Below are 72,089 nucleotides of genomic sequence, written 5' to 3'. Positions count from 1 at the left end.
TATATTTGAAATTAATTATTTTTAGCTGTTCTAGGATTTCTTATTGGTCTTATGTCCAATTTACTTTTTTTTTTCTTTGAGGCTTTGCTTGTAGCTACTTTGAGTTCATTCCCTTCCTCTGAATTTGTGTCTTGATCTTTCCTGTCACCATAGTAGCTTTTTATGGTCAGGTTCTTTTTTGCTGTTTGCTGATTTTCCAATGTTCTTTCTTGATTTTGAACTTTATTTTAATATTGGGCTCTGTTCCCAGTGTAAGGAGATGTGGACACTGTCTCAAGCTTCAGGCTTTTTATGCTATTGTTTTCAGAGCTAGTTTTAGGGGTTTGGAAATTTACAGTGATTCTGACATGGCGTGGTCTGGGGACATGTGTGGTCACTGCTCTCCTTGTCTGCACTCTGGTTTTTACCCGGAAAGGGCCCTGATCCATTGGGATTGCAATTAATACTGATCCTTGGGTTCCCTGCATCCTTAGGATAGCAAATGATACTCTTCCTTGGTGTCCCTGATCTCTTGTGACTAAGAGTTATATTGTTCCTCAGGGTCCTTGATCCCTTGTGACCAAAACTGATACTGCCCCTCAGGGCTCTCACTCCATCTTGACAGAAAGTTCTCCCCCCTGCTCTTGAACAATAACCCAGAATTGGGTATAAACAATGGAGTTTCCAAGCAGTGTCTGGTCCTGAGTTCAATGCTAGCGCAAGGGTTTCCCATAATATCTTTCTGACCAGTTCCCAGATTGCCTGACAACCTCTGGCTTGATAGCTCCCAAAGGTGCTATTGTTTCTGTCACCACCACCTAGTCCCGCCATTACTATTGCATTCATGTAAGCTCCAGACAAACTTCAACCCCCATGTCACAGATCTCTCTTTCCAACCTCCTAAGTTGGTTTGGGAAGGAAGAACCTCATACTCTGGCCTTTCTTTACCTCTACCATTCCAGAATTTAATTTGAGGCATAATTTTAAAGTTGTTTGGATGGGAATGTTAGGAGAGTTTAGCTGAATCTTTTCTCTAGTCTGCCATCTTGACTACACCAGCAGAAGTGTTCTCTCATTTTGAATAATTTTAGCTTTTAATAATAAAATTTTGTATTTATTTCCCTTCCACCCCCATTAGAGAAAACAATAACTTTTTAACATATGTTCAGAGTCAAACAAAACAAATTCTTTCATCAGCCATTTCCAAAGTCTATACCTTTGCCTTTAGCTATATTTATGCCTATATCTATATCTATACATCTTTTTTTAAAAATATTTTTAGGCAGTTGGGGTTAAGTGGCTTGCCCAGGGTCACACAGCTAGTAAGTGTAAAGTGTTTGGTCTGAGACTGGATTTGAATTCAGGTCCTCCTGACTTCAGAGCTGGTGCTCTATCCACTACACCTCCTAGCTGCACCTATATGTGTGTGTGTATATATATATATATATATATATATATGTCTTTCACATTATAGATGAAGATATTGAGACTCAGAGATTAAGTGACTAGACTAAGATTGCATAGAAGTAATTAAACCAATATCCTCTGATACTCAAACTAATACTTTCTGCTGTATCACACTGCAATTTCCCAAGTAGCAAAGATCTCATGGAGGAAAAAAAGTGACACTTTTATTCCAGGAAATTCTTTTTCTTTCTTCTACGCTTTCAATTTTATTTTATTTTTTTCTGTTATTACCAGTAACACAACCCTATTGGGCAGGCTAGGCAAGAGTTGTAGGAGGACTAGAGTTGGTTAAAATTCCTAATGTGTATTAAACTCTCTTTTTCTCTAAAAGTGAGAAGGGCAGTTGGGGAATGCCAGAACAAACACAAAGATTCTAACTGCTTCTTCAGTTCTTGTGGTTTGAAAGTGCCTTATCCAATCTCAAATAAAGTAATATTTGTTCCCATTTTTTGTTAGGCAATTAATTTGCCACTATAAATTTATTCTGATCAACTAATGACACTACAAGAAATATATCTGAAAAGTGATGATCAAAAAATCTTTGTTTTTCTTGCTACACGTTGGGCTTTGAATTATAAAATTGATAGAACAGAGAAAATAACATCTGTGTATTATTGTTGAATAGCATGCCGTAATTTTCAAAGTGTTTAATAACTTACCTTCTTCAGTCTGCATAACAATTACAACACAGAAAAATGTGTATCACTGTCTCCATTTTACAGAAGAAGAAATTGAAGCCCAGTGACATGATTTGTTAGAGGTCACAAGCAGTTCCCAGTAGAAGGAGGACTAGATGGAAAAAAATAATCTTTTAAACTTCTTACCTAGGGATTTTATTATTTTGTTCTTGCTTTACCATGATTAATATATTTATAAGAACAATAGAATTAATACAGCTCTCTAGGGTTGCCTTTTAATTTTGGTCTAGTCTAGAGCCAATGGTTCGTATGTCTTAAATGTCTTACATGTCACATGGCTGAAATATTAGAAGTGAACAAATTGCCTCCTTGTCCTTTTCCTGTCCAATCCATAGCCGAAAAAAACTGTCTTCTACTTCTCCTTTCTCCACCTTTGACTGCCCAATATAAGAATCAGTATCTATCACATAACCCTCCCATCTCTAACCCACTCCCAACTCTGGTCAGGAACAAATATGCAGTCTATTTACTCTCCAGTACTATTTCTAGGTGTAGAAGTAACAACAATAGCAACAGCAGCCACAACAGCATTTACATAGTGCTTTAAGGTTTGCAAAGTGTTTTACAAATCTCTCTTTTTATCCCTGCTACAATGCTGGAAGTTGGATGCTATTATTATTCATTAGAAAATTAACGGAAAGCAAACACAGGTTAAGTGACTTGCCCAGAGTCACACAGCTAGTAAGTATCTGAAGATGGATTTGCACTCTTCTTTCTGACTCCAGATTTAATGAGAGCTTAAAACTCCTGATAGAACATTTAAAATCAGAGTTCTTGGCTAAAACCTGACATAGGTCTAATCTTAAAATGACCAAGTATCCTTCATTGGCTGGAAAGTATGGAATTTCACTTTATTGTCCCAAGTTATTAACTGTCACCAAATTCTGTTTCATATAAAACATTATGGCTTCTTGATAAGTTCACAATTAATGTCACCTTTTCTTTGAAGTTTAGGTTTGGCTTCTAAATGTCTTTTATTTGGAAAGTGCATACTCATGAGCTCCCCATCACTTTTTCTTGACACATTAGCCATGGGAGCCAGATTGGTGTGGCCTGAACAGAGGACTAATTTAAGTTCCTTATGCTTAAGTACCTCCCAAATTAACACATTAGCTCAGTAACATAAGGTTAAATTCTGGGCCCTTTAGCAAAAATTTCAGAAAGGGCCCCATTAACCTTTGTTAATGCAAATGTGGTGTGTATGAGAGAGTGAAAAGAAGGCTGAAAAAATTATTCTGCATAGGGAACCTCAAGGGGACTGGTCCCTCAGGATCCCAGCTGCACCTGTCAATCAGCTTCATCACTTAGTCTCCAGATGCAGTTACACAGAAGCCACTTGTCACAAATGATTTACAAAACCAAGATGAGTAGAGCTTCACTCATTCTTTTCTCTCTTCTTTCTTCTTTTCTGACCATTCTCCTTTTATGCACACTTCTTATTTTAGCCTTTCAAACATTATTTCTGAACATATATTATATATATACATATATAGAAAGAGTACATATGTGTGTACATATGTATATATTATATTTAATATTTAAAAAAAACAGAGAAAAGATATTCTTATGGTCTAAAGTATAGGGCAGTATAGGTATGAAGGAAAATTTATCTGAAACATTGTATTAGGACACAGTAAAGAAGAAAAATAATGGTATATAGACTCCAGCAGAAATCAAAGCCCAGTCTATTAAGCAGAGTCAGGGACCAATCAGGCCAAGAGGCCCAATGTCTTTAACTGAACTGTAGGAATCAGAGAAGTTTAGGAAATAATAAAAAGATGTTTCCTGGGGCTAGGAAGGAAATGTCGTAGGAATATGGCACCATATACTTAGACATAGGAGAGACAGTACAAGATTGGAGAAAAGCAAAAGTCCTGATTTTCAAACAAAATAAGTGGACAGAATATGTGAACCAAAGACCAAGGTTTACTTTAAATCCACAACAAATTCTAGAATAGATCGTTGAAGAGATAATGAATGTTTAGAAGGCCAAAAGGTGGTAACAACAAACCAGCATGATTTTATCAAGAACTTGGTCATGTGAGACTAAATGTGCTTCCTTTTTTGACCTGAAAAATAAATAAATTTGATAACTAATAAATAAAGGGAATGTCATGGATTTAGTTTACCTAGATTTAGTCAAGCATTTGATAAAATTGCTCATGCTGTTCTTGGGGAGATGTTGAACAGATGTGAGCACTGCATTGGATCAGGTGGATTGAAAATTGGGGTAACTATCAAACTCAAAGAATAATTGTTAATTGTCTCTGTGGCAGGATGTCTCTAGGAAAAAAAAAAACCCAGAGAATTATGCTTGGCCCTGTGCTGTTCATCATCTTTATCAATGACTTTAACAAAACCCTGGATGACATGGTCAATGAATTTCAAATTGATACAAAGTTGGGAGAAAGAACTAATTGAAAGAATGACAGAGTTAAACTCTAAAAGGATCTAAACAGGCCAAAGATCTGGGTTAATCTAATAAAATGAAATTCATTCAGTTTAAATGCAAAGCCTTACATTTAGATTCAAAAATCAACTTCACAAGTATAAGATAGGTGACAAATTATTAGACAGAAGTTCTTCTGGAAAGATCTGGAAATTTTAGAGTGTGGCAAGCTAAATATAAGTGAGCAATATGGATGGCAGCCAAAAAAGCTAATAAACAATCTGGGTAACCCATTTTGGGTTACAGGGCATAAATTCCAGGACTAGGAGGTCATAAACCTCTACTCTAGCTTAGTCAAACCACTACATCTAGATTATTCCAGTGTTAAATTTGGGGCACTAGAATTTATAAAAGACATTAATAAACTGGAGAATATATACAGAAGAAAGTATACAGAAATGGGGAAGGGCCTTGAGTCCAAGTCATATGAGGATCATTGGAAAGAAATAGTCATGTTTAGCCTACAGAACACTTGTGGGGATTTGAAAGAAGAGTGGTTATGATACTTCTCTTCAAGTGTTTGAAGGAGTGTCACGTGGAAATTTTTTAGATTTGTTCTGTTTGGCTCCATAGTGTGAAAAGCAATAGGTAGAAGTGCAAAGAGGGGAAAGTTTTACTTAATATTAGGTGGAAATAAAAAAAAATTCAAATAATTAGAATTGTTCAAAACTGGAATGGGGCTATCATGAGTGATGTCATGAAGGTCTTCAGGGTCTTCAGAGACTGAACTGAATGAAAAACTTGTCAGCTATCTTATAGTGGGCATTCCTTTTAAGTATAGGTTGGACTAAATAGCTGCTGAAACACTTTGTGGAGGAGAGTAATGTGTCAGCAGGTTTGTGGAATTGCCATAGCTGTTCAAAAATATCCACATCCTTTCCATTCATGCTACTATATGTATATTAATTCTCATTTTTCTGGAAGCAGCTTTGGTGAAATTCTGTGATCTTTAGGGAACAGACCATGCTAAAGACCACATTTTTATACCTTGTTGTAAGTAACTGTCCCTCCTCTATTAAGAACAATTGAGTGTCCATGAATGTCCTTCCATTAATCAGAATGAAAACAGAGAAACAGAGGGAGAGAAAGAGAGAGAGAGAGAGAGAGAGAGAGAGAGAGAGAGAGAGAGAGAGAGATTATCAATGAAAACACAGTGCTTTATTCCCAAATGCAATATAGTGTGCTCTCTTCCTTCAATTCAGTTTTGGATTCAGATCAGTTTATCTATGGTTCCTTTCAGGAATACATGTATGGGTACCTAAATCTATAAACTGCCTATCCAACTACATGCCATTATCTGGGCAGCAAACATTCATAAACTTATGTTTTTATTTTTGTTTTTCCTGTGTGAATTTCCACAATGGCAATGGGTAACAATGGATCTCGTTGAATAGTCTATTTATTAGCATCAGTACAATGTCATCTAAGGCATTTCTGAAAAATGTCACCATCTATGAGGAATTCCCCTTCCATTAGGATTTTGCACAAGGCATCCTCCATGATGATGGTGTACAACTTTGACTAGCATGGGGTATTTTTTTTTTTACTTTTAGTTTTATGACTGTCTTGGTATTGCTAATAAAAGAGCCCATTAACAAAGTTATTTATGTGGTTGCATCTACCTGGGAAATTTGCAAGAAGACAACTTATTATAAGGAAGTATATAAGGCTGAATTTTGCTCCAGAAAATAAAATTCTTTTTTCTAATTAAATTTTTGAAAAACACAGTAGGATTTTATATTCTCTATAACCTTTCACCCATTCTGTGACTGTGCCTGAGGTGTGGTTTGTTGTAGACAATTGGCTTCAATATCTCTTCTTATGTTTTCTTTAAGGATACTGATGGAGCCTGCATAGACCATGTTAGAGACATGAAAAGTAAAATGATTGAAGATCACAAAGTAACACATTTAGAAAGGCTCTTAGGGGACATCTATTCAAATCCCCTCAAACATATTGGGAAACTGAAGCCTATAGAGGTTAAGTGATTTGCTCAATGTCATACATGCAGTTAAGTATCAGGGATACTATTAGAACTTAAGTCCTCTGACCTTTGAGCTATTATTCTTTTCACTGTAACATGCTGTATATGGCTTAATAGTTTTAAGGTTTTCTTGATCACATTGCTTTGTTTATAATACCATCCATGATCTTTTTATTAGCTTCTATACTTCTATTCTTTGAGATATCTTAAAAAATTGCCATCTCCAGCAAGAATTTCTTCCATATATTATGTGTGTGTGTGTGTGTCTGTGTTGTCCTTGATTGTCATGTTGATTTGATCAACAAGGGGACTGAGTATTTACCAGATGAGTTAATTTCTGGGCTGTTTTGATTTCACCATGATAACTGATTTACATAATTTAATCTTCTTTAAAAATGGTGATCTTCAGAATGTCTTTACCTTTATTTCCTTTTCACATTTTTCTATAATGAACAACTTGTTTAAAATGGTTGAGTTGGAATTGTGATTATTTCATGTGGTATCTTCTAATCTTTACCTCTAGTGTAGTATTGATTTTAGCCTTTTCTTTAGCTGATGATAAAACTGTACATAGCATCATTTGAAATGGATCCCATGTTGGTAACTAGTCATTTCCAGTGTGTTAAAATATTGTCAATGTTATGGAATCTAGGGTATGGATGTTGTTCTATGCTCCCATATCCAACACTTTTCAAATCCCTACATGAACAGAGTATTCATCATGTTTAGTAATAAAAGTTTTCCGTATTTGACAAACTTTTGGCTACTTTCATTTCTTAATGCCTGAACCTATAGCCTTTTTTTTTAATCCTTCCCTCCACAAAAGAATGGAAATACTATCTCCCTTGATCCAACTTTCATTAAGTCCTCTCAAGTTGAAATGTTTCCTTCCTGATCTATTGGTTAGCTGTTTGAAAGACTTCCCTCCTCAAAATGTCTCCCTTAGTGAGATGTTTAATTTAATTTAATTTCAAAATTAGAGATTTATTCCTTTAGTTTTACCCTTTGCAAGAGTTATCCAACAGTACCTTAATATTAAAAAATGGACTCTTGAGGGTAGAAAGTGTGCCTTATTCATCTTTGTGTCTCAGAGGGACCTCGACAATGTGGTACACAAAATGTAATCATGACCATTTTCCTGAATATCCAATAGGGAGAAGTAGATAGAAGTTTTGAATTTGTCAAATATTAGAGTTAGAAGTTACCTAAGAAATATCTAAAAATCCAAAACAGGAATCCCCTCTGATAAATGCCAGACAGATAATCTTTGAGTCTATGTCTCAAAACCTAATTTAGTACTCTATTTCCCTTTTAGGGAACTCTAACTGTTGGAACTTTATCCTTACATCTTTGTAAGGCGAAATCTCTCTCTGTAACACAAATTATTATTTATCCAAGCCTTTCCATTCTATTTGTTTTAGCCCAAGGGTACAGCTTTATATTTATCTCTATATAGAATTTACTTTTATTGGATTCATCACTTTAGCCTGTTGATACTATTTCATCACATAGATGGCACAGCGGGTAGAATGTTGGATCTGGAGTCAGGAAGATCCAAATTCAAATCTGGCACATACTAGCTATGTGAGCTTGGGAGACTCAATTAAACATTGTCTGCCTTAATTCCCTCATCTATAAAATGGGAATAATAGCATCACATAGCTTTCAGGGTTATTTGAGGATAAAATGAGATAATATTCATAAAGTGCTTTGTAAGCACTGAAGGCAAGCATTGTATACATTCTTGTTGTGGTAGTGGTTGTTTTCAAATGCTGACCTTGTTAGGCAATATTTAACCCAGATTTGAATTATTTTAAGTCATATAAGCGTTCAGGAATGAATGAATCAATCAATGTATTTAACAAGCATTTACTATGTGCAAAAGCATTGTGCTAAGCATTGGGTTAACAAACAGAAAAGGAAAAAAAAAAACAGTTACTTCTCTCAAGGAGCCCTCATTCTAATGGGAAAAGTTTCAGCTGCAAATCAAATGGAAAGGTCCCTTGGTCCAAGTAATTGACAAAAATATTTACTTCAAAAAGGATCAAGGACCAATCCCTAGGGACAATCCATATGAGACCTCCCTTCAATTTGACATTACTCCATTGAATTATTACTCTTTGGGTTCAGACACTCAGCTAGTTCCAAATCCCAGCATTTGCATTATTACCTAGACCATATCTCTCCAACCCATCCGTAAGAATAGGATGAGAAACTTTGTCAAACATCAGGTTGAAATCCATATATAATATGTCCGTCATTCACCTGACCTACTTGTCTAGTAAACCTGTCATAAAAGATAATGAGGTTAGTCTGGCGTGACCTACTCCTGATGAACAGAGGTTGGGAGCTTTCCTTTCTGAATGCTCAAAAACAATCTCTTTAATAATACATTACAAAATTCTCAGGAATAAAAGTCAAGCTTATTAGACTGCAGTTTGAAGAACCCATTCTTCCTTTATTTTTAAAATTTTGAACATCTACCTCTTCCCAATCCTGTAACATCTCTTCCCTTTTAGTATTTTTTCCTTAAAAGTTATCAATAGCAATGATCCAATATACTGTGTTATTTAAACCATATCCTCTTCCCCAGCCCTAAAATTAGAACATATTTGTTTTTCTTTTTCTTTCTTTTAAAATATTCAATCTCTCCCATTATTGAGATGGCAAACCCTGAAAAATAAAACCCTCAATACATAGCTACATAGCCCAACGAGACAAATTCCTACATTGACCAAGTCTGACAATGCATATTTCTTTCTGCATCTCAAATTCATCACCTCTTTGTCAGGAGGTGAGTATTATATTTTATCTTTATTCTTTTTTTTTAATCATTGAATTCATCATCCTTCATTTTTGCCCCTCTATAGTGTTGTTATCACTGTATTAATTGTTCTTGTTCTACTCACTTCAGTCGATATTGGTTCATAAAGATCTTCCCATTTCCCCTAAAACTGTCCATTTTGTCATTTCTTATAATACAATGATATTCCATTACATTCATATATCACAATTTGCTTAGCTTTTGTAAACTTTAAAATCATAATATAAACGAGAAATAGTAATATTTTTAGAGAAAGGGAATTTTACATATGAATTTTTTTTTAGAGAATTCCTAATCTAATGCCTCCTGTGCTTTCTTAAAGTCTATGTCAATGGAGTACAAGTACACATCTCCCACCACTGTGCCTTTGAATAATCTTTCCCTGTGCCTAGTATGTTTTTCTTTCATTTCTCTATCTCCTATAATCCTTTTGTTCTTCATTGAATCAACTCATGTCACATTCTCTATGAAATGTTCCCTAGTCTCCCCATTTGTTGGTCTTCTTCAATTTCTCAATTTCCCTTATACTATACAGGTATACATCTTCTGTGCAGCCTCCCTCACACTCTTTCACATTAACCCTGAAAGGGAAGCAACTGTTTCATTCATTCATTCATAATCTTTAGCCCCTAGCACAGTGCCTTGCCCATAGCAGTCCCTTCATAAATGTTTATGGAATTGAATTAGCCTAAGTTCAGGAATTTTTTGTTAGAATAACTGCCAGTTGACATAACATGATTTCTCAAAAACAGAAATTAAAGGATTCGGAGTAAGAAAATTGGGTTCCCATGCCAGATCTTCTATTCTCTTATTGCATGGACTTGCAAAATCATAATAACTGATATTTGTATATCACTTAATACTTAGAAGTTTCTTGGCACAACCTATCTCATTTGATTTTCCCCAAAATTCTATAAGGTAAGTACTATAGGTATTATTCATCCTATCTTACAGAAAAGGAAACTGAGGTTCAGCATGGTTAAGCAACTTACCAGTAGTCACCCAGATAATAAGAATTACCTTCAGGATTCAAATTCTTTACTATTATCAAAGCCAGTATGCCTAACACTCTTAATGAGTTTCCTAAGGACTCAATTTTATCACTTGTAAAATAAGGACCCTAGACTAACTGATGTCTAAGATTTTCCTAAACTTTCAAAGACTGTAATTCTATTGAATACATTTGGCCACAGTAACTCATGGAATCAGTCTACTAAAGTATCTAGGATTGCAATCTGCATAGTAAAGAAAGTAGCCATACTGAGGAAATAATGGATCATTTGCAGTATTGAGAAAAGATAAACTATATCCTTCTATGAGGTAGTTGATAGCAGTAAGGCACATTATGTGAACATAATATAATTTTTCTTGCTTTTTTCCTAGATTTAACAAAATACAAAAGAAAGAGAGTTCCTGAGGTTTCTGGCTAAGTATCTCAATCATAGATTTTCTAAAATTGTGTACATTTTTGACATAGATGACTATGATTCAGCCAATTCATGTCAATAGTGTTATAGTTTCTGACTTTCAAATACTTAAATTTTATTTATTTGATATTTGTAGACAATACATTTAAAATTAAGTAGTCACTCATGTTCAGGAGAAACTGGGAACTCAACAGCACTCTTAATGTCTGGAATTAAAATCAAAATCGGACTATAAAAGATTCCTCAAAATCAAAGACATTCCTAGTTTAGCTCACCTCTAGTTATGGTGATATTTAACCCTGATTCCTCCAGAGTTACAAGGGAAAAGGAATATCTACTTGGCTCATTGGCAATTTTGAAAGTAAACAAATAAATGGCAAACTAACTTCAGAAAATGAGTTTGGGCTCATATTCATTCCCCTAAATTATTTTGAAACTTTTTCAAAGTGCCAGAGAATGTGTTAGACAATACAACAATCTTTATACCCTCCAGATTTTTTACAATATTTAAATAAAAGTTTCAGCTATATCAAGAAAATTTAATGATGACAAAAACTTATCTTTCTGCTTAGTTAAACTTTACATAAATCACATAAGTGACTTGGAAATAAGGTTTCCTGCTTAAAAAGTATTTTGCCCTGGTCAGTCCATATCTGGAGAATTATGTTCTGCTCTGGGCCCAAAATATTAAGAACATAGTTAATCTGGAGAGAATCCAGAGGAAAGGATCAGGATTTAAAGGACACATTAATCCAAAAAGGTTTGAATGAATGGCAACATTTAGCCTCGAGAAGAGAAAACTTAAGAAATATATGTTAGCAGTCTTTAGATATTTAAAAGGATGGGGGATTAGACTTGTTCCGCTTGGCATGGGAGGACAGAACTATGTTGAAAGGATGAAAATTGTAGTGAGACTGATTTGACCTCAGTATAAGGAAAGTATTCCTAACACTTTGAACTCTTTGACAAAGAAATAGACTGCCTCATATGGAAGGGTGTGAGCTCTTTGTCATGGTAAGTAGTGGTTTAATGGACAATTGCTAGGGGTATTGTTAAGAGAATATTTACTTCAGGTATGAGTTGGATGAGATGGCCTCTTGATGTTTCTTTGGCTTTAAGCTTCTATTATTTTATAATAAATATATTCTTAACTGGCAGGCTTCTTAATGATACATTTTATCTCTAATGGTTTTTCTTCTCGTACAATTTTATTTGGAATGTCATAGTACAACAGAAACAGGAAACAATGTCCCTGAAACTGAGAAGATCGTACTTAATTTCCCCAACAAGTTATCACAGCCATGCTATAAATTTGTCCAATGCAATGTGGCATGCATGTTTGGACTTGTAGGGGTATGTGTATTATTTATAAGAAATCAGGCAAGAATTAGGTTCAAAAAATTTCTCTGTGTGGAGAAAAAAAATATTTGCATTTCTCTCTCTTTGCTTAATTTAAACCAGGTTCTAGGTCTTAGTGGATATTTTTTTCATCAGGAAAATGATATGTGCTAAACTATTTGAAGCTAGAGAATGTCAGGCAAATGTAGGTGCCCTAAAAAACCACATCATGATGATGAAAACAAACACGGATTTTGTACTCATGCAACACTTTTCCATGGAATATTTGTAAGACTTTTAAAATAAAATTTTTAAAAAAGAATAAATAATGCTCTCACTGACCTCCATTATCAGATCTCTAGCTTTAGAATACTAAGCCTCTGTATAATCCAGAAATATAAAGAGATCTTCATTTGATTTGGTTATCTGCTGTAGTCTTGAAGAATAATAATTTACATTTTTATGGTACCTTAAGATTACAAACACTTTCACATATATTATTTTATTTGATTCTCAAAACAATCCTATGAGGTAGCAATTATTCCTCTTTTTTTAAGAAAAAAGAAACTAGAACTCAAAAAAGTTAACTGATTTATGCAATATTGTACAAATACATCATGATAGAAGCCAGACTCATTGCCAAGTATTTTAATTTGAGTCCAATGCCATTTTCACTATGCCATGCTGCTCCATCTCTGTTGTGCTGCTACAGAAAAATCAGATTCTGATCAGGAGGAAAGGGGAGCCTCTTACATATTTTATCCATTTCCCCCTTTTTTTCCCTAAGATTTCTATTTTTTAGGATGACATTAAATTTCTTGCATTTTACATTACTTTTCCTTGCCATTTGCAATCACTTTCTAGAAATACTTGATAAATACCCCTGTGGTGTTCTGTGAAATGATCCTTGAAAAGGAAACAGAGGTTCCTGGGTAAGATGTTAATCAGTGCTAGCATCAAAATGCCCTCACTATGGAAATGCCATTGACTGGGGTACCTGAGAGCTACTGAATACCTTTAGTAATATATGGAAAAACTTAAAGCATTTTAAAATTGGGAACACTTTAGTACGGACCATCTTAGTCCTTCCATCTCATTTTACAGATGAGGCAGATATTTCTGGAGCATATACCTAATCTAATACTATGGAAAGAATTCTGGTAATCTTCATCCTTGATACGAGCCTCACATCTATGTCTCTAGCCATTCCCATTTTCCTCAGTCCCAATCTTTCATTTCCAGTTGTCTGCTAGGTGTTTCTACCAACATAGCAAATTCAACATATCCCAAACTAAACTTATCCTCCTGCTGAAACCGTTGCATCTTCCTAAGTACCCCCAGCTTTTTGTTTTGTTGTTGGTGGTGGTGGTGGTGGTGGTGATTTTTATTGGAACAACACCACTACAGTCCTTGAGGCTCAAAAGTCCATTAATTTTTTTTTCTTCCTCAACCTTCATATTCAGTCACTTCAATGAACTTTGTTTCAGTTCTATTGCATAAATAGCTACTGAGTGCCTACAGTATGCAAGGCATCATACAAACAATTGGGAATTAAAAGTTAAAAATGAGAGTCCCTGCCCTCAAAGATATTCAAAGTCTTATTGATTATATATCAAAAATATTTTCCCAGTCTTTCTTCTACCCTCACTGGCACCTCTCTAGTTCCACCTCACGTCACCCTGACCTATTGGAAAAGCCTGCTGACTGGCTTCCCTCTACCCAGTCTCTTTCTTATCCAATCCTTCCTTCACAATCCTGCAAAAATAAATTCCCTTTTTGTAACGGTGACATTCTTCCCCTCTTAAACCCTTTCCCCACTGCCCAACAGATAAAATATATTTTATTTAATGAAATATCTGAAATATATTTTATTTAAGAACAAACCTACCAATACTGTCATTCACTGTTCTTTAAAATTTGGTTCTAAGATACATTCCTAGCCTTATTTCATATTATTACCCTTTGTACACTTTGTGTTTGAGTTGAGCTATCATATTTCCTGTTCCTCAATACCCTGCCTTTTTCTGTCTCTACTATTCCTTATGCCTGAGCAGATTCCCCTTCTACCCGTGTCTGGCTCTTGAAAACATTCACTAACTTCAAGGCTCAGATCAGGTGCCATGTTTCTGACACACCTTCTCTGATCCTCTTATTCAACAGTGATCTCTCACTTTGTAAACCTTTTAGGACATTCTGATGTCTCCTGTAAGTTCATCATCTTCTAACTTCCACTTGCAGCAAAGTGGACTTAATGCTGAATCTGGAGTCAAAAAAGACCTAAGTTAAGGTCCTCTTCTTGCCAATTATTGATAGGTTGATCATTTAACCTTTCTAAGCTTTATGGATTTTTCTAAGACTATGAGTTCTTAGGCTAGTTGCAGAGACTTCAGATGAAATAAAATATTAATTTGTACATATCTCACCTCCTGGCAGATCATAACTGCCTGCAGGCATGTAATTTTTTTTTAATTTGGCACACTTATAATATGTGCCTAATGAGTGCTTGTTGACTTGACTTGAGTATAATGGGTAGTAATACTAGTAGTGGTAGTAGCAGTAGTAGTAGTAGTAGTAGTAATTTGTTAATTTGAAATAAATTATTTTCATTTAACTATGTATTGCTAAGAAAATTAATCAATTGATTTCTCCCCAAGTTAGTTTTTGATACTATTTGCAAGATTTCTTCTCTGCCCCTAGATTTCTATTATATAGGGATGTCAGAGTTATAATGAAAGTTTCATTTTACAAATTGAGAAAGCAATGAAAGAATAATTATACTTGGTGAACGATGTAGCTGTAATAAAACATTTGTCTTCTGAATGCCAATTTATCTCCCTACTCTGTTACAACTATTAAAGTAGGTTTTTCAGTCAGTTTTCAATTATCAATACTAACGAATGGGGTACTAAGTACAGATAATACCAAATAACAGATAATACAAATTATATTTTTATTTGCCATTGGAATGCAGGATGATTTTTTATAAAAATACAACAGCAGACCTTTTCCTTAATTAATGTTTTTCCATGTCTAATATTAAAATTAGTTTGCATATTATGAACACACACTAATGATAGGATGAGGAAGGAAGGAAGGAAGGAAGGAAGGAAGGAAGGAAGGAAGGAAGGAAGGAAGGAAGGAAGGAAGGAAGGAAGGAAGGAAGGAAGGAAGGAAGGAAAAAGAAGGAAGGAAAGAAAGAAGGAAGGAAGGGGGAAAAAAGAAACTCCTATTGTGACAAAGCATGTATGTTTTGTTTTGGTTTTGTTTTTATTTTTTTTCACATCTAATATATTTTATTTCCCTCAAGCTTCAACTACACGTATTCACCCAGATCTCATCTAATTCCAGGGGAACTACCTTGTCATATCTATCTCATTTTAGTCTCAGCTGAGCTGAGATCAGCCCCTCCAGTATCCATTCTCAATGCAGAAACCAGTAGCACACCAGGTTTTCAAGCTATCTACCTATAGAAATTTGGAGAGTTGAAACTTGATCTTGGTACCAAAAAAAATGCTCAATTTTCATTCTGTATGGCAAACTCCTTGAAAAGCACTGTTACTTGCCACTTTGTTTTAATAGGCATCAATGCCAAATGTTATGATGTCAGATGTAATTAGCGACATGAAAATATGGTTATTGCCAAAGTGTAGCTCATTTTAAATCAACATGTGAAGATGCTCCTTTGATATAGGTATGGATAAGGACATCTCTATTGTTAAACAAAATTTAAAAATAATACTATAAAACTAGTTTGTTGATCAAAGTTAGGAATGAGTGTATGCATGCATGTATGTATGTGAATATTTATGTTTACTGAAATATCAAAAATATTGTGGATGCAAAATAAGTATAACTAAAGGCATAACACAACCATATAGGCTGCTTATTTCCCATTGTATTCCAAATTACAATGCAGTACAGTATTGGAAGATTCCTAAATAAAACTTAATCTTTCTTCACAATCATATACCACAACTTGTTCAGCCATTCCCCAACTGATAGGCATCTGATGAACTCAATGATTTTTTAAAAAATATGGAAAGACTTACACAAAATAATGAAGATTGAAATGAGCAGAACCAAGAGAACATCTTATACAGTAATAGCAATATTATTTGAAGAATGACTTTGAGTGAATAAATTATTTTGTCTTGTATAAATACCCAGATTAACTATGAAGTACATATGAAGAAAGATGCTATCTGCATTCAGAGAAAGAGCTGGTAAATAGAAATACATGTAGAATAATTTTACATACTTGTGTGTATATATACATATGTATATCTATTTTTGTCTAATGTGACCATCTCTATGTTGGGGGAAGAGGGAGGGAAGAAAAAAAGAGGAAAAAAATAAATTTACATGATAATTTTGTTGTATATTGGAAAGGAATATCAAGTTGTACACAGTAGATTTGCAATTTCATATATGATCATCTTTTTTAATTATAATATGTAATGGAAATGTTTATTTTATTCCATAAAGTAAAAATAAAATAAATTTTAAAAAGTCTTTAAAAATATGAAATCAATTTAAGAATGACGTTTTCTTGACTTCTATTGAGGTTATAAGTTCCTCTTCACTTTGAATTTAGTAAGGTTTAAGACTTGTAACCCTATAATGCTATCTCTCAATTTTTAGGGAAAACATGTAGCCTTTGAATTTTACTAATCTTTTAAGGGTCAAGATGATTTCTTCAACACATCACAATTCTATCCACTTTTTATCTTAGAATGAAAATTCTAAAGCATAAGAAGAAGGTTTTATATTACATATATACATATATTAATATAGACATATATTTCTGTATATACCTTTATGTACTCATATGCCATATGTATATGCACATATGCATGTATGAATAAAAACATGAGAGAGACAGAGAGAGAGAGAGATGACCTATAAGTCAAGAAGGCCTGAGTTCAAGTGCTGTGTCGGATGCATAGTGATCATTTGAACCTGGACAAGTAATGTCTGAGTGTCCAGAAAGCAAACCTCCAAGTTCAAAAGTTGTAAAACACTTTCAGTCTAAATTGGTAGGAGATATACTTCAGTAGGAATTTCCCACAGTAATGAAAACACAGGTCTGGAAATCCCACCCCACCCCCAATGTACACATACATTTCTATCTATTTATGTAATGTATGTATAAATATGGAGAAGGGTATAAAGGCAGCTGTGACATAATGGATAGAAAACTATCCTTAAAGCCAGGCAGATATGGGTTCAAGTCTCATGTATAAGACAAGGGTCAGAATATGTGACACTTGGCAAATCACTTAGCATCTCAGTACTCCACGAAGCTCACTAAGATTGTAAATTGAAGAGAAAGTGTCCATCTGTATTCTAATAGAGTACAGTCACCTGAGAGAGTTCCCTATGTCAATGAAATCACAGATCCAAAGGCTCAGTTTCTGTCTCTTTGCGTGTGCAAAGAGGCATGCAAGGCAGAGAGGAAGGGAGTAAGAGATAGACAGAGAGACAGAGACAACAATTAACCAATTCATTCAAAGGCAGAAAGAGACAGAGACACAGAGCAAGAGATAGAGAGAGTGACAGAGACAAAGAAACAGACAGAAAGAGACAGAGAGAGACAGAGAGAGAGAAAGAGAGAGAGAGAGAGAGAGAGAGAGAGAGAGAGAGAGAGAGAGAGAGAGAGAGAGAGAGAGAATAAGAAAGACAAAGACAGAGGAAGAGGAAGAGACAAAGAGGCAGAGCCAGAGTGGCACAAAGACAAGGAAAGAGAATGAGAATCCAGTAATACTACACAGGATATTGGACCATTGCTTTTCTTGTTTTCTTATCATATAATTGATTGTGACAAATAGATGAGAGTTGTCATTAAGCAGAGTTGCAGGCCTTTCGATGATGCAGGCTGACTTTGCAGAGTTCTGACTCTCCTAAGGAAGGAAAAGAGAACCAGTTCTGGGGAAGCACTTATAACATGATGGGATTAGAGCAATTCTGCCCCTTCCTTGCTCTAGCTAGATAGAATTTCAAATGGCAAGCCTGGAAAAAAAAAGTCTCTTTTCCATGTTGTGCATAGTCCTGTTGCACTAGTCAGTTCCTTTTAATAAATCAGATACAAGTTGTGACATGTTGTTAATTCGATCACTAATAACCTGCTCAAATTGCAAATCTGTGTCAGCAGGTTGGTGTTGATTAAGTTGTAGCCCCCACTAGCATATTGTTTTAAATGACTGATAAATTTTATTTGCTGCCGTGATAGACTGCCTGGTCTCTTTCTTCCTGGGAGCATAGAAATTACACAAGTGGCCCTGTGCAGCTCCATCATAGGCCTCCTTTCTGTGCTGCAAAGAGAGCTGGTAACCACTAGAGGGGAGGAGACTGCCGGCTTTATTGAAAGGTTCACCATAGAGAGTGAAGGTTTGAGGAGCTTTTGCAAGAGTAAAGGTTGCCCAAGGAAATGGTTTAAATGGTTTTATAAGGGTTAGTAAAGGGGGGGAGAGAGAGAGAGAGAGAGAGAGAGAGAGAGAGAGAGAGAGAGAGAGAGAGAGAAAGAGAGAGAGAGAGAGAGAGAGAGAGAGAGAGAGAGAGAGAGAGAAGAGCGCTTTCTTAAGATATTCCAGTTATTTATTTATAATAAACTGGAACCTAATGGGAAAGTAGATGTATATAGCAAGAGGTCTGTGTGCAAGGCATTAGTAAGATTATCTCTGAAAGCAGTGTTAACCCTTAGGAAAACAAATCATTTTCTACCAAGATTGAGGCAAATGAATGTACATGTTAAGTAGGGAGCAGTAGGGGGAAATGGTACTTTGGCTTTTTCAAAGAGTAGGGAAACTGAGTCTATTCTTCCTTTTTTAGAAGTATCCAAACACCTGCTCAGCTCCCTCTCCTCACTTTTGTCCTCCTTGCCCTCCTGTTCCCCTGCCCCAGGTCCCATCTTCCTGTGAGAAGCTAGAAGATTGGGAGTGAAAGGAGAGCACAACAGACTTTGAGATAATAACTGAGTTGATGAAAAAAAAATACTACCTTTTGTTCGTTTACTTCCTAAACCTTCCATATGTGCCTTAAAGTAAAATAGCAAATACAAGAGTCATAGTGGACCAAATCCATGATTCATTTACCATCCTTACTGCCTCCCCCTTCTTTCTGGCTTGACCTTTTCCTTCTTTTTTTTTTTAAAGAAAAAATTCTTAGTATTGTTAAAGTGCTATAATGTAGAACTGTAGCTTGTTACATTTACTCTCCTGAGTGTAATTGCACTAAGATCATTCAGTTTCCATTTGGAAAGCCAGTGGCAATTACTGGAATACAATGTATCATGCATTTGCTCACTGGATATAAAACGTATATACTAATTCGCAATAAAATGTAACAGCTGTCAGTGCATTTTCTGCTCTGTTACTTCAATAAATTGGAACTCTGACTAGAAAATGGGAATATTGCATTTTTACATACTCTGTAATGTGTTTGCTTTTTGCAAATACAATTTATTTTTTTCATGACAAAAATTGTGGTTTGTTATTACTGCTAGTGGATAAATATTCTTATATCAGAATGAATTACATATGGTATCTGTAAAGAAGTAGTCATATTTTCTGCTTTTTATTGTAGCCTGTCTCCAGTAAACAAAATACACTTAACCTACTTCTGTCACATTTTGAGTGCTTTTTTTCCCCATTGTAATGGTTGTGTATACGTGTATGTGTGTACAGGGGAGGGGGTTGGAGAAGGGAAACAAGTTTATTTTTACCATTCCTTCTCAGGTGTCTAGATAGATGATTCACATTTATTTTAAAATACCATGATTTCCATAGTAGCCTACTTTTGTTTAAAATTCAACATTTGAGTACATTTCGTAGCCAGGTTTCTTTAGATCGTGAAATAGAGGCTCTGAGTTTTATTTAAAATAAAATGCCTGAACATTTGTGTAATTTTGTTACTTGAGGTCAGACTTTTCACAGATAATTAGCCTTTTACACACTGTGAAATCAACCTGCACTGGTTATTTGGCTAGACTCTTTGCTTCTGTTCTTTATTTCCCAGAAGGTTAACGTGCTGAAAATCTAGCTGCAAGCTCATAGTGCCGTCTCTTTGTGTTGCTAATTATCCCGTTGCATAATTATTAATATCAGGAGCAGGAAGAGGAAACAAGCACACCAAATAGTCGTGAATGCTAGTGTTCTGGCAGGAAGCTAGTCCTGCATTAATAAAATGTGCCTGTGCCAATATCACAGAAGATAGGAGCGTTCCTTGTTAAGGATCATTTATTAACTGAGATCATCTTTTAGTTCGCCTTGGGGTAATGACTAATGTCAATGGCAAATTTCACAGTTGTCTAGAGAAATGAATTAAATTTGTAATAAAAAGCCCTTCGGCTTGTTGTACATGTTCATTTATTGGAGTAGTTGAACTAGGAGAACTGTAAGGCAACCAAGAACATCGGCTTAATTTTCCTTACATATAATAGTGACCTTTAGCTCCATATTGAAAAAGTTACCTATTATAGACTGGTAAATTAAATGAGAAGTTCCTCTAATGCAAAATAAACTAGGTGACTGAGCTAAGTTAAACGTCCCTTGAGCCTACCAGTTTTTAGTAGAAAGGCATTTTTATATACATATATATGTGTATGTATATATATGTAATATATATATAATATATAACATATTTGCATGTATTATTTATACCGTTGTATTTAAGCCATTGTGAGATAAATAACTTAACATATACAGAGGAGAGTAAGACAATTCCAAGTGAGATGTCCTCAGTAGTCCTGCCTACACCAGAGGTTACTGTGCCTGGTTGTTTTGCACCATGACACTGAATTTTTGAGAGTGCTGTGTTAGTCCTCTAGCAGTTCTAAATATACATAGTGTGTTATTCCCTTGGCATGTTGTCACTGTACTTATTTATAGAAGGTTTTGTGCAGCTTCATGTAGTTATGGTACAGCATATTTCCCATGAGGAAGAACAATTACACTATTGTCTCCCTCCCAATTTCTCCCTCTCTTTCCTTTTTTTGCTTTTAAGAGAGACCAATTCCAGATTCCATTGCTAAGAGTCAAGTGGACTTAAGAAACTGCATTTATTTTTAAAATACGCATAATGCCATGCTTGATCTACAAATTTATTATTGAATCTAGCACATGAGAGACTCAGTTTGTAATTTGTGATGTATACAGCAGTATGTTTGAACCAAATTTTTCTAATCAAGGCTCCAGCACAAGCTAATGAAGGCAAGTGAGAAATGGGCATTATTTTCAACCCATGAAAGCAATTGCAGTGTTTATGTGTATGTACATTGAGATATGAGATTTCCTGGGGAGAGGTAAAATTTAGCCTCTTGCTTTTAAAGCTTAAAAATGATATCAATATTTTTTACCTTTAAGTCATGTATCTATTAAATACTTCAAACATAATTATTTCCAACTTTTTTTAAAAAAAGATCATTGCCACATTTTAAAATAAGACAGTCTCTGCCCAGACATGCGCTCATTTACTGTGAACTATAGGTTCCTTCTCTTTCATTAACCTAGTGTCCTGCATGTAGTCTCCTCACCAGTGAAAGAGTGCATCAATGGATGGGAACTGTCCAAAAAGTAGTGACTCTTTTATCTTCTTGGATGTTCACTGGTTTATAATTTATGCTTATTCATGATATAGGAGAAGCTCAGTTTTTTGGGTTGTTTTTTTTTTCTTTTTTTCTTTTTGCTTTTAATGCAGATGTTCACAGCATTTCTAACAAGGACAGGAAAAGAGTTTTCAGTTCCCTTTTAACCACTCTCTCACCTCAGCCCTTTTCAGCATGTAACCTTATTCTCTGTGGGATTACTTGGATGAAAACCAGTTAAGGAACTGCTCACACAATATAAATGCATACAGATTACTACAGATTGAACACTGTTCATGCCAGCTAATCACAGAGTATATAATGCCCTAAACAGTATAAATATTAAAGAGCAGGAACGAAATGGACACATATTGTTGAGAAAAGAGTGTGAGTGCCAAATCAAAACTAATAAAATATGTAAATAAAAATATGGATTTATTCCCACCCCCACCTCCTACTCCCCTACTGCTTTTTCCCCCTTTGTGGTGATATGCCCACATGCATTCTGAAGTGTGTTCTGCTTTCCTAATCCTACTGCAATAGTCCACATGGGTTTCTGAGAGTCCCCTATGCCCTTCATTCTTATGACTGTCAGTTTTTGTCCACAAACTCCTTCCCTTCCCAGTCCAGAAGGCCTTATTCTCTATTGGGTAGTGGACAGCCTACTCAAAGGCCAGTGCCGCTCAATAAATAACAGAATAAGGAAAACCAGGTATCTAGTAATTAAGCTTTTCACATCATGCTTAGTTAGTACAAATATAGTATAGACCAGGGAGTAATAGAATTAGCAAGTAAGAGACTTAACGAGTCAGGACCTCTGGGGTATGGCAAGGAAGGCTGACAGGGCCAGGAATTATGACCAAAGTTAATGATTAATGATTCAGTTCTGACAATAAAGGCAATATGGATCAACACAGTCTTTCTGGAAGGAGATGAAGGAAATGTAAATCTCAGAAAGCCTCCATCCTCCCCCCAAAAAAGTCATCACTTTCTTCAGATGTTATTCTTTTAGGTTCTCTATCTCTCTGTCTCTGTCTCTGTCTGTTTCTCTCTCTCTCTCTCTCTGTCACTCCCTCTCATATCTCATTTAAAATGGACCCCAAATCCACTTCTAGTCCTGGCATAAATAGAACTTCTCCTTTGGGGAGATTTAGCTCAGAACGAACAAATGACCCTTCCAGCAATTAGAGAATGTAGATCATTTCTATTCAACACTGTCTCTTTGCACCAGGTAAATGTTCTTTCCTGAACTATAAACCAAAGTGCAAGGGAGTTTTGCAAGAGAAAATCTCAGAAATGACTCCGTAGGTTTCTGGTAGAGATGATGTATAAATAATCTTAACGTTCTCCCTTTGTTTCCACTGCAAAGGAGGTGAGCCTGGTTCATTATAATCCTCTCACTCTGGGACTTTTTTTTTTTTGTCAACTCTAGTAACAGCTTGTATCTACTGTTTTGGCCATCTTTCTTGGGTACATGTGGTACAAAACAAATTCCAAATTCTGAACTACTTACCTGATTGAAAATAAAAGGAGTGCTAGAAGTGATGAAACCTGAATCCTATCCCCATATCCTTACATGCTCGGACTTCTTTGGAGGAAAGATGTTATTTCAGTGTGTGTGAGTTTTAACTAGTTTTAGTCCAAGGATTTATGACTATATATAGACTTATAGAGGCTGCTGCTGGTTTGCAACCAACTGGCATTTAGACATCCTTCACAAAAACCCATTTTACAGATGAAAAAAGTGAGGCTCAGAGAAATGATGTGGTTTGCTTTTGTAAACAAGCTAGTAAGTGTTAGAGATAGGATTCTGGCCTGGTTCATTTTGATTTTGTTCCGGCAGCCTTTCCACGATATAAGGTTTCTCCATGTAAGTGGTCCATAAATATAAATGGCTATTCTTGACCTGCCTAATCATTGCAACATATTTCTCTTACCATCCCATTCCTTCTCCATATGTCCTCACTGAAACTTGGAAGATATTGGCTCCTTTAAAATTTTTAAAGCTTTTGAAAGCCTAGGGGAAGAAGCAGAAGAAGGAAAGAAGACCAAAAAAAAGAATGGCTTGGGTTTTGTTGTTCTTCAGTTGTTTCAGTCATATCTGACTCTTTGATACCACATTTGGGGTTTTCTTGGCAAAGATACTAGAGTGGTTTGCCATTTCCTTCTCTACCTCATTTTATAGATGGAGAAACTTTGGCAAACAGTTAAATGACTTGCCCAGGGTCACACAACTAGTAAGTTTCTGGGGTCAGATTTGAACTCAGGAAGATGAGTCTTCCTCACTCTAGGCCCAGCACTCTAATCACAGAGCCACGTAAATGGTTTGGTGTAGGTGGCCAAATTCCCATGCAAAGCTATTTGATAAAATGATTATCTTTCCATCCGGTAATATTTCTCCCCACCCTCTCGAAATTGTCATCTTCACATTGTCATATTCCTTGAAATCTTGCCAGATAAAGATTCATGTGAAAGTAACATGTGGCCTCTTTTAAAGCTCCAAATTACTCTGGTTATCATTTACACATTAATATAAACTAATTTCATTTCATAGCTTTCTTCTGAATTTCTAGCTGATGTTATGTGCTTTGAAAATGATGTCTTGATTGACTAAGAGAGGAGGGAAATAGTTGACTTGCACAGTTCACACCTTTGGGCTTTGTGAGCACATGGGTTTCTCAGAATTAGGAAGTCAGAGGGGGAATGCAGGAAGGGAAAAGCTATGATTTGACAAATAAATTTCACTTATTTCTAAATTCTGATAACAGCTTTTGTCATGTGTAGGAAAGGCAATCTTTTCTGAGAATGTTAAAGGTCAGCTACAATTATGTGATAAGTAGTCACTGTTGATTAGTCTGGGAACCTAACCACCATTTATAGCATTGTTTATTATATGAGGAAAAACATTTTCTAAATTCTAAACAACCAAGTTAAAAACACTTAGAGCACAATTCATTCTTAAATAGAGATAGTCCCTAGACTGGAATACAAAGTGTACTATATTCCACAGGGGAGAGTAAACATTATCTCACAAGGATAGAGATCATTGAAATGTGAACAGGAAAACTCAAAGGAGTTGTAATTTTGTCAGTGGGGGAAATTCCCTTATCTCAACTCATATCATAACCCAAATATGATTTTGTATTTAAAGTCACATAGAAATAAAATGAGTTGTTCTATGTCATACAGTTTAAACAGTGGACCCCAGATATATCTATGTACTTCTCTTTTTGCTCTGTCATGTGGTTTTTTGTTTGTTTGTTTGTTTTTGTCAACCTGTGAAAGAATTCCCAAGTGGACTAAGTTCATCAAATTCTTTTATTCTCATGTTGTGGTGAGCAGTAGAGAAATGGTGGGAAAAGCAAAGATCCTGGACATTTTCAAATATGATTGGAGTTAATACACAGTTGAAAAACCAAATAATATTTTGGCCAAGTTGATTTTTTTTAAACTCTCAGTATATGTTAGATGATTCATTTCTACAAGGAAATCTACACTAGATTAAAAACAAAATCATTAAAAAATACTGATCTGATGTACCCCTACCTTATGATATTAGGGAGAGGATGAATTGTATGCTAAAGAGGACATATTGTCTTCATTTAGGACAGATGTCACTAGCAGATCGGTGATGATCATTCATTGGATTAGGTGATATTATGGTAATCCATACTACAGAGTTCCTAATAGCAAAGTGAATAGCAGTAACAAATATTTATGAAGCATTTCCTTCCACTAGCATCAAACTCTGATGGCTCATGATGGCATGGAGATGACTCTGTGTTCTCGAAGGCTGTGCCAGGGAAGCATAAGCTCTGGCAAGTCCTATCAAGCTTGAAAGGTTTTGAATTTAGGTCCAGTGACAGAGGAAGACCAATTTGGCTGAATTCAGGGAGGCTAACAACCAGATTGACTGTCAAATGAGGAATTCTGCTCCCCACCCCCACAGGATCTTTCAAAGACATTTTGTTGTTGTTAGAGTGGTGATTTATGTTAGTAGAAGGAATCTCAGCATTGATGAGATCACAGATCGTTGAAGTATAGAGCGCCTTACAAAACCCCTTCTTCACAATTGACTCTGTGATGGAGATAGCAACAGTACTGTGCTATCTCAGAAAATGCAAGAGACTATGAGAAGGGGAAGGCTCTGGGTGAAGGTGCCCATGGTCACAAAGCGAAGAGCAGCATCCGTGCTGGGATTTGAAGGCATATCTCTTGACTCCAAATGCTGTGCTCTTTCTACTACACCATAAATTCTGCAACAGTACTGGCAATCAAGTGAGCTATACCAGCTTTGAGTTATGCAAAATAACTCAATAAATTAAAATTTAAGGGAAATGATGATCATTGCATAACAAGACCGTGAAAAGCACTACTTCCTCTTCTCCCCTTTCCTCCACACAGACAGAATTTTATTGTTAGAAGCAAATGCTCAGTTACTTGCATTAATTAAAAACAGAGGAAAGCCAAAAAAATAAATCCACTAAAAATTCACAAATCTCAGTTTAACCAGTTGAATTATTTCCCTACCAATGTTAAAAATACTTAGTGATTTGAATTTTATCAATAGCTCTTGTCCTTTTTCAGTGGAATTGCTAACAGAAAACTTAAAAGGGGAGAATAGGGAGAAGGAAGAGAGATAATGGGTCTAAATAATCTCTTCATATCAATGCAAAACTAAATTTTACTTATTAGTCTACTTAAAATTTTGATCAAAACCAAATTCTTCTGTTGTCTTACTACTCAATAATTTCAATAGAATTTAAAAGATTATGAGGCTTCATTAATTTTTTTAATTATTTGAAATATTCCCCAGTCTTTCACTTAAGTGCTCTGGAATTATACCTATTTTTTTATTCATCTACTCTTTATATTTAAATGGGGCTATAATTATTTTGGGTTTAAGGAAAACAACCTCCTTTTTTGGTCCATAAAAGATTTACTATCAGAGATGTTTGAGGTGTATTAAGACCTGTATGTTCTGAACAACTTTTTTTTTCATGAATACTGTAATAAAATAAGACAAGTTATGACATGGCAGAGCTAAAAGTACACTAATACAAAATATCCTAGTCTTCTTTCCTTGTATGTGGAGGAGGGCTAAAACACAGTAGAGTCTTCCATTTAAAATGTATGTATGAGGTTGGTGGCAATATCTAACACTTGGTTTTCCTTTCAGAATTAGAAGCAAGTCACAGTTTTTATAAACACTTAAAAAAAAGATTTGGAGATTTTATTTCCACAAGCCATAACATGCTAAATATAATTTACTGGTGCTCTCTCAGTAATCATCAGATGTGTTTTGAGAACTGTTACAAAGCACCATGCTTTTGCCTAACATTTCAGAAGGCATTTTTCAAAGAAGGTACAAAATGTCTATGAACCTCACATAATTGTAATACATGACAAAATCAAACCAACCACCTGAATCAGTCTTATTTGTGACTCAGAGTTGGATATATATGAAAACAGGAATCTTTTTTCTTTTAAATTGGGTTAGCCAAAAAGCCATCAGATCAAATAATTTTGCAAATGCTTGTATAGGCATACAAATGGTTTTAGATGATCCATGCTATTTGGCCATAAATTCATCCCCACTTCACTAAAAGAAGAAAGACAGAAAGAATATTTATCTCTCTCCTCATCTACAAACAGTTTAGGAAGGAATTGAGGTAAAAAAAAATTTATTAAGTACCTATTACGTGCCACGGGGGCAGCTAGAAGGTATGCCAGGCCTGAAAACAGGAAGACTCATCTTCCTGAGTACAACTCCAGCTTCAGACACTTACTAACTGTGGGACCCTTGGCAAGTCTGTTTGCTTCAGTTTCCTCATCTGTAAAATGAGCTGGAGAAGGAAATGGCAAACCGCTCCAGTATCTTTGCAAAAAAAAAAAGGGAAAAGAAAAGAAACAAACAAACAAAAAATACACTTAAAATGGGGTTATAAAGAGTCAGAAATGACTGAAAAACTGAAATATACCCAAGGCTGTGTTGAAAGGTAGGGATACAAAAAGAGGCAAAAGACAATCCCTGCCCATAAGGAGTTTACAATACAATGGTAATGACTAATCTGATGAGATTAACAATGTGACCTGTTTTGCAGTCTTTTCAGTAAAGTCTGTCTCTTCATGACCTCTTGTCCTCATTTTCTTAGCAAAGATACTGCAGTGGTTTGCCATTTCCTTCTCCAGATCATTTTACAGATGAAGAAAGTAAGGCAAACAGGGTTAAGTGACTTGCTCAGGGTCACACAGCTATTAAGTGTCTGAGGCCAGATTTGAACTCAGGAAATGAGTTCACCTAATTCCAGGTCCTGCACTTTATCTAATGCGGCACCTAACTGGCCCCAATCAGAGATGACTTGTGGACATACCTTCAGCAGACTGTAAAATTGTACTTAATACGATGGGGGCAAAAAGTTGAATTAGGTTCACTCTTCAGTTTAGTTCATGTGCTAGGTAACTGACTCGGCAATTGTTATACAAATGTAAAAATAAAATAATTCCTGCCTTCAAAATGCTTACATTCTAATCTGTGGATCCGATATGACCCAAACGTCAAGAACTATATTGATATTCAGTCTCTTACCAAGACAGATTTTGCCAAAGACAGGAGATAAGATTTTTTTTTAAAGGATAAATTCAGGGAGCAAAGGATAGAGTGCCTTCTTGTGTGAGTAGTTGGAGGTTCTCAGCTTTTGAGGGATGGATAGGAAAAAAAACAGCAATATGAGAGTTTGATAAATATGTGAAGAAAAGAACAATTCCTTCTGGTCTAAAGGAATATAATAGTAGAAAATGGAATAAAAGCATTGTAAATAAGAGAGGCATTATATCTCTGCTTAAAGGGATTCACAGTTTTTATTCACTATGATCAGTTAAGTCATCCGAGGAGTATGATATATGTTTGTATGTTTATATATCTATATATCCTTTCAGGTCATTCCTTAAACTGTGTCTATGGTATCTGGCCATATTGAGAAGTTAAATGCCTGTCACTAGGGTCACAATATACTAATATTGGTGGAATATCTATTCTCTTTGTTTTTTCCCTGTGGTAGAACCATATGTCATGATAATGCAGACCAGAGGCTGTATAACTTACTGTTGGTGGTTATTGTGAAACATTATTCAGGCAGATAATTTATTTCTGTTTCTAGATGTCTGTTTTGTCCAGTTATACCTCACCAAAAGCCCAGTATTCTTCACAATGTATCATGTAAGCTTTGAGAAATACAGTGTCCTAGCCATCAAAGGCTTATATTCAAAGAAAATATAATGTACAATATGTGGGTGCATTCACTTAATAGAGTTCTTTTTTATACTTTGACAAAAAGGAAGGAGATTTGTCTACTCTGCTTTACCAATTGTTTTGCCTCCTTTTCTTTTTAGAGAGAAGGGGAGGAAGTATTACAGAAATGGAAAGATCATGAATTCTGTTTTGTCTCATACAGTAATAGTAATAATAGTTCACATTTTTCTAGTACTTTAAGACTTGCAAAGCACCTTTCCTCACAACAGCTCTATCTGTCAGAGAGTACAGGTATTATTATCCCTATTTCATAGATAAGAAACTTGAAGCTCAAAGGGGTCTGCCCAGAGTAAACCAAGTGTCAGCTCTGATGTTTGATAGCAAGATTTCCAGTAAACCATGCTGTGCTATGCATGGCTGCTACTCCCATCATCATTACTGCAATTCCATGATCTGCCTTTTATAATCCCAGCCTATTTAAATCTTCACAGAGTCTTTCCACCATACTTGTAGAGCTCTAGAGTTTCAATATTTCTACCCCTTCTATGAAGTGATATCTTGGCAATGGAAAACAAATAAGCAATTGAAACTATACAGGAATCTCAATTTCTCTGAAATGGAAAGAAGGGAAAGAAACAAAAGAGATGGTCAATCAATCACGTGTGAAGCAGATATTATTCCCAGGCACTGTGCTAAGCTGGAGGTTACTCATACAAAAAAAAAAAAAAGAAACAACTGCACTCTTAAAGAGTATACATTCTATCAGGGTAGATAACATGTGTATGCATGTATGTATGTGTGTATATACATACATATAAACATTACAAGGTAGTAACAGAAGGAGGCAATAGTAGTTTGAGGGCAGAGGGAGTCTCTCTTCCATCTTTGCATTCCTCGAAACATGAAGCACAATTTAAGCAAATACTGAATTCTACACATAGTAAGTACTTATGTATCTGTTGCTCCAATGACTGAATGAATAAAAATAATAATAGCTATGGGAAATGCACTATGGTAGTGCTCCCTGCTCATACCTTTTCTTTTCTTTCCCTTAAAGCAAAATTAATGAACTTCAAAATAAAACAAGCTGCTATTGGGTTCACTGACAGAAGGCACTCATCCCTAATAAACATAATGTTTCAATGAAAGGAAAACGTTTGGGTGGATAGTCTAACAAATCTATATCTTGTAAAAAAAAATTGTTGATTAAGTTATTTTCAGATCTGAAAATTCCTTCCACATTCTACCCCAGAGACATGCTAACTAATATTATTATCTTGACCAAAAAGATAGCCTGGTACTTTGATGGATTACATTGATGAGGTTGTTTCCTCCATCAACGTAGATAAAAATTTCTCTATACCCTTTCATCTCACAGGAATACTTTTTATATCCCTCCTTACATGCTCTGTAGAAGATCCATTTAATACACTGGAGACCTTTCTCTGGTTCGTTATGTCAAAGCCATAATCATAACATTTGTACTATTCCTTTATTGTCACATTATTGTTTACATGACTGACTCTTGTTATCGTACATTGTGTGAGAATGTCTTCATAATGACCCCTTCTCAAGCATTAGGCATCCTTGGTGAAGTACTTTTACCAACCAAAAGTCTTTCCACAGCACTTTGGATGCAGCCTTCTTCTTTTTTTTTTTTATTCTTTTGAGATCACAGAAATCCATGATCAGTGGAAGAATATCGGTGCTGAAGAGGCGGTAGTAGCCTTTTGCCACAACAAACTTAGTGCTACCCAGTTTCCCAGATGCAACAAAGGTTAAAAACAACAACAATAACATCAGCAAATACATATGCACATACACTCATAGAAACACACACACACACACACATGCACATGCACTTACGCACAGCCACAAAACAAAAAGACTGAAGTTGTTATGCTAACATCGATCGCTGTATTCAGGTAGTCTATTAGGAAGATAGATGTTCCGGGAGAGCTTAATGTCCTAGAAGACAAACAGCTCACAAAATTCAAGTACCTTCAGAGAAATGTGTTTACTTTCTTTAGGTTAGAATTTGGATGATATTAAATTATTTATCCTTTAAATCTTATTGCATCATTCAGCATCAGAATTTATAACACTAAAACTTTCTCTTTTTTTCCCCTTACTACTAATTACGTATGATGGAACTTGTGTATTTACCTTCCTCTTCACCATCTATTTTGATATTCAACACTACAATAATACCTACAAAAGGAATTGGTTTTTCATGTGCTCTAAAGGGACCTGGTTCATCCTGTGGTTCATGTCTGATGTTTTTATTCAGTTGTTTCAGTCATGTCTGACTCTTCATGACCCCTTGTGGAGTTTTCTTGGCAAAGATGCTGGAGTGGTTTTCCACTTCCTATTCTAGCTCATTTTACAGATAAGGAAACTGAGGTAAACAGGGTTAAGTCACTTGCCTTGAGTCACACAGCTACTAAATGTGTGAGGCCAGATTTAAACATTATATTAATTTCTTACTTCAGATTTATTTTTATGAAACAGGGTGAATTTAATAAATGCTCATGTAGCACTTCAAAGTTTGTAAAATGCTTTTCAAGCTTTAACTATTTTTCATTTTCACAACAATCATGGAGATAAACTATTACAAGGTGTCTCAGATATGCAGATAAGGAAACTGAGACTTACTGAATTTAAGTGATTTTTGCATAGTCATAATAGCTACTAAGCATTTGAGTGACAATTTGAACCCCTCTCTTCCTGATTTACCATTTGGTTTTTTTTTGTCTTCAAAATGTATCTCTATATTAAACAACTAATTACAGTCACTATTTCTAAGCAAATATTTTGAGGATTAAATAGAATGCTCATATACTACAATGCAGTTGTCATTATCTTTGTTAACTGTTCAACAAAGTGCATCGTGAACTTGAAGGGAAGTACTAAAAGTTATGTAGAAAAGGTTAACTGTTCAACAAAGTGCATCGTGAACTTGAAGGGAAGTACTAAAAGTTATGTAGAAAATTAATGTTATATATTTCAAGCCAAAAAAAAGTGAATTACAACAAAGGATTTTATTTTCTTAGCATATCTTTTGCTTGAGCTTTCTGGATCATTTCAGTTCTTTAGACCTACAACTAAGAGCAAAGTCTGAGGTGACTGTAAAGCTTCTTCTTGTCAGTTAGATTTATTTTCAGAAAAGATAGTGGAAAGTTCAAATAGGGTTTTAACACAAATTCACATGATCATTAAAATCATGAAAAATTCAGATTTCCTTTCACATAGATATCCCATAGGCTCTCCCCATACATCCCACTTTTACTTTCCACTTTACCAAAATATTAGGTAAAGAAAAGAAAAAATGAATCACATAGTCCATTCTCTTTAACCTTAATTCACCATCTCCAGAATCATTTATAAGTTTTACAAGTAGAATGCCATAGTCTGACAGGTTTCCAAACAAGGACTAATAATTCATTAGCTCCCAATGTTTTTCCAATTCCTCCACCCCTAGGTGGTATAGTTCGTGCAATGAATAAATTAAGCATTTTTCACTTTGCTTTGTCATAAATCACTACTTTTCCAGGACCAATGGGTTGGGGACTATTTGTAAGATTATTTTGAGATAAACAAAACTTGTAACCAATTAAGAGAAAGAATCCAGTCTCATTTTGATATGATACAAACAATTTTTACTTTGGGGAGATTTGTTATCATTAGAATAGATCAAACTATTTTATTTATATATTTGTTGATGTTAGAGATTAACCCACCCATAACAAGAAGTAAAATAATCTCTATAAAATCAAATTATCATACTGAGTTTTACCTTAATATATATATATATATATATATATATATATATATATATATATATATATATATATATTTTTGCCTTTGGTTGTAATAATATATTTTACCTTAAACATACCATATCCTTAAGTGGTTTTTCTTTTTTTTGGTGGGGGAGGGTGTAATAATCATTTCAACCAATGGCACTATAGCTTACAAGCACCAATTTCATACAAAAAAAAGTTATGCATGTAGGAAATGTATCTTATTTTATAACAGGCTGTTTCATGTATTCCCAAGGAGACTGGCTATTAGTGAAGAATATATTTCAATGTTGAATCACTAAGTAAATGTTATAAAAGAAGGAAATTAAAATACTAGTCAAAGATGTGTATTTATGAATTATATTTTATAGCAACATTACATTCTAATAAACTACAATAAATGCCATTTTTCTCTTAAACAGAGGTTTTAATAAAATGAAGATCATAGCCTTATCTATAGCCTTTTTCATGCTCCAGGCATTATATGACATTTTTAAAATCATTGCTGTGAATGCTAGCAAGGCATTGATTGGGTATGCCATTAGCTACATATTTTGCAAAAAGAACCAGGAATTCACTTTCCCTTTAGCTTCATGGAACACAAATCTTTGTTAGATAGGATGGAAGGGAATGTCCCAAAGTATAGCATTTGCCCAATAATAAAGGTTGGCAGAAAATAATCAAAATTGGTCATAGTTATTTTAATATTAAAATGAAAATGCATTCTTCCTAAGTATCAGAAAATATTCAAAGTCAATAATGTTCAGCCATGAAAAACTAGGCTCCCTACTTGAGTAATGATGTTTATCTTCAATTTTCATCTCACTTTGCAGCCTCTGCCCTGGAAATTTTAGAAGCCATTGATACCATCAGCTCACAGTAATGAGAGATATTATCTAGTTGACCAGGACAGAGTATTAGGAAATGGGAACTAGGACAGTACTTAAGTGGAAAGAGTTGGCTTGGTAGATCGTGGATTTATGCTAGGGAAAGAGTAAGAGACTTAAGTCAGAGAAATACAGGGGAAATAAGTATGTCCAATAACATTGCATGGCCTGCTTTTCCTCCTTTTGAAATGAAGCTCATGATCTAATTGATATTAGAAGCTTTTCTTTTAGAATTAGAGACTTAGACTTAGAAGATACCTCAGAGTTTATCTAGATTAATACACAATTTTTGTTTAATTTATTTTTAATTAATTTGCATTTATTTTTTCTCCCTTCTGCCACTAATAGAAGAGAAGAAGAAAAAAAAAACCCAACCAAAACTCTCAGAACAAATAGGCATACAAAAAACCTTGTTTTATTTATATCCACAAATGTATGACTCATTCTGCCCATTCATTTTACAAATTTGGAAACTGAGATATAGTATAACCCAAGGTGATCACATGAGTAATAAGTGGCAGAAGTAGGTTTTAGACCCAGGTCTTATGATGCCAAATTCAGGTTCTTCCTATGATATCATGCCGCAATATATAATTTTGCTCTTGACTTGATTACTATAGGTTAGTTATTTCTGTTTGTATAATTACTTTTCCCCATGTCCCTTGAAGGTGTTAGTCCTTTTTTCTCTTTTCTTGACAATAATACTGTCAATTAATGGCAGTGTCTCTACACTATCTTGAGCTGTAGGGGTGGAAGATCACTAAGTAAGTAAAATGAATTCTTTTATAAACATAAAAATAACAGTAAGTACGATGGGTTTTTTTCATGACTTTTTTCCCCCATTTTATCATTCAGTTATATTATGTGGCATTTCTACTATTCCTTAAAATGTTTTAAAGGTTTAGCTTTCTGGAAAAGCTGGAGTTTTAAAGTCTGATACTAATATTCCTCCTACATAAGAAGTAATCTGGAAAACTCCCTTGGGTCTTGTGGAAACATACTGTATGGAATCCAAGTGGGAGAAGAACATCTTGAAATAAGAATTAAAGTCACACTGGGTAGAACCAGAATGGCAGCTTGTCTGAAGTTTGGAGCATCCAAATCAGTGGTCTGGTGCTTAGAGTTGTTACCTAAATGGAGTCTTCAATTCTGTAGTGTTTGGAAAAAAATGTTATCCCTCAACAAGAATGTTTTTCTTTCAGAGGAAAGGTACTTATACACAGTTAATAAATACTTATGTGATTGCAGTAAATAATACAACATACCATATACTAAGACAGCCTTGCAAACAAGTACAAATAATTTACCAGTCTGCTTTTTTTTTCCCATAGAAGGCATTTATTTGAAATAAGTGATAAGACCAACTAGATTTCTGTCTTTGAAACCCTAAAGCCAATGGACTTGATGAAATGGGAGAAGAGGGAGTGGAAAAGATAGGTGAAGTCAAGAGAAAAACTTCTAAGTCACAAGATAGTTGATAGAAACCATCCTGGGAGGCTTCAAGGCAGGATATTTTTAGCTGACAGATTTCAGGCTGATTATATCCTTTCTTCCCCTTGACCCTCAAGTTAAGGTGCATGGCTTGTGGCTTGAGGAAGGTCAGATTTGGGAAACACCTGGTGGATTTTCTGGGCTGTTTCTTTTTAAATATTTTTTTTTCATTTAGTGTGAGTTGATTTGCTATTCTAGAGCTCAGATACTTGATGGTGAAACTAGTGCTGTACATCAAATGAACATTTATTAACAACATATTAGTCTAAGCCAAACAAGTCTTATTTGGGGGAGAAAAAAAAGCAAAAGAAAACATCATGACTGTTGGGATTGGCAAGGATAATTTCCCCTGCTGATTCACAATTCATTACAAAGAAGCTTCTCTCTCCCCTCACACTGAAAAATAAACTTACCTCTGCTATATCTCTTTCACTTAATAGGAAACACCATTTGGTAAGGTACTGAGAGGATCCGGACAGGGAGTTGCTCAATATTAGATTCCTTTTGATCGTCTTTGTCATGGATATTGTTCTCTATAAAAATGCTACCCAGCCAAAAGTCTTTAATAGAGATGAAGGAGCTATTTGTATGCAGTATATGTCAAACAAAAGGCAGACCAGATGTGGCATAAAATACATTTAAGTCCTATCACAGCAGCACTAGTTACATTATGCATATGTATCTCTCTGCTTGAGGGGATTTTCTCACACAATCTTAATATGGTGTGTTCACTGAGCTCTAAAAGTAAAAAATAAAATAAAGACAAAACAAAATTTAAAAAGTGGATCCTGTTCAAAAGGTCTTGGGTTCTCCTCTTCCATTAATTGTTGACCTGTATAAAGTCATTTGTGTTACGCAATAAGAAAACTTCCTTAAAGAATTACAGAATTTGAGATTTGAAAGTGACCATCTAGTCACTTTCAGACCATCTAGTCCAAACAAGACCCACAAGGTATTCCTGAAGGAGTAATCAACAACACTCTGCATAAAGAATGCCAAAGACTGGGGACTCCCCTCTAAAGGGAACCGATTCTACTTTTGGACAGTTCTAATTGTTGGGAAATTATTCCTGACATAAAGCATAAATGCCTTTCTTTTCAGCATCTACCTGTTACTCCTGTTTCTGTCCTTTGGCTTCATACCAAACAAATCTAATTGCTATTCCACATAGTAGTCCACAATTCAATAGTTCCTTCAACTGGTCCTTATGTGATATGGACTCACAGATTTTCACCATCCTAGTTGCCTTCCTCCAGAGACTTTTCAGCTTATAAATGACATATTTTTTACACCTTGGTGACCACATCTGAATAAAATACAACGAAATGATGTCTTATATGGGCAAGAGTATAATGGGACTATCACCTCCCTATTCCTAGAAGCTATACTTCTTTTGATGTAGCTTATAAAAGCATTGTTATTTTTTTTTTGAGGGGAGGTGGCTATCACAAAACACTAATCACTAATATGGCCTAAAGTATATTAAAACCCTCAATTTTTTTTAATAACTGCTGTCTAACCATGGCTCTACCATCTTGTACTCACATATGTGATTTTTATTTATTTAAATGTATGCCTTTGAATTTATGCTCATTGAATTTCATATCATTGAACACAATGCTCCAACTTTGCAAGATCTTTTTGGAGCCCAGTTCTGTCATCCACTGTGTTTGTGTCATCTAAAAACCTGATAAGCATGCCATTTATGCCTTCATCCAAATCACTGATAAAAATATTAAGCAGTAAAGATCCCTGTGGTTCCCCACTGGGATATCTTGCCACATTAACATTGTGCCATTAACAACTTTCCTTTGATTCAATCAGTTCAACCATTTCTGAATCCAGCTATTGATAGTGTCATCCAAAGCACATCTCTCCATCTTATCCACAAGAATAATGTGGTTCTCTATTCATTTCAGGCCAATCTGACTCTTCTTGACCCCATTTGGGATTTTCTTGCCAAAGTTACTAGAGTGGTTTGCCTTTTCTTTCTCTAGATCATTTTACAGATGAGGAACTGAGGCAAACAGGATTAAGTGGTTTGCCCAGGATCACATAGCTAGTGCCTGAGGCTGGATTTGAACTCATAAAGAAGAGTCTTTCTGATTCCAGGTCTATCAATTGCACCACTTAGCTTCCTCTCACAACAAAAATAGTATGGGTAACTTCATTTTTTAAAAAAAAATTACTGAAATTGAAGTAAATTGATTTTACGGCATTCTCTTCATCTACTAGTTTAGTAATCCTGTCTAAAAGAGAAATAGTTTGCCATGACTGGTTCTTCATGTAGGCAGTCTGGCTCTTTGTAATACCCACTTTGCTGACTAGATTTTGCTTATCTTATTTAAGGATTCATTATAGAATTTTCCTCAACTGAAGTCAGGTTCAGTGGTCTATAGTTTATATAATCTTTTCTCCTCTGAGGTCTAGCTCTCTTTTTTGAAAAGTCTATCTCTGGGAATTCATTTTCAGTAATGGCCCCCAATATGCTTCACCTCACTTATACCTTACATTCCTTACACATTGTCTTCCCATGCTGGAGAAATTCTACCCTGAAGCTTTACTCTCCTTATTGGTGACTCATTGGTGACTCTTACCAGGACCACCATCACAAGGGCAGTGAGGTGACAAAGAGTGTTGGATTTGCCAGGAAGACCTGAGTTCAAGTCTTATCTCAGATATTTACTGGCTATGTGACCCTGGGCAAGTTCCTTAACTTCTCAGCCTCAGTTTCCCCATCTGTAAGAGAGATAATAATAACAACACCTATATCTCAGGGATGATACAAAAATCCAATTACAACCCATTTAAAGCCCTTCACAATCCTTAAAACACTATAAAAATGCCAGCCTTTTTTCCTGCCTTTACTCTCTCTCCCTCCTTCTCCTACCAATTGCCCCTCTCCTCTTCCAGCTTTCTTTCACATGCTCTCTTATGTGCATTAGAATGTAAGCTCCTTAAGGGTAGGGACTGTCTTTTTTTTTAACTTGTATTAGTATCCTCCAAGCTTAGTATAGTTTCTGTAAGACTTAATAAAATATTCTCTATCCTCCACCACTTTTTTGAAAAATGAGACAATTCCGTACATACATATATTATGTATGCATGTATGTATGTATGTTTGTATATAATTCATCTAGGTCAGATGGTTTGAATTAATCCAGGGTGCCTAAAGCCTCTCTTGTTGTCTCTTTATTTAGTTTGAGTATCAACTCCACTATTTTCATTATATTATTCCCACTGCATAATCCTTTGTCTTTGGTGGAGTAAAGCAACTCTATCTTTATTTTGTTGCTAGTTATTATCATGTCATTGATGCCAAGTGAAGATCTTGACCCTTCCTTGATCCTTTTTTTTCTCCTAATATAACTTCAACAATTTCTTTTTGTTGTCCTTAGCTTCCCTAACCTTAGTTTACCAATAGAGGCCAAGAAGTGGCTTACCTAAATAGGAAGAAAGCTGGTCTCATACCTCTGCCCAGTGGGACCTTGGGCAAATCACTTAAGCCCTCAAGGCCATCAGACAATTCTCTAAGACTCTTAGTTACAGAGCAGGTGCTGACCTGCATTATGAAGAGAGCTTTCTCACCAGAATTCCCTCTGCTACTGAAATCACAGGTCTGATCCAAAAGGTGAACTTTAGGTGAGGTCCACCTTGAGATAAATAAAATGCTCAATTACAGGTGCATGTCAATGGATTGTCAGCATGTCTTCATGAAACCTGAAAAAGATAGTAGAAATGCCATTTTTTTTTAATTTGACCTCCTTTGATTCTGTTTTGTGTGGGCTCAATAAAGAAGAAAGAAATGAAATATGAACCATGAAATAACAGAAGGAGGAACTAGTGGTGAAAGGCTTTTCAGGAAGAGGTGGGGTGAGCAAAGATTGTAACTGAAGGCCAGGATGCACCAAGGGATTACTAGGAGATAAAGCCAGAAAGATATTTTGGGATCAAATTGTGAAGGGGATGGAATTCCTGGCAAAAGAGTTTGCACCTTATAAATACAGAGAACCATTAAAGTTTTCAATTAGGGAATAGCATGTTCACAGAAGTGTTCTAGGACAGCTAATAAAAAACATATTTCTCATCCACAATATCCTTTACTACCTATTCTTTTATTGAGCCTTAGAATCATGAGGAAGTCACTTAACTACTCCTGGTCCTCAGTGTCCTTATCTGCAAAATTAGGGCTTAGACTAGATGACCTTTAAAAGTTTCTCCCAGTCTAAATTTAAAATCCTTTACACTAGTTCCAGACTCTTTAAGGACTGGTTGCCATTACTTCCCTATTTACCTGCCTTCCATCCCACCACCCACTCCTAATCACTCAATCAGTTAATAACAGTAATACAGATGAACCAGCCAATGGGCTATATAGCAGGGAGTATGGAAGATGATTGTTGTCTCTTTTTCATCAGTATGATATTGAACCAGAGGCAGACACTTACAATACAAGACCAATGTTGACTCAACCTACCACACTGCAGGAACAGAGTTCATTGACTTCTTATGCAAACCTTCCCACTGTGACCACGCCAAGAGACAGTTGGGACTCTCAGTAAAGTTGGGAAGGGGATAGTTAGAATGAATTGCAGAGAAAAATCCTCTGTGCTGTGTTATAAATAATACTAGTGCTGATGGTCTAAAAATTTGGTTCCCAGTATGCAGATTAAAAACGTTGCTTTTTTTTTTCCAACTTGCATTGCTGCATTCTGAAATTGTGGGACCTTTCTGCTAAGAGACTTCTGTCAGATTGCTCCTGTAAAGATTCTGAACTATTAACAAACTGGCATGGCAGGCGGGGTGGGAAGTAGGAGGATGACAGACTAGAGGGTTGGAGATAATTTAGAAGGCTATTGTAAAAGTTTCAGGTGAGAGCTCGTGTAGGCCTTGATTAGGGTGGATGGGGTGATCGTCTGGGGAAAAGAGTGAGAGAGTCTATAGAAATGGAAAGTGCATAGTCTTGGTGATTGGCTCAATGAAAAGACAAAGAGAAGGAGAAAAAAAAAAACCAACGAATTTTCAAACCTGAGGGCAGGGAGGATGATAGGGTCATTTAGAAACAGAAAAGTAAGTCTGGAGCACCAGCAGATTGGGACTAGGGTGTGGGGAGGTGCAGTGAGTTTGGTTTAAAACAAGCTAAGTTCAGGATACTACCAGGCAAGCCAGATGGAGATTTCTGTGTCATTTGGAAAATCAATTCATGGATAATAGAGCTTGAAATATATATTTGAGAATCAACTAATTACACAGACAGAGATACACACGGCATGCACACACACACACACACACACACACACACACACACACACACACACACACATACCTCAGATATAAACTGCTTTGCAAATTCTAAATATTGATATAAATGCTAACATTGTTGTTGGAACTGTGGAAATTAATGAGATGTCCTAGGGAGAGGTTGTACAAAGAGAAGAACCAAGAAGAGATGCCTGAGGAATGTCAGCATCTTTGAGTCAAGAGGATAGAAGCATCATTGAAAGAGACAGTGAAAACAATTCCAGAAAAGGATTATTCCACCCTGTAAACTGCCTGCTATGATAGAATATGTTGCTTAATATATATGTATTGAGAAAAAAAACATAAATGAACACAAAATTGATAAAAATACATTTCAACACATAGCATCTTTCAAAGTAGAGATCTAAAAGGCAAAGTCTGGATATACTTAGCATATTTTGTGTAGGACATAGTATATTTTAGGTAACTGATCAAGGCATCAGTTAATCAAAATTAAATTATTTGATTGCTCAACAAAATCATTGACTCAGAATATTGAAAATCCACTTCAGACTAAAAGAGCAATGAACCTAAAATAGCAACTATTGCAGGAAATTCCCAGGGCTTATAATGTCATTTAGGAAGACGAGAGAAGGAATTGAGCCAACGTTACTTTACAGTGTATAAAGAGCTGATTTTTTTAATTGATGGGCAAATTTAGAATTTTTGAGTTGGAAAGAACCTTAAAGGTCATGTTTTCCAATATTCTACTCAATTCATAAATCCCTCTACATCATCCATAAGAGATATTTATTCACTATCTGCTTTAACACTCACAATAATAAGTTCATGTTTTGATAAGCATCCCATGCCATTGCTGGACAGCTGTCATTACAAAATGTTCTTCCTTCTGTTAACAGTTTAAACCTGCCTTCTCAGCATCTCCACCATTCATTGATCCTAGTTCCATCCTTCCAACCAACTCACACATAGCAAAGCAACATTCTCGTATCCATGACAGTCCTTTGGATATTTGAAGATGGCTTCCATAGCCTACCTTGTCTTCTCTTCTCTACTTCTCTTAAATAGTTCACATGTGACATTTTTTTTCATACTACTAACCATTCTTGTTGATTTCCTTTCAGTAGATTTTGGTATATCCATGTCCCTCTTAAACACCAAGAACTAGACATAAAATTCCAACAGTTGAGGTCTAATCAACACAAAGGTTAGTAGAAATATTACTTCCCTTTTCTGAACAGTATAGTATAATCAATGTAGCTGTAACTGTTATTGTTGTTGTTTTTTTTTAACCAGGGTATAGGTCTTTTCTCATATTGAGCTTATTCATCTGAATTGTTATCAAATCATCATGTGCTTATGAAAATTTTTGAGCCTAAACATGGGCATTTATCTTTTTCCCTGTTGAATATAAGCCTGTTGATTCCAAGCTTGATTTTTGAACCACTCTTCAAAATATTTACTATATCTCCAAGCTTTGTTTTATTTAATATTTGGTTTTCATGTCTTCATTCATTCTTTTAATGGAATTGGATTTTATCAATACAATCAACAATACAATCAGCACTAGAATTGTAGCTCACAATCCTTCAATGCTTCACCATGTGGTGAGATTTATTTTCCCTTGTTCCCTCACCCCCACTACATATCCTATGAAAGAGGTCTTCCTATAGGCTTTTTTCATATTACAGCATTGCCAATGCAACACTTAAACTGTCCATCCACCATTTTAACTTGCTTTTAGGACATGACTAGCCTTTTCCAGCCATGCATTTCTTTGATAGGTTTTTGGTGACATTTATTGCATACAAGTCATCATTGGAAATAGACTGCAACAAACCAGGAGAGCAATTTACCCAGCAACAACAATATTATAAATATAATTAGCTTTGAAAGATTTAGTAACTCTGATCGACACAATAATCAACACAATAACCCTAGTTCCAAATTACTTGAGAGGAAACATGCTATTCACCTCCTGTTAAGAAAATGGATGGACTCAATGTGCAAATTGAAGCATAATTTCTTCTTCCTTTTTTTTTTTGGATATGGCTAATGTTGGAACATGTTTTATACATCTATACAAATTTTTTGGGTTTGTTTTTCTTTCCTACTCAATGAATGGGAGACATAGAGGAGGAGGTGGGAGAATTTGGACATGAAAATAAAATTGAACTTACATTGTTTAAAAGGAAAAAAAAAGAAAATAGACTGCAAGCTATTGAGATCTGTCATGTATCTCTAACGTATCTCCATTGCCATTTAGGTCACACACAGTTTGATTCTTTAGATACTGTTATGTTTTAAGATAAAAATGTTAACATTGGCCTGCCCCGACCTGCAGGGCCAGTATACGTGGGGGGGTCGAGGAGGACCCTGGCTGAAGGGAATGGGTGAAAAGGAGGAGTGAGACCAAAAGGATGGTAGGCAAGGTCTAATTTTATTTTTGAGCGTTACAAGCTTATATAGGGCAAAAGCGGGGAGGGGCAAAAGGGGAAAATGGGCCTCCGGGACTTTCCAGGGGCGGTGTGGCGACATCTTGCGGTTAGCCCTGACAGGAACACGTTATGGTACGGTTTGTCCCGGAACAAGCTGCTTGGGGTGTGGTAATCTCACGGGGTTAGGGGCCCACTACCAGGTGCTGGCCTCCAGCATGTCCCCCATTTTGTATTTAAAATAGCAGGTGAGAGGCCTGTCTTAGGCTATGAGGTCGGCCTCCATGTTCAAAGCGCATTAGTGGCAGTGGTCCCTGTCTTAGGCTAAGCGAGGGGGACCCCACGATGTAACCCATCATGGCCTCACTCTATTCCCGTCATGGGGAAACAACTGCAGCCGCGCTGATCTTTTTTTGAAACATGGGACCTCAATATTCCCGTCATGGGCTCTCTCACAGCTGCCAGATCACTTTTTATCCTTAATATTTCTCCACCACCGCGAGCAGCGAGATTCCGGATGCACGAGCTTCGAGAACTGGAGACCCTCTTCCATGGTATCAGTAGGATCTTCTGACGAAGCAAGTTGGTGGTAATGGATATTGACGGTGTTTTTAAGAGAAGCCTCAATCTGCGTCTTAATGAAAGAGGTTAGTCTGGTAAAGGCCCAAGGTCCAAAAGAAAAAAGTAGGAGGAGACCAATTAAAGGTCCAAGAAGAGGGAGGAGGTATGGGAGGACTCCATTCAAGCCACTCCAGAGGGGATTTTCAAAAAGTTTTCTGCGTCTTTCAATCAGATCCTCTTGCAGTTTTTTGATTTTATCCCGCACTATCCCAGATTTATTTGCATAGAAGCAACATTTTTCTTGTAGGGCTAAGCAAATTCCCCCTTGTTCTGCCGTGAGTAAATCTAGGCCCCTCCTATTCTGAAGAACGACTCCCGCCAGGGAGTCAATTTGGTCTTGAAGGTCATTTATCGTCCCCGAGAGGGTTTGCACATCATTAAGAAATTGATGGGATAGTTTTGTATATGAATCAACAGCAACTCCTATGCCGGCAGAGCCGGTAGCGAGTGCCCCTGTAATCCCAAGGCCAACAAGGAGGGGGATAAATGCAACAGCCCTCTTGGGTCTTCCAGTAATATAATCAAAACTGGGCAGTGGGACAGGCTCATCTCCCGGAATGATGTCGATATCAGGGAGGATTGAAATTTGTGTGCAGAGTCCTGTCCAATTCTGGGGGAGAGCAGAGTAGGCCATATTTCCCCCACAGGCGAAAAGTTGTCCCGGCAGGGGACAGAGAGGTTCCTGTGAGGTATAGTTTTTGACTTCAGAGCAATTAGCAAAGGTAGCAAAACCAACATCAATATCAGCAGTGGAATTCTGAAATGGGGCTTGGATACAAGGAGAGGGGCGGAGACCAACAGGTTGTACCTTAAAAGGTGGACTAAGTGTGCAATTTGTGGATGTGGAGCCATTTTTGGACATCAAAGCTATGGGCATAGGTGTGCCAAGGGCCATACACAGCCAGCAATCGGCAGCCAAATCAGGGTTAGAGTAATTAAGGGCCTTAAGTGTTGCTTCAAGGATTTCTGAAGTTTGGACATCTAGGTCCGTTCCCCGGGGTTTGGGCAGTGCAAGTGGATGGTAATGGATGGGGGGATACATACTCTTAATTATTTCATTTATTCGTTCCCTAACCTCATGTTCCCTAATTTGGTCTGTAGGGCCACCCCCATCAGAGATATGGACAGGTGCATGAAGGGGCCAACAGACATTTTTTCCAATATTTTCTTTACGACAGGAAGCCTGAGCATACTTATTGGTACTTCCACGTAGGCCTTGGCTAGTTATATGCGCCCAGTCCCCTCCTGTGGAGCCACCATATTCTCTTTCCTGTATTGTAGTAAGATAGACTGTTCCTGAGCTGCCACTGCACTGCTGGGTAGAACTATAGCATGTGGAGTGCAAGGCCTCAAGGTAGTTGCAATCACTGGGGCAAGGCCCGGGCTGGCCACCATTCGGAGGGATAACTCGGGGCTTCCTTACGCATTCCCACTTGGGTTTGGAGACGCCCGTGATAGAATGACGGTAGGCGAGGTAGGCTGTCTTTTCCCCGCAGTCCACTTCTTGCGTGTAGGTGGCGGGACGGACAGTGAACGTGCCCCCGCCGCAGTCACAAGGGCTTCCAAAGAGGGCACGGCTGAGCGCTACTGGGTCAGGAGATTGAAAACCACCGTGGCTCCCACGGAACAGGAGGAAAATTACGAGGATCGTCATTTTCTGTAAAACAGAGAAAGAAAACAGAGGTGTCTCAGGGGGGTGTGGTTCCCTGGACGGCATTATGAGTTTCTGGCTTGTCCATCAACCTAATCAGCCTTTCAGGCAACCATCTAGCATTTTGGCACTTTGAGTCATAAATACAAGCATGGCCTTTGCCCCAGATTAACACAGGATCAGGGCCCTGCCATTTGCCAAGCAGGGGATCTTTCCATTTTGCCTGAGCGTAGGTTTGGGCCGTAGTGGAATGCCAAAGGCGGTCTGCGGCACTCTTTGCCGCAGTGTCCAGAGTGAGAAAATTTAAAACAAAAAGAGCGTGATTGAGCAATGTTTTGGCATTGCCAGCTCTGGGATAAAGAACTTCCCTCCCTGATTGTAATTTCAGGATCATGTTTTTCAGTGTCTGATGGGCCCTTTCCACAATTCCTTGCCCTTGAGGATTATAGGGTATACCAGTAACATGCTTAATATGCAACTGTGTACAAAAAGATCTGAAAGAAGAACTGGTATAACCAGGGCCATTATCTGTCTTAAGAATTTTGGGCTGCGGGAGGACCGCCAAGGCACTAAGGAGGTGATTAATGACATGTTTGGTGGCCTCTCCAGGTTGCAGGGTGGCAAAAATGAAGCCACTGAAGGTATCAATGGACACATGAACATATTTAAGCCGACCAAAAGGGGGATAGTGAGTGACATCCATTTGCCAAAGTTCCCCGGGGATAAGACCTCGGGGATTGATGCCATTATGAGGTTCAGGAAGGAGGGTCAGGCAACCAGGGCACTGTTTCACAATCTGTCTGGCTTGTTCCCGGGTTATAGGGAACTTGAGACGAAGCGTATGGGCATTCAGGTGATGCAGCTTGTGGGCTTGTGTGGCAGCCTCAACAGGGGAGGCAGACAGAGCAAGCAGAATGCGACGAGTTACTTGATCAACCTGATCATTCCCTTCAGAAAGAGGACCGGGGAGGTCGGAATGGGCACGAATATGACCAATGAAAAAGGGGTGATCGCGGGAGAGAATTAGAAGCTGAAGAGTGGCAAAAAGAGGAGACGCATTAGTGGAGGGACGGATATACGGGACGGTTTCCAATAGAGGGACTGACTGTGCAATATAGGAACTATCAGTATAAACATTGAGGGGGCCCGAGACAGATTCAAAAACCTTAATGACCGCTGCGAGCTCTACCAGCTGCGCGGAGGTGAAAGGGGTGTCAAAAGAGGTGACCTGTCCATCAACACTAAAGGCTGCCTTCCCTGTGGCGGAGCCATCAGTGAACGCCAAATGGGCGCTCTCTATGGGCTCCGCTTTGGTGATCCTTGGGAAGACCACGGGTGTTTTCTGAAAGAACTGAATGAGCTTATCTGAGGGATAATGATTGTCTATAGCTCCCATATAGGAAATGCAATTAACTGCCCAATCATCATCATTCTGAAGCAGCCATTGAATCTGCGAAGCAGTGTAGGGGCAAACAATATGATCTGGTTCTCGACCAAAAAGTCGAAGGGCTGCCTCTCGGCCGAGGCGCAGGAGCCCTGCCGTTAAATGCGGGTAGGAAGAAAGGATCTTTGTAGGTGTGGCTGGCATATGAATCCAGAATAACGGATGTCCCTGCCATAACAATCCAGTGGGAGAAAAAGTGGTGGAAAAAATTAAGAACCAAAGAGGTTTTTGAGGAGCGTAATAGCCAATATGTTGTTCATGAATGGCTTGCTCAATTAAGGCAAGGGCCTTACGGGCCTCCGGCGTGAGAGAGCGGGGTGAATTTGGATCGGAGTCTCCTTTAAGAATATCAAACAAGGGTCGCAGTTCCCCTGTAGTGATCTTAAGATATGGCCGAAGCCAATTCAATTCTCCCAGTAATTTTTGGAAATCATTAAGGGAGCAAAGGTGACTCACTCGTAGGCGAACCTTCTGGGAGAGAATGCGATTCGTCAAGAGTTCAAATCCCAAGAACAGCTGGGGGGGCAGGTTTGCACTTTATCAGGGGAAATATTAAGGCCCCGATATTCCAACGCCTTAATGAGCTCCTGTGATACCTGAGTCAATTCCTCATTATTTGGTCCTGCAAGGAGGATATCGTCCATATAATGGATAATATAAAGCTTGGGATACTGCAAGCGGAAAGGATCAATTGTTTGGGCAACATATTTTTGGCACAGCGTAGGGCTATTAGCCATGCCTTGTGGCAAAACTTTCCACTGAAAGCGCGGAGAAGGGCCCACACAATTGGTAATAGGAACACTAAAAGCGAAGCGCTGACAATCGGAAGGGTGGAGGGGAATGGAAAAGAAGCAATCCTTAAGATCAATTGTAATCTTAGAAAAATCTTGCGGTATGGCTACAGGGGAGGGGAGCCCAGGTTGAAGGGCCCCCATAGGAATCATAGTTTTATTGACGGCCCGTAAATCATGTAAGAGTCGCCATTTACCTGATCTTTTTTGGATAACAAAAATGGGCGTGTTCCACGGGGATGTAGATGGTTCTATGTGACCTGCAGCTAGTTGCTCCTGCACTAAAGCAAGCGCTGCCTCCAGTTTTTTCTTGGGTAAGGGCCACTGGTCTACCCAGACGGGTAGGTCATTTCTCCACGAGATCCTATCTGCCTGGAGTGCAGGAGGACCCGTGGCCCTCACGAAAAATGGTTCTGATTATCTGGGCTCTCACAACCAAGGCCTGCTCGTCCTTTTCTCCCTTCAGCAACAATGGGGACAGTTGCCCTTGACCTTTCTTGCCTAATCCTTGCCCTGGGAGAAATCCCTGGGAGAGCATTTGACGGGTCACAACGGTATTTGGGCTGCACATAATTACCCCCATCTGTGAAAGAATGTCCCTTCCCCATAAGTTGACAGGTAAGCCGGGGATCACAAAAGGCCGAACAGTCCCTTTATTTCCTTCTTTGTCTTGCCAAGGCAGCCATTGAGAGCTCTGTAGGGTATTGTGGGATTGACCTATGCCCTGCAAGTGTGTCATGGATGGTTGAAGGGGCCACGAAGATGGCCAACTGTCTTTTGAGATAACAGTCGAGTCAGCTCCTGAATCTAATATTCCTTCAAAAAGCCTGCCTTGAATAAAAAGCGTAAGCATGGGGCGGTCTTGGGAAATGGCCTGGACCCAATAGATGTCTGAGGAACCAGGCTTGGAGTGGCCTCTAACAGTGGCGAGAGCAGGGTATGGAGTCTGTAGGGGGAGCGGGAGAGCCTGCGCAAGGCGTTGTCCCTGACGGACAGTGAGGGGCCCTTTCAGGGTTGAGGCAAGTATCTGAATTTCCCCCGTGTAATCACTATCCACAATGGAGGGGTGAATCATGAGGCCATTAATAGTAGCGGAGGCGCGACCAAGGATGAAAAAATAGAAGTCAGGGGGCGGGGGGCCAAAGATGCCTGTAGGAATAATATGGACGCCACCCTCGGGAGTCAATACTGAGGTGGAGGCGGCACACAAGTCCACCCCTGCGCTTCCTGCAGTGGCTCTGAAGAGTGGGATGTGGAGTGGGGTGTGGACTGGCTGATCCCCGAGGCCCGAACAAAGGGGGTCGACTGGGGGGCCCGGGGCTGGCCCCTCCGACCGTTTCCCTGTAAAGGGTGGCCATGAACGTCTGTAGTTGAGCGGCAGGTATTTGCCCAGTGTTTCCCTTTCCTACACCGAGGGCAGAGGGTGGAGGGTTGGGAAGCCTTATTGCTGATTGGAGCGGAGGGAGTGTCAGGGGCACTAGGGCACTGTCGGGCAAAATGGCCAGGTTGACCACACCGGAAGCATGCCTTTTGGGGGTCCCCAGGTTGACCACACCGGAAGCATGCCTTTTGGGAGTCCCCGGTTTGGAGAGCTGCCCCTATGGCCAGATGTACGGCCTGGGACATTTTGGTAGTGAAGGGATCTACATCTCTGCACATACGTATCATTTCCTCTAATGTTTTATCTCTCCACTTCCCGCGTAAGGCAGACCGACAGGCATTGTTAGCATTTTCATATGCTAAGCGTCTCACAAGCTGATCATTAGACGCTTCTTGCCCTAAGGTTCGTTCAGTTGCTTCCAAGAGCCTACTAACATACTCAGAGAAATCTTCCTGAGTTCCTTGTACGATCTTATTAAGCGGAGCAAGGGGGGATCCAGAAGTGGGCAAGGCACGCCAAGCCGCGAATGCAGCATTGGCGGTTTGCGCCAAGAGGCCTATTGGGAGGCAGCGTTGTTTGGCCTCCTCTGCGTATTTCCCTTGACCACTCAACTTCTCATAAGTCCACTTTAAAGCGGGGGAGCCAGGGGATTTTTGGTTGGCTGTAGCCATGGATTGGCAGCGGTCGAAGAAATCTGCTTTCCATGTCAAGAACTGCCCCCTTGAAAGGACTGCCTGTACTACACGAAGCCATTCTGCCGGCAAGAGATATCCTCCGCGGGACATAGATTCAAGAGCTGAGAGGGTGAACGGGGCGTTAGGACCATAGGACTTGACGGCGGCGTTAAGATCCTTAATCCCTTTGAACTGCAATCTCCTATATTCTAACCGCTGTCCTTCCTTTTTTCCAATTGCCCATTCCTCTTCTTCTTTTTCCACTATCCTGTCCCTCCCCCTCTCCCTCGTCCTCTTCCCCTTCTTCCTCACTTTCTTCATCTCCCTCCCCTTCACTGGCAGAAACTTCCTTGGGGTCGTTGTGTGAGGAGTCAGGCTGACGAGACCGGGTCATAACAGGGAATATCATGGGCTGTGCCTTGTTAGATTTTCTATCTCTAGCACTGGCTCTGATCTTTTTCAGGGGTTTCTGATGTAACTGCGACCTATTGGGGGAAAAATGACAGAATTCTGGAGGGAGTGTTGCAGGGAACTCAGTTCCGAAGAGAGTTGTGCATATTGCTTTTGTAGATCTAAGACTTCTCGGAGCTCCTTAACTTGAGTGGAGAGTTGACTTCTGGCGGATGTGAGGGCTGAGGAAGTGGGAATGGGGGGCAAAAGCGCAGGAGCGCAAGTCTGGGATATGTAGGGAGGGGGTAGGTACTGGGGAGTTATGGGCCAGTCCGGGTTATTATATCGGGCGGCTTCTTCCTCCAGTTCCGCCTCGTCCCCGGGATCTAGAGTATCAGGGTCAGGATCTCCTAAAGGAGGAGTTTTGTGTTTTGCAATTATAGGCAGTGTTAAAGGTTCAGTAGCCGGGACCGTTTCCACAGGGAGGGGAGGATAAAGAGGCTTTGGAGGTTCCGGCGGAATGGTAATGACCACGGAGGGGGGTCTAGGGGGACTTTTTCCCACTGATTCTAATGACTTTGTAGAGGCGGTTCGTGATAAAGGGCGCTGTAGCGATTTAACAGAAGCTGCCCGCGACAAGGGGCGTAAACAAAACTCTGCCACCGAAAGGAGTTGGCGCTTGCCTGGGTCCCCAGGGGCAGATTCCACTATGTCTCTGATGATACCCCAGTAAGAAAAAGCCGAGGGAGGGACCGCCTCTGGCCCTTCAGTTTGCAACTTTCTATTGAGGTCTCTCCCGACCTTCTGCCACTTTCCCGGATGAATATCTGGGCCGGTAACCATAAACCAAGGGCAGACCTCATCTACAAAAAGAAAGAATTTCAAAAGGTCCTTTTTCTTAACTTTAACTCCTCTCTCCTTAAGGGCATGCTTAAGGTCTTGGATAAAGACCTGCTCCTTAGAAAGGTTGGAACCCATGATTAGAATGAGGCGGACGAAAACTCAACTTACCAAAACGCAGGGGCTCTTCATGAGCGATGAGAAGGAGGGGGTCGCGACGAATCGTTTCTCAATGCTGGTCCGCCTGGCAGAAGTCCGAACCTCGAGCCCCACGTTGGGCGCCACTTGCCCCGACCTGCAGGGCCAGTATACGTGGGGGGTCGAGGAGGACCCTGGCTGAAGGGAATGGGTGAAAAGGAGGAGTGAGACCAAAAGGATGGTAGGCAAGGTCTAATTTTATTTTTGAGCGTTACAAGCTTATATAGGGCAAAAGCGGGGAGGGGCAAAAGGGGAAAATGGGCCTCCGGGACTTTCCAGGGGCGGTGTGGCGACATCTTGCGGTTAGCCCTGACAGGAACACGTTATGGTACGGTTTGTCCCGGAACAAGCTGCTTGGGGTGTGGTAATCTCACGGGGTTAGGGGCCCACTACCAGGTGCTGGCCTCCAGCATTGGCCCACTAATTAAAATTTCAGCTATGTTTATTTAACCAGCTATAAGTTTTTTCTAATCGAATTATGACAATGAATTAATAAATGAATCTGTATTTCTTAATCTTTTCTGAAAGAATTATTGAAAATAGTATCACCAACTTGTTAATCAGCAAACAAGTTGTTTCACTTCTCAATTTCTACTTCTTTAAAATGAGGGGATTAAACTAGCTTTTCTTCCATGGTTATATGATATTTATGTGAGATTTTGTCAATTGCCATTTTGAAATCAAGATATATTATGTCTATTTCCCTCCTTTGATCTGCTAAGTCTAGAAAGCCTATCAGAAATGCAAATAAGGTTAGTTTGGCATGTCTCATAATGTCATTTGGGAAGAAGGCAAGAAGGCAAAGGGAGTTGGGCCAACATTAGTTTGCAATATGTGAATAAACTACTTTTATTTCGGTTAAAGTACCAGGCAGAGACTGTACTAAGATTTTCTTGTGGCTTTTCTATCCCCTGGATTTAACTTGATTGAGAAGAAGATAGCTTAGAGACTTAAATTTGGAGCCAAGATCTTGGGGATAAAAACATAAAGTAATGAACTATATTTATGCAGGTTAACAAAAAGGTAGAATTTAAAGTCAGGGTAAGAATGAGCAGTTATGCGGCACAGTGGATAGAGTGCTGAGCCTAGAGTCAGGAAGACATACCTTCATGCATTTAAACCCAACCTTGCATACTTACCAGCTGTGTGACCCTGGGCAAGGGTCCCTGTTTGCCTCAGTTTCCTCATCTGTAAAGTAAGCTTGGGAAGGAAATGCAAACCACTTCAGCATCTTTGCCCCCAAATGGGTTAACAAAGTCAAGCATCACTGAAAAATACAGCAATAATGAGCAAGGATGTAAGCATGTAGTTTAGATGCAGCTCAATTTTTCCCTCTAGGATGTTAAGAGTAAAGAAGGAAGAGATAAAATAATTCATCATTGATGAAATTGAACATTGGATAAGATAGGACCAGGAGGTAAGAATCATAGAATCATAGATTCAAAGCTGGAAAGGATCTTAGAGACTGAGTCCGACTCTCATTTTTGACAGATGAGGAAACTGAAGCACAGAGAAATTAAGTGACTTGTTCAGGATCACATAGCCAGTAAGTATCTGAAACAATATCCAAATCTAGTGCTTCTTAACTCCATGTCCAGTGATCTCTAAACCACAACATGCTACATATCAAAAAGTGCTCATGTTTGAACTAGGATCTGCCTGAACCAAATCTAGAGTACTTGCCATTATTCCATGGACAGGATGTGTTGTTTTGTAAAGTGGTACAGGGCAGGGAATGCTCAGCAATCACTAACTCTACAAGGATTCCTCACTGATTCCTATCCTTGTCCTTGCAAATGGTGAGGAAACATCTTTCTTATGAATACAAAAGATTTGGAGTAATTATAATAGCATTACAAATACAAATCTGTAAGTTATCTATTTTGCTAGAATTCCTCTGAACAGGTCTTGATTTTCCTGTTATTCTTTATGAATTCACATGTTAACTTTAATTCTTCCCGCTATGAAATTTTCAGATCTATAGATTCATTGTGAACTGAATGCATTTCATTTATCTGTTTTGACTTGTCAATCCTGACAACTGTCAATTGTGATGTTTTAACCACTGAAGTTGCTGTTTCTCGAAAGCTGTGGCTTTGATACACGCGCCCCTCCCCCCTTTTCCTGATGGCTCTCCAATCAGAAGGCTCTCTTGGAAAGTTTTATGTAGTCTTCAAAGTTCTGTTGTATTTATGGAAATTCAGTGAGCTCCTAGCAGAGCATACAATCAGTGCCCTTGTGGCACATGTCATGTCCCCTTTCAAGATGAGAAAACTGTAATACAGAAATTATCTCTATTTATTCAAGATTGAATGGTAAATAGATGATAGAGCTGATAAAAGAATGTATAGTATGGCAGTTGCCTAGCTATTTTTAGTTCCCTCAACCAGTCTACCTCTGTAACTGATCATGAAATGAGATGTATTGGATGCAAACTCTGCGAAGACATAATTTTATTTATTTAGGATATACTGTATACATAATGAATGTAATTATCTACTCTCTGAAAATATAGACAATATTGAATAGACTTTCACAAATATTTTGGGGAGTTAATGCAAATTTTATCTGTCTAACAATGATGAGTTTCATAACTAGTCACTTTGCACATTGTTTTTCACACTGAAATTAAAGTGTGGTGAACTCTCATAACCAATTAGCAAGGAACAACTGCTGTTTTCCCCTTAGTATGGCTCATTGGGTGAAAAATATCAGGAGAAAAGATGCTGCTTTAGGAGAAATAGGACTGTGGACGGACTGGCCAATGAAATAATTACTTTTGAGTTGCAGAAATCAGGAAATTTTGCTCTCATCCTTTTACATAAATTTAATAGCTAATGTTTCTGAGAAATTTTTCAATTACAGTTGATGATGTCAATCATCTAATTAGGCTTACTTTTCTTGGGGATGCAGTATATAATCCTTCACCCCAAAAGTGTGGTGCAGATTATTGCTTGATTAGTATTTTCTTTTAAGTTGAGGACTGGAAATTGAAGGTAACTTCCCCCCCCCCCCGTTCTAGCGGGAAAAAAGAAACACAGAACTTCAGGTCCTGGCAACTGACAGTATAATCTTTGGCAGGCTTCAATATTCAACTAATTTTTCCTTTTGAAAAGGTAGTAGAAATATAATATTTGAATCAGGAGTGGAAAAAATAAAACAGGATTCTTGTCCAGATTTTGTCATTGGTCAGCTATGTGATATTGAGCAAGGTGATATTGAACCTCAGTGATTGAATCTATAAAATGAAGGAGTTGATTCTCTAATGCTCTGTACATTTCTTTTGAAGTTCTATTATCCTCTTCTGCTGTTGGATGAAGTAGCTATCTTATTTTTAAATAATAATCTCAGATATTGGTTATGAGTAATAGGAGGTAAAGAAGAAGAAAGGAGATCCAAAGAATTCTACCCATGCCAGTTTCTTATATAAAACTTTGGGTTGTTCCATTCATTCACAGCATGTACCATTAATTCTCTGATTCTGTACAAAAATGAAATTTAAAAAAAAACTACCAAAAGGGTTACTTTGATTTGTAAAAGAAATATCATGCCTAGTAGTCTGTGGACTTTTACCTTAATCACATGACTTTATTTATTACCTTAAACACATGACTTTATTTATATTTATAAGAAAGTCAAAATAAAAAAAAACTTTTTCTTTCTTCTTCTCACATGCCCCTTAAATCTCGTTAGAAGTGTTAAAAATCAGAACCAAGGGTATTTGATATTTGATATTTAACTTGGTATTTACCACAGTGATTATAAGATGTCTCAGTTGTATACCTCCACATATTTCCATGTAGCCAATATCTTTCAGGTGTCAGAATTAAATCAAGGAAAGTGTTTACCACTAATATAGCTGTTATCTGTTTATTAGATGAAGGATATCAGAAATGACTATGTGTTATATCAGCCATAGTCATTTCCTGGATCCCAAGATTCTTGACTCTGCTTTATATAGTAATAAGTGTTTCCTTGAACAATTAAGCAATTGAGAAAATGCCCAACTCAAGCCTTATTTAGCCTGCCTGCCTGGGAAGACCTAAGGGGTCACAGGATTGGGGGTGAGGGTTTACTTATCAATCAACAGAAATCAATTCGCAAGACCAACTAATGGTCCAATAAGTATCAAACACTGCAACATGATCAATAATGACACTTGGCAATGGAACCGGCCACTATCTAGTAGAATGCTTTGGTTATGAAAACATTCATGTAAGCTAGGGAATCTAAGAACTTCAACCAAGAAGCATTTATTGAATACTTACTAGGCGCCAGGCACCGTAAAAGGCCCTGGGGATACAAATATAAAGAAAGAAACAATCCATACTTACCAGGAGTTTCTATTTTAGTGAAGAAAATGACAAATTACTTATAGGAGTACATATAGAGAAAATATAAGGTGATTAAATACAAAGTAGTTTGGGTAGAAGGGCCCACCAATCTGGGAGGATTAGGAAAAGCTTCATGTAGAAGGTATAGCTTGAACTATACTTTGGAAGAAAAGAGGGACTCTCTAAGGCAGATATGAGGAGGGAGTACATTTCAGACACAGGAAGCAGCCAATATAAATGTGAAGAGATGAGGGATGAAGTGTCCCAAGGAGTTTCTGATTCTACTAATCATAAAAATGTTTTTGTGTGACATCATTATTTTCCAGTAACCAAAAGTCAAATAACCAAAAGCCTTATAATTCTGTGTAATTGACTAAGGAATTATGCATTGTGATGGAGTTTTATTCCTTAACAACAAGTTTGCAATATTGCTTGATTGATTGCTTCAATGATTCAATAAATAGGGCATTCTTGCCTGACAAAGGTATCTCGGTAAAGATGTTTTTTAAATATTAAAACTTCATATAAAAATATGGAAAGACTTGGATTTATGAAGCGAGATGTCCAACTTCAGAGAAAAAGAATGTAAACAAGTATAGTACAGTCTTACATGGAAGCATATGAATATATATGTCTATATATGAGTATGATTATAAACATCTAAGTGTGTGTAAGTGTATGTATGTACATATGTAAATGTATGTTTATGTGTATATAGGTGCATACATATATACATACATGTATGTATTATGTATTGTATAAATATATCCATGCTTAATTGTAGCATTCTTGGAAGGGGAGAAAGAAAAAAAAGAATAAAGTAAAAAGTGCCCAACAGAGAAAAAAAGAAAACTTTTAAGGAAGCGAAGAAAAAAATGGACCACTGAACACAATGTGTAGTATTTATTATATATTTCTTGAAAATATATATGATTTATACATATTATGTATTTCTTGAAATGGAAATTTATTGCTGTATATTTTGAATTCTAATGTTCTGCTATACACATGGCAATGCTTTTTTTTCTTATTTTGTATTAACATATTAAAGTTTATAGTATGTCCTTTTCTTTTCTATTATGTATTTAAGTTTTGGCATTTAAGTTTAAAATAAATTAATAAAAAAAAAGAAAAATTCATCATGTCCTTTCACTGACTGATTCTTATAACTACCTCCATTGAGGTATCTGAGACTTCTTTGACTATGTTAATTGAGGGATGTGTGTGGGTACAGTGAAACAGGTGCCTTTGCCACTTGAAAGTGAAACCTTTTTCTTTAAATTCCTCATAATGCACTGTTTAACATTTTCTTTTGTAGTTATAGCACATTCGCTCTTATGTTACTTTCCTCTCTGTCACAGTTATTTATATGCCTATACTTGTCTCTCCTTTTTACATTGTGAGTTCCTTGAGGCCCTACTTTTTGTATCACTAAGACCAAATAGAGGCTTACATCTATATATCTATCTAGATCGATATGTAAAAATTTTGGAAAAACATATGCATATATATGCATTACACAATATATAAATATGTATGTATATATGCACATGTGGACATGTTTACATCTATGATTCCAGGAACAAAGAACTTTCTGTGTGTAATTCCCTCTACCAATACAAATCAGCAACTGTTACACAAGTGATAGTCAAAAAGAGTTGTTTGAGGCACTGAAAGGTTACACTTACTAGCCTAGAATCTCACAGTGTGCATAAGAGGCAAGACTTGAACAGAGGTCTTCCTCATTTAGAGGCTCCCTATCTACTACATCATGCTACTTAAGTAGGCACTGAACATATATTTATCGAAAGAAATTGAATTCAAGTGTACTTCTGAAACTTATAAATAACTTCACATATGACATTCCCTTCACAAAATAAACATTAGTCTTGAAAATTTAAAGGAAAAAAACTTAGAAATAGAATAAATTTGTTAATTATATACCCTTATCACAGATTTTAGGCATCTTTAGCTGTGTCCTGTGCTTTATGTTCAATAAATATTACTAATAAAAAACTACAAAGGATTTGGTTGGACTGTTATTTCTTTAGTTCTAGACAAGACATTAAACTATATTATTTGTGCTTTGTCCAGTGCTGTGAGGATGAATGATCACATTGTCATTGATATTGAAAGGTCAATTTCTTTATATGACAGAGATCCTCAACTTTTTTTTGTCATGGACTCTTTGGTCAAGAAGTCTATGGATCCTTTCTCAGAATACTGTTTTTAAATGCATAAAATAAAATACCTAGAATTATCCAGGAAAACCAATTATGCTGAAACATATCTATCTATCTATCTATCTATCTATCTATCTATCTATCTATCTATCTATCTATCTCTATCTAAACAGGTTCATTGACCCAGGTAAAAGCTCCTGTTTTAAGAAGAGGAGCCATTTGGAATCTTATTTTGTAAATGGCTTTGCTCTCTGCTATGTGATTTTATGACTGAAACATTTTCAAGAAAGGTATGTTGAAGAGTTTAATTTGTCCTGGATTTTATATTTCCAAAGTAGCACCTTTAGGTTCTATTGCAACATGAAACAGGAGGTGTCTATCCAAAATATCGCAAAGAATTTTTTTTTTATCCTAGGAAATTAGAAATCAAAAACAGACCTCTGGAACTAGCCTTTGATCCTTGGAAGATGAAAATGCAGGAAAGCCCTTCTTAATTCAGGAAAGTTAAAGAGAACCACCAATTCATGTAAAAGTCTTGGCAGCCATGCATTTTCAAGAGAACCACAAAGTGTCAATGCTGGCCACCAGCCTAGGAAAACCATATGTATTGTTTTTTTGGTTTTTATTTTCCTAGCTCTATAAAATAATTTTTGGGAAGTTTGATTGTTATGGCACTAAATAAGTGAATTAATTTAGGTAGAATTGTCTTTTTTATTATATTAGCTCAGCCTACTCATGAGCAATTGACATTTTTCTAATTGTTTGATCTGATTTTATTTGTATGATAAGTGTTCTGTAATCGTGTTCATATAGCTCCTGTGTTTGTCTTGGCAAGTAAGAGTCCCAAATATTTTATATTGTTTACGGTTATTTTAAATGAAATTTCTCCTTCTACCTCTTGCTGCTGAGTTTTATTGGTAATGTATAAAAATGTTGATGACTTATGTGTGTTTATTTTATATCCTACAACTTTGCTAAAGTTATTCATTATTTCAAGTAGTTTTTTATTTGGTTCCCTAGGATTCTCTAAGTATAACATGATATCAACTGCAAAGAGTGATAGTTTTTTTTCCCTCATTGCCTATTCTAATTCCTTCAATTTCTTTTTCTTCTCTTATTGTTAAAGCTAACATTTCTAGTACAATATTGAATAAAAGTGGTGATAATGTGCATCCTCACTTCACCTCTGATCTTATTGGGAAGGCTTCTAGCTTATCCACATTACAATGCTTGTTGATGGTTTTAGATAGATACTATTTATCATTTTGAGATAAGATCCACTTATTCCTATGCTCTCTAGTGTTTTCAGTAGGAATGAGTGCTGTATTTTGTCAAAAGCTTTTTCTGCATCTATTGAAATAATCATAAAATTTCTGTTTTTTTTTAATTGATATGGTCAATTATGCTAATTGTTTGTCTAATACTGAACCATTTCTGGTATACATCCCACTAGGTATACTGTATTATTTGTGATAAATTGCTGTAATCTCTTTGCTAATATTTTGCTTTAAATTTTTGTGTCAGTATTCACTAGGGAAATTGGTCTGTAATTTTCTTTTTCTGTTTTTGTTCTTCCTGGTTTAGGAATCAGCACCATATTTGTGTCATAAAAGGAATTTGGTAGGACTCACCTATTTTTCCAAATAGTTTATACAGTATTGGAATTAGTTGTTCTTTGAATGTTTGACAGCATTCATTTGTAAATCCATCTGACCCTGGAGATTCTTTCTTAGGGAATTCATTGATGACTTGTTCAATTTATTTCTTCTTCTTCTTCTTCTTCTTCTTCTTCTTCTTCTTCTTCTTCTTCTTCTTCTTCTTCGGCTAGGCAATGGGGTTAAGTGCTTGCCCAGCATCACACAGCTAGTGTTATGCGTCTGAGGCCGGTTTGAACTCAGGTCCTTCTGACTCCAGGGCCAGTGCTCTATCCACTGCACCACCTAGCTGCCCCTTCAATTTCTTTTTCTAAAATGAGGTTAACTAGTTTATTTCTTCTTCTGTTAATTTGGGAAATTTGGATTTTTTTCTAAGTATTCATGCATTTCATTTAGATCACCAGATTTACTGGCATACAGTTGGGCAAAATAGCTCCTTATTATTGCATTAATTTCCTCTTAATTGGTGGTGAATTCACCCTTTTCATTTTTGATACTGGTAATTTAGTTTTCTTCTTTCTTTTTTTAAAATCAAATTAACCAATGTTTGCTGTATTTTATTGGTCTTTTCATAAAATCAGCTCTTAGTTTCATTTAGTTCAATAGTTTTCTTACTTTCAATTTTATTCATCTCTCCTTTGATTTTCAGAATTTCTAATTTGTTATTTAATTGGGGAATTTTAATTTGTACTTTTTCTACCTTTTTTTAGTTGCATTTCCAGTTCATTGATCTCCTTTTTGCCTATTTTATTCATCTAAACATTTAGAGACATAAAGTTTCCCCTAAGAAGTACTTTGGTATGATGTCTCATTATTATCATTTTCTTTCATGAAATTATCAATTGTTTTATCTGTTCATTCTTTTGGATTAGACTACTTAATTTCCAATTAATTTTTAGTCTATTTTTCCATGGTCTTTTATTAACACATAATTTTTATCACAACATGACCTAAAAAAGGATGCATTTCATATTTCTCCCTTTCTACATTTGATTGTGAGGTTTTTATGCCCTGATACATGGTTAATTTTTGTGTAGGTTCCATGTATCTCTGAGAAAAAGGCATATTCCTTTCTAGTCCCATTCAATTTTCTCTAGAAATTTCAAGTTTCTCCAATCACGTCTAACTTTGCTAAAATTCTATTCACCTCCTTAACTTCTTTGTTGTTTATTTTGTGGTGAGAAGTATCTAATTTATCTAATTCTATCTGGAAGAGGTTGAGGTCCCTCACAAGTATAGTTTTGCTGTCTATTTCTTCCTATAACTCACTTAACTTCTCTAAGAATTTGGATGCTATGCCACTTAGTGCATATATGTTTAGTATTGATATTACTTCATTGTCTACAGTACCTTTTAGCAAGATGTAGTTTCCTCCCTTGTCACTTTTAATTAGATCTATTTTTGCTTTTGCTTTGTCTGAGATCAGGGTTGCTACTCCTGCTTTTTTTTTTCTTAACTTCAGCTGAAGCATAATATATTGTACTCCAGCCTCTTACTTTTACTCTGCGTATTCTCTCTGTCTCAAGTGTGTGTCTTGTAAACAACATATTGTAGGATTCTGGCCTTTGATACATTCTGCTACCTGCTTCCATTTTATGGGAGAGTTCATCCCATTCATATTCATAGTTATGATTGCAAATTGTGTATTTTCCTCCACCTTATTTCCCCCCCATTTATACTTTTTTCTCTCCCACCTTTCACCCTGTCCCCACTCCAATATTTTGCTTCTGACTACCACCTCCCTCAATCTGCCCTCCCTTTTATCATCCTTCTGCTTTTCTTTTCAGCTTTCCCTCTTGCATAAATATTTCTTTACCCTTATAGATTTCTTTACCTATATGAGTGTTTATGTTATTCCCTCTCTGAGCCAAATCCAATGAGAATAAGGTTTGAACAAAACACACCACCTCTCTTACTCCTCTCACTCCCTCCCCTACTGTAATAGGTCTTTCATGCCTTTCATTTTATATAATTTACTGCATTCTGACTCCACCTTTCTTCTTCTTCAAGTACAATCTTTTTTTTTAACCAATTAATTAATTTTCTTAGCATCACATCAAAGTTGACTTATACCCACACTCTCTAAGTATACTCCTTCTAATTGCTCTAATTGAGATACAGTTCTTAAGAGTTATACGTACTCTCTTCCCATGTAGCTAGGCAAATAGTTTAACCTTATTGAATGCCATGTCATTTTTTCTCCTATTTAGCTTTTTATGCTTCTCTTGGGTCTTGTATTTGAAGACTGAATGCTCTGTTTAACTCTTGTCTTTTCATTAGGAGAGTTTTAAAGTCCCCTATTTCATTGAATACCCATCTTTTCCCCTGAAAGATTATGCTCACTTTTGCTGGGTAGATGATTCTTAGTTGTAATACAAGCTCCTTTGCCTTCTGGAACAACATATTCCAAGCCCTCTTATCCCTTACTGTAGAAGCTGTTAAGTCCTGTGTAATCTGGACTGAATTGTTTCTTTCTGGCTGCTTTTGGTATTTTCTCCTTGACCTGATAATTCTGAAATTTGGCTTCAATATTCCTCAGAATTTTCATTTTGTGATCTCTTTCAAGAAGTGATTGGTGGATTTTTTCAATGACTATTTTAGCCTTGGGTTCTAAGATCTCAAGGCAGTTTTCCTTGATAATTTCTTGAAAGATACTATCTGGGCTCTTCTTTCGATCATGGACTTCATGAAGTCCAATAATTCTTTTTATTTATTATTTATTTTTAGTTTTCAACATCCACTTCCATAAGACTTTGAGCTTTAAATTTTCTCCCTCTCCCATTTCCTTAACCCCCACCCCCTGAGATGGCATACAGTCTGATATAGGCTTTATGCATGCATTCATGTTAAGCATATTTTCCCATTAGTCATGATGTAAGGAACAATTAGAACTAATGGGAGGAACCATGGGAATGAAGCAACAAAACAAAACAACAAAGGAGAAGGAGAGCAAATAGCATGCTTCCATCTGCATTCAGACTCCATATTTCTCTGGGTGTGGATAGCAATTTCCATCTTGAATCTTTTGTAGTTATCTTAGATTCTTGCTTTGCTGTGAAGAACCACGCTTATCAAAGTCAGTCATCCCATAGTGTGGCTGTTACTGTGTGCAATGTTCTCCCGGTTCTGCTCATTTCACTCTGCTTAGTTCATGTAAGTCTTTCCAAATTTTTTTTTTAATTCTGCCTGCTAACCATTTCTTATAGTACAATATTGTTCTATTATGTTTATATACCACAACTTGTTAAGCCATTCCCCAATTAATAGGCATCCCCTCAATTTCCAATTCTTTGCCACCACATAATATAAATATAAATGTATATAAATATAAAATGTATATAATATGATATATGATATACATGATATATATAATATAATATAAAAGAGATATGAATATAAAAAATATAAATATTTTTGTATGGGTGGGTCCTTTTCCCATTTTTATGATCTCTTTGGGATATAGACCTAGAAGTGGTATTGCTGGATCAAAGGGCATGCACAATTTTATGGTCCCTTGGACACAGTCCCAAATTACTCTCCAAAATGGTTGGATAATTTCACAACTCCACTAACGATGTATAAGTGTTCCAATTTTCCCACATCTTCTCTAACATTTATCATTGTTCTGTTTTGTCATGTTAGCCAATCTGATAGGTGTGATTCGGTAGTCCAATAATTCTTAAATCACCTCTCCTGGATCTGTTTTCTAGGTCATTTGTTTTTCCAGTAAGGTATTTTACATTTTCTTCTAATTTTTCATTCTTTTGATTTTTTTGGACTGATTCTTGATGTCTCATAGAATCATTAGCTTCCATTTGACTAATTCTGATTTTTAAGGAATTATTTTCTTCAGTGAGCTTTTGTACCTCCTTTTCCATTTGTCCAATTCTACTTTCAAAGGAGTTGTTTTCTTCAGTGCATTTTCCCCCTATTTAGCCTATTCTATTTTTAAAGGTTTTTTTTTCCTTCTGCTGTTTTTGCACTTCCTTTTCCAAGCTGTTGACTCTTTTTTCCCGTAATTTTCTTGTATAGCTCTCATTTCTTTTCCCAATTTTTCTTCTACCTCTTTTGCTTGATTTTGAAAATACATTTTGAGATCTTCCAAGGGGACTTTTTGGGCTTGAGACCAATCCATATTCTCTGTTGAGACTTCACACATAGGCATTTTGACATTGCTGTCCTCTTCTAAGTACATGTTTTGATCTTCTCTGTCACCATAGTAGCTTTCTATAGTCACAACTCTTTTTTGTTTTTGCTCATTTTTAAAAGTTGAGTACTGCTCCTGGGGTACAGGGGGCACTGTCCCAAGCTTCTTACACTGGAAGGCAGTAGTCTGGTCACTGGCTTTCCGCACTGGGGCCTCTGGGGCTCGTGGCTTCACCACTGTGCTTGGGTTGCCTGGCCTAGTCAATCTGTTGTGCCCTCAGTTCTAGAGCTGGCAGTTTGCCTGATGGTTGGGTTTGGATGCCTCACAGCTGTCCTGCTGTGCCACTGGCCTGCTGAGCCGTAACTGTGGGGCCTCAGTTGCTGATCTGTGCTGTGGCTGAGAGCCTCCCCCAGATTACCCCAAAACCACCTGCACTGGGCTCTGTTCCCCTTTTACCCAAGTGAGACAGGCCTTTCCTGAAGATCTTGTAAGTTATCTTGGGTTGGAAAATTGTTTTGCTCTGTCCTTTTGTGGATTCTGTTGCTCCAGAATTTTTGAGGCTTGGTTTAAAGTTGTTTCTGAGGGAAATTGAGAAGAGCTTAGGAAATGTCCTGGCTTCTTTCCTCCATCTTGGCTCCTCCTCAAAAACCACATATATTGAACAAAAACAAAGACCTTCTCTCTCTTTCTCTTCATCCATCACTGTTACATATCCTGGGTGAAGTCCAAGACCTATTATTAAAGTAACAAGAATGTAAAAACTGACAAGTCTTTTTACAGGTGAAAAGGACTCAAACCCTGTTGTGCCTGCAACAATCTAATTTGAGACAAAATTTAAGAAAAGGGTTTTTTTTAACTCCCTACCTCTATTTCTTTGCTTAAAAATAATGACAGACTATTTATAATTTGAAAGCAAGCAGAAACAATTAAAAAGTTCTCTGTGATTTTTCAGAGCATCATTAAATAAATATTTTGGAAACTTTTTTTTCTTGTTACAACTTCTGAAGAAAAATATGACCATCCAAAACATACACACACATACACACACACACACCACACACACACACACACACACACACACACACACGCGCGCGCGCGCGCAAACAATGAGAATGTTCTCTAATGAGTATGCAGCTTTTTGAGAAAAGAAATATCTTTGGAATTGACAATTAATATGTGTTTTTCTTTAACACATTACCATCAAAGTTATTCTGTTAAGGGGTCTCCTTTGTTTCTTTCTTAGTTTCTTTCTATCTGTCTATCTATCTATCTATCTACCTATCTGACTGGACTTTCAATTTCATTCGTCTATGCATCTCCCAGTGCAGAGAACCCCTCCACCAATGATGAGTTGCAATTGTTCTATGACAAAAAGCATTGCAGAGTTGGGAGGTGATTTGCTAAGGGTCACAGGCAATACATATAAAATGTAGAACTTGAATCCAGGTCTTCTCTACTACAAGGCCAGCTCTCTATTCTGGTTCAATTACTGTAGTAAAATTTAAGATAAGAATCATTTTTCTAATTTTTTCAAGCACAGATTTTTTAAAAAAATATTCTGAAGAGTATAATTATCATATGTCTGAACCTTTTGCTTTCAGAATTGAAATGGGGGATAGACAGATGATGCCTAGTATAATTCTAGCATAAAATCATGATGGACTTGGTTCTACGTGGGAAAGCAGTCTATTATTAATATATAACAAGAAACATCAAGCTCCTCTTTGTCATTCACTGCATCCTCCTGATGACACCATCCTTTGGCTTTGGAACCCTTTCTCTTTTTTCCTGAGCACAGATTACAACTTCCTGGCTGACCTCAATGGAAAAACAACTGATCTGGAAAATAGACCCAGGAAAGACAATGTCAGAATCATTGTACTACCTGAAAGACATAATCAAAAGGAGGATCTGTACAGCATCTTTCAAGAAATCATCAAGGAAAGCTGCCTTGATATCCTGGAACCAAAGAACAAAACAGGCATTGAAAGAATCCACTGATCACCTCAGGAAAGAGATCTCAAAATAAAGACCCCAAGGCATATTATAACCAAATTAAAACCATTAGATCGAGGAAAAAATACTGCAAGTAGACAGAAAGAAGCAACGCAAATATTAGGGAGCCACAATCATAATTACAGGGGACTTAGCAGCTGCAACACTAAAAGGTCAGAGGTCATGGAACATGATATTCGAGAAGGCAAAAGATCTAGGACTACAACCAAAAACGACCTACCTGAAGAAATTTAGCATAATGCTTCTGAGGAGGGGGGAATGGTCATTCAATGAAAAAGAAGGAATTCAAACTTTCATAGGGAAAAGACAAGAACTGAACAAAAAAATCTCCAATATCAAGCCCAAAGAGAAGCCTAAAAAGGTGAAAAAGGGAAAAGAAAACATAATGGATTCAATGGAGATGAATTCTTTACATCCTTGCATGGGAAGATGATACTAGTAATCCTTAAAAACTGTACTACTAATAGTACAAATAGAAGGAATATACATAAACATGGGATATGGGTAGAAGGTGAATTTGAGGAAATGACATAAAAAAATAAATTAGGGACGAGAAAGAAGAGTATAATGGGTGCAGAAGGAAGTGAAAGTTAGAATGGGATAAATTATTTCACATGAAGAGGTGTGGAAAACCTATTACAGTCAGGGAAAGATGGGAGAGTGGACTATAGCCATTGATTGAAATTACTCTCATCAAAGTTCGAAGAGGGAATAATATATGTAATCAGTTGAATATAGAAATCTCCCTTACCAAACAGGAAAGTAGGAGGGGAAGAGATTAAATAAAGGGGGGAGGGGACTGGCAGAGAGAGAGCAGATCCGGGGAAGTGGTTGACAGAAGCAAAACACTGGTGAGCGTAGAAAGGATGAAAGGAGAAAGAGCACAAACAAGAAAAATAGGATGGATGGAAATACAGTTAGTAATCATAACTGTGAATGTGAACAGAATGAATTCTCCCATAAAATGGAAGGAGGTAGCAGAGTGAATTGAAAACCAGAATCCTACAATATGTTGTTTACAAGAAACACACCTGAAGCAGAGGGATACACACAGAGTAAAAGTAAGGGGCTGGGGGGCAGAGACAAAATGGCACAGTAAAAGCAGTGACTTGCTTGAACTCTCCCCTAAACCCTTCCAAATACCTGTAAAAAAAAATGGCTCTAAACAAATTCTAGAGCAGCAGAATCCATAAAAAGACAGAGTGAAACAAATTTCCAGCCCAAGACAATCTGGAGGGTTGATTGGAAAGGTCTATTGCACTGGGCTGGGAGAGGAATGCAGGTTAGTGTGGGCATGCAGTCAAAAACCAGACCTCAGCTAACCTGTAGCAGACCTCAGGGGACTGAATCACAGGCAGCTGTGGCAATTGCCAGACTTCTCAACCCACAAACATCAAAGACAAATTAGAAGGTCAGTAGGAAAAGTCTGTGACTAAGAAGAGAAAGAAGCTCAGAACCAGCCCAAGTTCCAGCATAGCCTTGGGGTGGTGGCTGCTTCCTGAGCTTGGCCCACAGACTAAGTGACTGTTCAGAGGGGGATTGCAGGGATTTCTTTGCTAGTTTGAAGGCAGAAAGCTCTTGCTTTGCCTGTGCTTGGATCTGGGTCACAGTTCTGGGTGGCAGTCCTGGGGCACAGAGAGCACTGGCATGGTGGAGCTTGTAGTGGAGATGGAGAGGGAATCCTCCTCACAGTTCCAAGGCAGAAAACAGTGCTCATAGACCAGAACACAGGCCAGGAAAGGAGTAAACACCTCATCTTGATCATACAACCTTGGAAGAAGTGAAAACTTACGGGACACTGGAAGTATCTCTGAAAACAATTGCACAAAACCCCCAAAGCTTGGGCCAGTACATTCTCCACACTGGAAGCAGACCCCTATCTTAACAGAGTTTGTAACTCAAGTAATTGGCTGGGATCATGAACAAACAAAGGCACAAAAAAAGGTGAATATTGTAGCCAAATTTCAGATTTCCTAGGTATTGCAAGCAGCCAGGAGGAAAAAAAATCAAATATTGTGGGAACACAATCAGGATAACACAAAATACAGCAGCTTCTACATTAAGGGACTGGAGGGCTTGGAATGTAAAATTCAGGAAGTCAAAGGAAATAGGATTAGAACCAAGAATCACCTACCCAGAAAAACTGAGTATAATCTTTCAGGGGAAAAAAAATGGGTATTCAGTGAAATAGAGGACTTTCATGTATTCTTGATGAAAAGGCCAGAGCCGGATAGAAAATCTGACTTTCAAATACAAGACTCAAGAGATGCATAAAGAGGTAAACAGGAAAAAGAAATTATAAGGGACTTACTAAGGTTGAACTGTTTACACTCCTACATGGAAAGATGATATTTGTAATTCATGAGACCTTTGACAGTATTAGGGTAGTTGGGGGGGAGAATTATATAGATAGATAGATAGATAGATAGATAGATAGATAGATAGATAGATAGATAGACAGATGGCACAGGGTGAGTTGAAGATCAAGGGGTCATGTTTGAAGAATAAAATTAAGGGGTGAGAGAGGATTATACTGGTAGAAGAAGAAAGGGAGAGGAAGGATGGGGTAAATTATCTCACATAAAACAGACAAGAAAAAGCTTTTTACAGTGGAAGGGAAATGGAGGAAGGTGAGAGGGAATTAGTGAATTTTATTCTCATTGGATTTGGCTTAAGGAGGAAATAACATACATACTCAGTTGAGTATGGAAATATATCTTACCCTACAGTAAAATAGGGAGGAAGGGGATAAGAGAGCAGTGGGATGATAGAGGAGAGGGAAGATTGGGGGAGGGGGTAATCAGAAGCAAACACTTCTAAGGAGGGGCACAATCAAAAGAGAGAATAGAATAAACAGGGGGCAGGATAGGATGAAGGGAAATATAGTTAATTTTTCACAACATGACTACTATGGAAGTGTACATGAGTACACATATGTAATCTGTATCGAGTTGCTTGCCTTCTTGATGAGGGTGGGTGGGGAGGGAGGAAGGGAGAAAATTTGGAACCCAAAGTTTTTAAAACAAATGTCAAAAATTGTTTTCACATGCAACTGGGAAATAAGATATACAGACAATGGGGAAAATAAAGGGGAAAGGGATAAAAGAAGGGGGGGTGATAGAAGGGAGGTCAGATAAGGGAAGGGGTATTTAGAATGCACATCATCTCGGGATGGGGAGGGACGAGATGGGGAGAAAATTTGGAACTCAGAATCTTGGGAAATGAATGTTGAAAACTAAAAATAAGTAAATTAATAAAATTGGGAAAAAACTTTAAAAAATTAAAAAAAACAAAAGGAGACTATCATAATAAGACTTAACTGACAATTATAAAGAACTTGGTCAGGAAGAAGGAGATAGCCAGACAAAGGTAGAATTGAGCTGCTATAGGCCAGGAGTCAATATTTTAATTAAGGGGCAGTGATCAGAAACAAAGAATGTCTAATAACAGAGATCAAGTCAGGAGCAAATGATTCATCAAGAGAGAAAAAAAGTAACCAATGTTCAAGAGTCATAAAAGGGGACATTAATAATCCAGAGAGGCCCATTGGATCAGTTACTGAACCAAAGCATGAAACAATAAATTATTTCAGATGATGCTAAAATAAAGGGGGGGGGTGGCTGGAGCAGAATCTGTTATGCTTCAACTGAGGTAAAAAAAAAAAGACAGCGGTAGCAATCCTGATCTCAGATGACGCAAAACCAAAAATAGACCTAATTAAAAGAGATAACGAAGGAAACTACATCTTGCTAAAAGTTACCATAGATGGTGCAGTAATATTAATACTAAACATATATGTACCAAATGGTATAGCATCCAAATTACTTTTTTTGTACATTGAAAAAATTGATGTTTATTTGTTAAAATGTATCACCGAGAATTTGAAAATACAGGAGAAAGTTAAGATCTTAATTTGATTATGATTTTTCTTGAGACTCTTTAGTGGCAGGCACTGGGGGAACATTTGCAAAAAACATAATGTTGCCCTCCCCAAGTCACTAGAGAGCTATTCGAGATTTGGGAAGGCAAACTGCCAAAATTACTCCAATTGGTTGCTGAGGACAGCAAATATTAAACTGGAGAGAAAATTTAAGGGTAGGGTCCACCCCACTTCTGTCAAACACTTAAGGCCTACATTTCTCACTGAATCAATCAATCAGATGTGTAAAACTAAATATGAACAAGGCCTAAACAACTCTACTGAATCAAATCAATCAACCAAAGACATAAACAATGTGTGCAAGCTAGTTAATGAAGCTGGGAAAGAGTATAGTGTTTTGAGCTATTGAAAATGAAATAATGCTCCAATGGAAGTGTATTAAGTCGGTAAGAGAGAGGGACATGTCCTTTGAAGGTTAGATAAAAACAGCAACCTAGCTCATAATCTGCATTCCAGTGGTGAGCCAACCTGGAGATGGAACAGTAGCCTCAACCAAGCCCCTCAGAGGGAATGTCTTGGGGGCAAAGAAGAGAAGAGGATCTCTGTCTCTTACCCTACTCACATTGCCAGAAGAAGACCTGTCTTCAAAAAGTTACAAGATTTGGTATTTCCCATATACATCATGAAACATGTTCTCAGGACAGCTGGGGCTGACAGCACCATCAGCAGCTGAGAGATTAATTGACAGCTAATTAGATACTTTGGAAAAAGACATCTTTAGGACTTCAAAAAGAATCCTTAGCAGAGGGCTATAACAAACCTAAAAGGGACTTTAGGAGGACCATGAAGGGACCACAAAAAAAAATAGATAATTTCAAGTATTTGAGTCCAAGTCTGTTTTCCCTGGACTCTGTGTGTACTTTTGAGAGAGTATGTCTCTGGTTTGGGAGGCTGTTTTGTACCAACTGTTGTACCTAAGTCAATACCTATTTCTAAAAGCTAATTGAATAAGACTAGCTAATTGATATAAACTGATAATTGATGGACAGCACACTGTCGACAATTTGTGAATGATAGTACCAAAGAAAACACTCCTCAATCCCTCTGTATTAACTCTAGAAACCTGAGAGAAGTAGTAGCCAGCAGCCCTCTGGGAATCCAGCTGACAAATGTGAATGTGAGTTTGGGAGCTGTCCCAGAGCCTGTGTTCCATAACCTGGCTCCAATGTATCTTCCCATTCTCATTAGACATTATCACCTTCACACACTCTACAGTGTAGCTAAACTGCACTTCATTCTGCACGTGATATTCTATCTACTGTTGCAATGTCTTTCCACAGGTAGTTCCCCCCCTTGCCCTGTAATACATTTTGTCCTTGCTTCCAACTCATAGAATCCTCAGCTTTTTTTTTAACATTCATTTTTAGAACATTCTCTCCATTGCTTCCTCCCCACTATCCCTCCTTGAGAAGGCAAGTAATTCAATATAGGTTATTCATGTGTAGTCATGCAAAACATTTCCATAATAATCATGTTGTAGAAAAAAAAAAGCAAAAAAAAAAAAACCTCAGGAAAAATAAAGCGAAAAAAAGTATACTTTGATCTATATTCAGACACCACCAATTCTTTCTTTGGGGATGGATAGCATTCTTCATCATAAGTCCGCAGACATTCAGAGATCATTGTATTGCTGAAAATAGCTAAGTCATTCATAGCTGATCATTGTAATATTGTAATATTGCTATTACTTTGTACACTTTCACTTTGCTCATGTAAGTCTTTCTAGGTTTTTCTGAGAGCACTTGCTCATCATTTCTAACAACATAATACTATTCCATCACACTCACATATCACAATTTGCTCAGCCTTTCACAATGGATGGACATACCCTGTTTCCAATTCTTTGCCCCCAGAAAAGAGCTGCTATAAATATTTTTTGTATATATAGGTCCTTTTCCTTTTTTTAATCTCTTTTGGTATACACACCTAGTAGTGGTGTTGCTAGTTCAAAGGTTATGCATGGTTTTATAGCCACTTGGGCATAGTTCCAAATCGTTCTACTGAATGGTTGAATCAATTCACAACTCCACCAACAGTGCATTAATGTCTCATTTTCCCCACATCCTCTCCACCACCCATCATTTTCCTTTTCTGTCCTTTTAGTCAATCTAATAGGTATGAGGTAGTACTTCAGAATTGTTTTGATATGCATTTCTCCAATCAATAGTGAGTCAGGGCATTTTTTCATATGGCTATAGATAGATATTTCATGTGAAAACTGTTCATATCTTTTGATCATTTATCAATTGGAGAATGGCTCTCATTTTTATGAATTAGACTCAGTTCTCTGTATGTTTGAGAAATGAGGACTTTATCAGAGAAACTTGCTTCAATTTTTTTCACAGTTGCTATTGCTAACTTTATTTCCCTCCATCCTATTTCCCCCTAACCCTAGTTTATTCTATTCTCTCTCTCTTTCACCCTGTCTCTCCTCAAAAATATTTTGCTTCTATCTGCCCTCCCTTTTATCACACACCCCCCATCCTCTTTCCTTCCTATTTGTTTGTAGGGTAAGAAAGATTTCTATACTCAGTTGAGTGTGTGTGTGTTATTCCCTCTTTGAGCCAATTCTGATGAGAGGAAGGTTTATTCACTCCCCTTTGCCTCCCCCTTCTTCTTTTCCACTGTGAAAGCTTTTTCTTGACAATTTTATGTGAGATAATTTGCCCCCATTCCACCTCTCCCTTTCCCTTTTTCCCAGTACATTCCTCTCTCATGTCTTAATTTTATTTTTTCAAATATCATTCCTTTGTATTCATCTCACACTTGTGCCCTTAGTCTCCTTCTATCTGCTCTAATAATCAGAAAGTTTCTATGAGTTACAAGTATCATTTTCCCATGTAGGAATGTAAACTGCTTATTCTTTTCAAGTCCCTTATGATTTCCCTTTCCTCTTTACCTTCTTATGCTCCTCTTGAGTCTTGTATTTGAAAGTCAGATTTTCTGTT

General features: G+C 37.3%; 2 protein-coding genes across 2 annotated transcripts; both read right to left on the bottom strand.

Annotated features, from left to right (window-relative positions):
* Positions 1-42,862: 42,862 nt before the first annotated feature.
* Positions 42,863-51,278, bottom strand: LOC110209406 (syncytin-1-like). The gene is made up of 2 exons (XM_020987900.2): positions 50,840-51,278; positions 42,863-45,154 (listed from the first exon to the last, which is right to left on the bottom strand). Exons 1-2 carry the CDS (start codon positions 50,858-50,860, stop codon positions 43,343-43,345), a joined length of 1,833 nt encoding a protein of 610 aa, XP_020843559.1. The 5' UTR covers positions 50,861-51,278; the 3' UTR covers positions 42,863-43,342.
* Positions 47,466-49,765, bottom strand: LOC110209407 (endogenous retrovirus group K member 8 Gag polyprotein-like). The gene is made up of 2 exons (XM_078147374.1): positions 48,928-49,765; positions 47,466-48,888 (listed from the first exon to the last, which is right to left on the bottom strand). The coding sequence occupies exons 1-2, from the start codon at positions 49,757-49,759 to the stop codon at positions 48,566-48,568; spliced, it is 1,155 nt and encodes a 384-aa protein (XP_078003500.1). The 5' UTR covers positions 49,760-49,765; the 3' UTR covers positions 47,466-48,565.
* Positions 51,279-72,089: the final 20,811 nt, after the last annotated feature.

Source organism: Phascolarctos cinereus, unplaced genomic scaffold (assembly GCF_003287225.1).
Source record: "Phascolarctos cinereus isolate Bilbo 61053 unplaced genomic scaffold, phaCin_HiC Scaffold_7;HRSCAF=346, whole genome shotgun sequence".
Classification (NCBI taxonomy): domain Eukaryota; kingdom Metazoa; phylum Chordata; class Mammalia; order Diprotodontia; family Phascolarctidae; genus Phascolarctos; species Phascolarctos cinereus.
The sequence above is the reverse complement of the archived record's forward strand: the minus strand, read 5'-3'. Positions and strand labels throughout refer to the sequence as shown.

Bases quoted from the DNA above. Each gene is read 5' to 3' on its own strand.
- LOC110209407 (XM_078147374.1), bottom strand. From the start codon at position 49,759: ATGAAGAAAGTGAGGAAGAAGGGGAAGAGGACGAGGGAGAGGGGGAGG. The intron at 48,889-48,927 runs CTGGGGACCCCC...GGTGTGGTCAAC, and splicing joins ATGCTTCCGGTGTGGTCAAC to CTGGCCATTTTGCCCGACAG.
- LOC110209406 (XM_020987900.2), bottom strand. From the start codon at position 50,860: ATGAAGAGCCCCTGCGTTTTG. The intron at 45,155-50,839 runs GTAAGTTGAGTT...TCTGTTTTACAG, and splicing joins TGAAGAGCCCCTGCGTTTTG to AAAATGACGATCCTCGTAAT.